General features: G+C 45.7%; 1 protein-coding gene and 1 pseudogene across 1 annotated transcript; one reads left to right on the top strand and one right to left on the bottom strand.

Moving 5' to 3' along the window:
• Positions 1 to 5,250: 5,250 nt before the first annotated feature.
• On the top strand, positions 5,251 to 5,662 carry LOC122901873 (annotated as a pseudogene).
• Positions 5,663 to 26,906: 21,244 nt separating this feature from the next.
• Positions 26,907 to 64,712, bottom strand: MARCO (macrophage receptor with collagenous structure). The gene is made up of 16 exons (XM_044240952.1): positions 64,488 to 64,712; positions 50,822 to 50,923; positions 49,782 to 49,991; positions 48,593 to 48,628; positions 43,683 to 43,727; positions 43,338 to 43,382; positions 42,930 to 43,028; positions 39,247 to 39,345; positions 39,115 to 39,150; positions 38,613 to 38,711; positions 38,458 to 38,520; positions 31,269 to 31,313; positions 30,161 to 30,259; positions 29,592 to 29,636; positions 28,858 to 29,034; positions 26,907 to 27,170 (listed from the first exon to the last, which is right to left on the bottom strand). Exons 1-16 carry the CDS (start codon positions 64,594 to 64,596, stop codon positions 27,040 to 27,042), a joined length of 1,440 nt encoding a protein of 479 aa, XP_044096887.1. The 5' UTR covers positions 64,597 to 64,712; the 3' UTR covers positions 26,907 to 27,039.
• Between the last annotated feature and the right edge of the window lie 7,377 nt (positions 64,713 to 72,089).

Below are 72,089 nucleotides of genomic sequence, written 5' to 3'. Positions count from 1 at the left end.
CAGGACTACTCACCAACCACCAATTTAGAGCTTGTGATATTCCAATAAAAGATAGAAACTCAGGATGGTGGGGCACAAAGAAAAATAATGGCCCATCCACAGTGGATGCTGTAGTATGTCACCTAGCCTCCCCTGTAAGAATGGAGATCTTCTGCCCTCCCTCCCTCTCCTTTCTTGAGCTTCTGGGGAGACCTGTAGGCAGACAGTACTAAACTACTAGTCAGCCTTCTTTGGAAATTGCTTTGGCATATCCAAGGTCATACCCACTTCCCAGGACAGATAACACTTCTACCTGACGGGGTGCAACAGTATAAAATCTCACCCCCTCATCTTAGCTCTGGACAAGCCTGAAGGACCAGCTCTCCATTAAATCAAGCTTTGTGGAGACTGCCCTTCACAGTTCAACTTCTCTTCGTCCGAATCCTGCTTCCTTCCCCTTCTCTGGGGACAAGCCCAAGAGAACTCCCCTAATAGATCTGCAGGCTGCTGTCCATCTCAGTCTCCTTGCTGGAGACTCCCACCTGTGCCCCCACTAAGGGGACCCAGAGAGGATAGTCTGTCAGAAAAAAATGCATGCCTCACCAAGGAGAGCTCCTCTTGATCCCTAAATGTTAAATAAAAACCCAGCTGTAGTCTCACTGGATCCTAGTTATTTACTAAATGGTACATCTCTAGTCATTTTCTTTTTCTTTTTTTCTTTTCTTTCTTCTTTTCTTTTTGTTGTTGTTGTTGAGAAGACTGATATCTTAAAGGAAGATGTTGCCTGAAAGAAAATTTTTTAAGTTTTTATTTAAATTCCAGTTAGTTAACATACACTGTAATATTAATTTGAAGTGTACAATCTAATCACTTTATTTTCTTTTCTATGATAATTGCTCTTTTCAACTGCTCCATTTCTTCTGCAGTCAATTTTAAAAATTTATTTGCTATGCAATGATCTGTCTCTTCCAGACTTTACAATCATTGTTCAAAAGTCACACATATCATTCTTTTGTATTGTAATTTATCTTGGCCATGTCAGCTTTCAAATTCCTCATCGCTGAGACTAAACAGAAAAACAGAGCACTTCTTGGCAATCAAGAGCAGCAAACGTACACAAAAAGACTTTCTGAAGCTGAAATGTGGTTTTTCCAACTTTCCAGTGTGGCAAGAGAAGCAAAGGAAAAGAACACTTTTGAGATGTGAATTAGTGGACTTGAGAGTCAAGTGAAAATATTATACACTAATGCACAGAGAAAAATATAAAGAGATGAAAACAGTGAAAGAAAACTCTAGAGAGCTGGAAGATGGAACCAGGAGACCTGACGAGCAAATGTAGGGGATCTAGAAGAAAACAAAGAAGGGATCCCATAGCAAAAAGATAATCGCTAAATGTAAGAAAAACAAAAAACAACAAAACAACAACAACAACAAAATCCAGGAGAAAATTCCTGGTTAGAGAATTATGGGTTCTCTGGAAAAGTGAAATATATATACCTTAAATTCAGAATCTGAAAACTGAGAAGGGACATTTCAAGGGACATTCTAAGAGCATCCAGACCTAAAAACACTAAACTCTCTGAGCAACACTAGGTCGGCAGGGGCAGTGGGTGGGGACAGAAGTGAGAGACATTCTAAATGTCTCTTCCAAGATTGGGAGAGGGGAATCTGAAGGGGAAGGAGAAATGGGGGGAGGGGTAAGTGAAGATATCCTAAAGGTATCATGTCACGGGGTAACAAAGAGGGGAAGGCAATGTGAAAATAGAATGTCTTGCTTGGTAAAATAATACCTTGCTAATAATAATAATAATAATAATATGAAGATAAATGATTATAAGTACAAGGAAAGTGACAGGAAATATTAATAGAATGTAATAAGTTTATTAGAAGGTAAAAATTAACAAGGGGAAAAATAAGATGAATAACAATTTGATCAAACCAGTGAACATAGAGAAAAAGAAAAAAGAGTGTAAGATAAATCACAATTATAAAGCAACACAAAAGTGAAGAAAAAGCAGGATTGTAAGTTTTCAAATAATTTGGGGAAAAACTGAATTATATCTTTTAAAGACAGAGCTTATCAGAGAGGGTTAAAAGCCAAAAACATTTATAAACTGCTTAAATAAATATACTTAAAAGAAATTGACAATGAAAGATTCAAATGAAAAGAATGGGAAGAAGAATGCCAGGCAAATGCAAACGAATAAAAGGCAAGAGTGGGAACAATATTCAATATTAGACAAAGTAGAATTTAAAGTTAAACACTAAACAGGACAAGAAAGGGACACTGTATATCATGAGTGGTGAATTTGAAGATATTTCACAAATTGTATGAGCAAAACAATGTGTCAACTAAACATATAAAGCTAAGCTATTAGAAATGTAAAAAGAATTTGATTTTTAAAATTATACACAGGGGTGCCTGGGTGGCTCAGTGAGTTAAGCAGTGGACTCTTGGTTTGGGCTCAGGGTGTGATCTCAGGGAGGTGACATCATGAGATCAAGCCCCATGTGGGGTTCTGTGCAGGCCTAGAGTCTGCTTGTCCCTCCCCATGTGCCTCCCCCACCCCTCCACATACACCTGCTCACCCTTTCTCTCTCAAAGATTTCAGTATAATTCCATTCAAACATTTCACACTTTTAAATTAAATATAAATATATATAATATTTAAAAACTCAATAATCTTGGCTATATGTAAAATTTATAATTGCTTTGAATAAAGAATATACTTATTCTGTGTTCACAAACTACATAAAATATTGATCATGTTCTTTCCCCAAAAGAAATGTTTTGAATTATTCTAAAAAGTAGAGATTATATAACTATAAAATAGAAGCCACATTCTCTAATCATTATCTTAATCAAATTAGAGGCATATAATTTTAAAAAGTGGCCCAAATCTTAACTGCTTAGAAATTAAAATATCTAATCTTAGAAAAATCCTTAGATGGAGAGAGAAATCAAAAGGGATATTGCAACTTCTGAAGAAGTCAATTAAAAGAACAATTTACACATAACCCATGGTCAGAAAAAATCATACTGGTAAAAATTAATAGTGTTAAATGTCTTATTTATTTAAAATTAACATCAAGACAGTTGAGGGTTCAAGAAATTAAAACCAATAAACAAAAGACATTTTTAAAAATCTAGAATAGGAAACTCACCAAGACAGAAGTTGAAACTAAAGAAATAGGAAAACATTTCAAATAAGAGAGAGTGACAAGTCTAAAGCCAAGTACTTCGAAAGCACAACATCATGAAATATGTCTTCACAAATTTGATTAAGGAAGAATTTAGAAATGTGAAAGTAAGCAAAAACACAAATGCAAGAAAAATTAAAATATAAGAAATTAATATATGCAACTTTTGGGCAATGATTTTAAAAATATAGAAGAAATGGATGATTTCCTAGAAAATGCAAATTACCAAAATTGACACCAGAGGAAGCAGAGCACTTGAATAGCAATTATGGTAGAAGAATTATGAAAGTGACAACTATGACTTAGTAAATAATCAGGGCCTAATAAAGTCACAAGTGATTTTTATCTGAAACTGACACAGCAGGTCAGTGTCAGATAACCTACTCTTGACCCTATGAGAAGATGGAGAGCTCTCTTGATTTATTTTATGATGATAGCATAACTTTAATATCAAAAACTGAAAAGACGACTATTTTATAAAAGCCATAGGCCAATCTCACTTAAGGCTCTAGAAGGGAACAGTCAATCTAAACTATTAGTGAGTAACCTCTAATGATGCGTCAAAAGAAAAATGGGCCAAACTGAAGTAGGATTTATTCAGGGAATGCAGACTAGCTCCATATCTGGAAGTTTATTAACATTATCCAGTGTATTAATACATGAATGGAAAAATTATGTGATCCCATCAGTAAATGCTTAAAGAACACTTGATATCAAGTCTGTAAAACCTAAGTAAAATAGTAAACTAAATTACTGAAATATGAATACAATAATGACTTAATTATAATAAATGCACCAAAGAATTAAATACTAGGTTACACAAATACAACAAAAAATAAAGACATTGTTAATCTGAATGCCAAATGCCTAAAAATATTTAGTTTGGAAGTTAGTAACAAGACAGAGATGCTTGCTCTCATTATAATTACACAAGTATTTCATTCTGGTAAATGAAATGAGCCAAAAAATACTATAAACATTAGAAAAGATAAGATAAAATGTCCTCTTTTTGTGCTGAGGGGATTATTGAATTTCTAAAAAATTCAATAGGCTCTAATTAGAAACTTACCAAAGTGTATAAGAGAATTTGTTAAGGTAGCAGGATACAAGGTAAATAAACAAAAAGCAATGGTTTCTATTCCAGCAATGTATATGACAAATGAAAATGAAAAAAAGTGTTCCATACACAAACTAGGAAATGCTAAGGAATGAGGTTAATAAGAAAGGCAAAGACCAATGTGAAGAAAATTATAAGATTTTATTAAAAAACACAACTATAAAGTAAGATCAGAACAAACAGAGACAGATAAAACATTTTCAGATGGAGAGACTTGGTATCATGCCAATTTGATCTTCCCAGAATCAGTATCTGTAAATATAATATAATTCCCATTCAAATCCCAATAGGATTATTTGAACTGGATAAAATGATCTTGTGCTTTATATTTTACTTTTTTTTAATGCTTTATATTTTAAAAAATGTCTGAGACCATATATATATATATTTGGTACATTAAAAAAAAGAGTGAGCATTTGCCTTACCAAATATCACACACAATACGCTATAAAGTTCCTATAAACAAATTAGTGTGTTACTTCCATAAATGTAAATAAATAGGTCTGTGAAACTGAATAGAAAATTCAGAAATATAATATGAGGAATTTGAGAGGCAGGGTGGAGGGTTGTGGTGTAGGGAAGGAAAAAGTGAAACAAGACAGGATGGGGAGGGAGACAAACCATAAGAGACTCTTAATCTTACAAAACAAACTGAGGGTTGCAGGGGATTGTGCGGGGTGTGGACACTAGGGAGGGTATGGGCTATGGTGAATGCTGTGAAATGTGTAAGCCTGATGATTCACAGACCTGTACCCCTGGGGCAAATGATACATTATGTGTTAATAAAAATAAATAAAAAGTATTTAGATGAGAAAAAAATCCAGAAATAGATTATAAAATAAACAAGAAATAAAACAATAAATTCGGTATTTCAATTTGTGAGAAATAAAAACAAAAATAAATCTCAGCTCTTTCCGTCTCTGACTGTCCTAACGAGAGGAACCACCACTGCCATGCCGGCCCAGCTGCAGCGGATGGTCGTGCGGAATTGCTACAGCTTCCTGATCAAGAGGAACAAGCCGGCCTACAGCACTGAGCCCAACAACCTGAAAGCCCGCAACTTGTTCCTCTACAACCGGCTGATTCACCGTAAGACCATGGGCATGGAGCCAGCGACCGAGGCAAGGGCGTGGTGGTGGTCATGAAGCGCAGATCTGGCCAGGGAAACCTGCCACCTCCTACGTGCGGACCACCATCAACAAGAACGCCAGGTCCACCCTCAGCAGTGTTCCACACATGATCCGCAAGAACAAGAGCCGCCCAGCTCTGCGCATGGCTATCATTCGTGGAGCCAGTGCCATCCTGCGTAGCCAGAAGCCTGTGATGATGAAGAGGAAGCTGGCCCGCCCCACCAAACGCTCCTGAGACCCTGCCCTCACCTGCAAAGCAATAAAGCAGTCAGCCTCCTCTAAATTAATTAATTAATTAATTTCAGATGGCTTAATGATTTAAAATGTGAAAAAAATAAAAATTACATCCAAAAGTGTATGTATGTCTTTAATCTAGAGACAATGCGACCATCCAAACTGATGCTCGCAAGCCAGAAGTTTGTTTGTTTATTTATTTATTTATTTGAGAGAGAGAGCTAGAGCATGAGCAGGAGGGGCAGAAGAAGAGGGAAAGAGAATCTCAACAGACTCTGTGCCCAGCAAAGAGCCAGACGTGGGGCACAATCTCACAATCCTGAGATCACTACCTGAGCCGAAACCAAGAGTCGAAGATTTGGCCGACTGAGCCACCCAGGTGCCCCTAGAAAACCAGAAGTTTTAAAAGCAGAGCAGAGCAATCAAAAACTTACATACAGTAAGAGGTACTAAAAATTAAGTCAACACATACAGATAGATTTGGGAAAATATTTGCAGTTAATAGATAGGGTTAAATCTATCATATGTAAAGAGTTTATACAAATTGACAAGAATTGGACAAACAACTGACAAGAAAATAAGGAAAGAAACTAAGAAGACAATAATCTGCAAGAGAGCAGATTTAAATGATCAACAACAGTAAATATATATAATTCTGAAGCAGTCAGGGAAATGTAAATTAAAGTAGCAGTGGTGATATAGGACATGGTGAGTATAGTTAATACGATTATACTGCATAATTAAAAATTGCTGAAAGAATAGACCTTATAAGTTCTCATCACACACAAAATTTTGTAACTGTACACAGTGACTGATGTTAACTAGGTTTATAGGGGTGAGCATTTTGCAATACATACAAATATTGAATAATTACATTGTACACCTGAGACTAATACAATGTTATATGTCAATTATACTTCAGTAAAAGAAGTAACAATGAGCTTTATAACTATCACTTTATAACTATCAGGCATGCAAAAATTAAAACACTGGAAATTCCTTCCACTGGTTTCTATGTGCAGCTATAATTGATGACAGCTATTTTGGAAAGTGATCTGGCAGCATCTATTAAAATTAAGATATTAAAATTAGGAGCATTTCATTTCTCAGAGTTTATCTCACAAAAATGAAAGCACCTGTATGTAAGGACATATATACAAGAATATTTATTGCTTGTACAGAAAAAAAAGGAAATTCCTGTCAATGAGGAATACATAAATAAATTATGGCACATTTTTCGTAGGACAGCCTGTTATGCAAATATTTAACAGGGTGCATTAGACCTATGACAGGTGTCCCATGAAATGGAGCTCCAAGCTGGAGTGATTTTCATGAGTTACTTTTTTTTTTTTTTTTTTTTTTGGTGAAAAAATTTATATTTAGAGTTAGCCAGATGGACTCAGTTTAGATGATCCCAATTTTGTTGGCAACATCCAAAGCATCATAGTCAGGATCCAGTTGAACATACGCCTTCTTCTTGCCATCAGGTCTGATCAAGGTGTTGACCTTGGCTATATCAATGTCATAGAGCTTCTTGAACAACCTGCTTGATCTTGTGTTTGTTGGCCTTGACCTCCACAATGAACACAAGTGTGTTGTTGTCTTCTATATTCTTCATGACTGACTCAGGAGTCAGGGGGAATTTGATGATGATGACATAGGGATCAAGCTTGTTTCTCTCCTGGGAGTGATCTTTTAAGGATATTTGGGCTGACCTTGGAAAAGTAGTGTCTTGGGTCTTTGGGCCGTAGACAATTGTAGATCTTTTCTTTGTGACTGTGGGATGTCTTTCAACAGAACTTTCTTGACCTTTGAAACCTTTGCTTTGGCTTCAACTTTGAGGGGGCAGGGACTTCCTTCTTCCCCTTCGGTGCCATCTTTGTGAAAGGGATTCTTGAGTTACTATTGAAAAAAAAAAAAAAAAAGATAAAGTATGTAAGGTTAATGAAGAAAATTGACCAAAAAACCCAATAATGTGCATGTATGGTGATATATGTGTCTATGAAACCATTATATTTATGCATGAATGTAAAATTATGAGTGTGCATACAAAAATAAATTTATTACCAAGTATTATAAAATAATAAGGTGTAGGAGTGTGCACAGGAAGGAAATATGACTTTTGAACTGGCTGAACAACCACAGGGTTGATGCACACATCAGAATTAATTTGGGGGGATGATTGAGAGCTCTGCTTTCGCTCTGGTTCCAATTCTTGTCACCATCTTGGTCATGACATTGGAAAGAAACAGAAACTATGTTGGTTACACTTGCAGATAAAGGAAAGAAAGATGAGATAGCTCTTATGTTTGACAACAGAAATAAGATTCAAAACAAGCCAGAAGACTTAGCCCAGAGCTATAAAATGAACATTAACCATGATAACTATGAAGTTTTGCATCTAAGTTTGAATGTATCCATTTCCTTAAACCATCTGTGTGGTAATTAGCAGTTTCTGGTCTGTGAGTTCCATGAAGTCATTGACTCTGTCTTATTTATCTTTAAGTCCCCAATACCAACTATTCAGCATTGTGCCTGGCCCATAATTGCACAGGACAGAGCCTGGATAGGATCAGGGGGCCCAGGAGAGATGACATAGGAGGCCAACCTGCAGGGGGGAAAGCAGAACACACATGGGGAGCACCTGCTGTTGTTAGACTCCATGCAGGGGTGCATTTTAACCTCCTAAGATTCCTGCAGTGTGATACTGATACACTTCACAGATTAAGAAAGGGTCAACTGGGTAGTTACTTATTCCAAATCACAAAGGATTAAAAAGGAAGAAAAGGGAAGAAGAGGGGCACCTGGGCGGCTCAGTGGGTTAAAGCCTCTGCCTTCGGCTCAGGTCATGATCCCAGGGTCCTGGAATCGAGCCCTGTGTCGGGCTCTTTGCTCGGCAGGGAGCCTGCTTCCTCCTCTCTCTCTCTCTGCCTGCCTCTCTGCCTACTTGTAATTTCTTTCTCTCTCTCTCAAATAAATTTTTAAAAAAAGAAAGGGAAGAAGAGGGATTTGAACCCAGGGTTTCCCTGACTCCAAAATATCCCCGCCAAAACTGGTAGGAGAGCAAATGTTATTTTAAAATCGCGGGCACTTAGAGCTGGGAGATCACAGGGGTGAGAAGGCTGGACACAGCCGGGGTGCAATGCCTGAGCTTGGCACCACTCAGCCGCCGCCGCGGCCGCCATCTTTAACCAGAGCAGCGTTATTCTTTTTTGCTTTATATCTCGTGAGAATTGTTTTATTCTCTGTAAGACTCCGTTTGAATAAACAATTCCCTCAATGGGGAAAAAAAAGAGCTTAAAACCAATGATCCCATGCATCCCCCGGTTGATCTTGATTACATACGTGAGCAAAATGGAATTCCAAGAAGAGAGCAAATTGTTTGATTTCTTGAGGTCCAGTCGGGGCTGGCCCCAGACTGTACAGCAGCCTGGGTTTCTCCTGTGGCCGGTGGCCTCCTGGGGTGGAAGACAGGGGTGCAGGCTGTTTTCAGTTGGAAATGCCAGAGGGCAGCTATCTCTCCACTCCTCCTCCCAGACTCCTATTACCCACATGGCTGCTTTTCCTGTCCTTCCTCTGGGGGAGGGCCAGGGGCTTGCCATAAGGGGTCTGTCAATCTTTCCCTGAATGCATCCACTTTTCCAGAAGGCCATGCTCCCCCCAGATGCTTAAAAGCCCATTCGGGGCCCCCTGTGGGGTGTCTGAGACTGCCCCACACCAGGAAGCGGTTCAGTTGTTTTGTTAGTTGCTTTCCTGCCTGTGCCTGCTTGACTAAACAGTGCTGGGTCAGCGCTGTTCACCCACTTTCCCTCCCACCAGGAAGCTGGCCTGGTGACCCAGGCAGGCCCTCTCCCCTCAAGCCACCAAGAAACATCACCAGCTCTGTCTCAACCATTGCATTGTCTCCCTGCTCTTCTGGAAGCAAACAGCCTCAGAGACTGAGAAGGACCCCCATGTTTGAGGCAGCGAGCCTGATTGTGGGAGTCTGCTCCCTGATATTTCCATCTAGGGGGAGTTGTTGGAGTAAAACTCCTTTCACACAGGAAATTTAGGATTAGCAATACATTACATCCCATGACTTGCTTATTTTATAACTGGAAATGTGTACCCATTGACTTCCTTCGGTCATTTTCAATTATACATTTTAGAGAGAGGTTTACCAATTCTGTTTCTGTGATGGTGAAAATACCCTGCGTCTATGCTATTCAATATGATCTCTGCTAGCTACGTGTCGCTTTGAGGGGTTGACATGTGATCAGTCCAACTGGGGAACTGAACTTTTAATTTTATTTCACTTTAATTACCTTCAATTTAAATATCCACATGTGGTTAGAACTAACAACACAGAACTAACTGGACTGGTTTCAAACAGGTAAAAGGGTGTTCTTCCTTTCCATAAATGTTCATAACGGTATTGTTTATAAAAACCACAAGGTAGAAACAACCCAAGCTTCATTAACAGCTGAATGGATAGATAAAATTTACCTCAACCACACAATGGAATGCTGGAATAGTATTCAGCCATAAAAAAGGAATGAACTACGGACATGAAAACTACTGAATGAAACTGGAAAACATTAGGCTAAGCGAGAGAGGCCAGACACAAAAGGCCATATTTGATTCCATTCATAGGAAATGTCCAGACTATACAAATACATAGAGACAGAAAGCAGAGTAGTGGTAGTCCAGGCCTGAGGCTCATGGGAAGGAATGGAGAGTGACCACTGATGTGTTTCCTTTTGAGGTGATGAAAATATCTTGCCCCCAGAGGTCATGGCTGCCCAACATTGTGAATGTACTAAATGTCACTCATGGTAAATTTTGTGTTATACATATTTTACCACAATAAAGCCAAACAAAATGAAAACAAACCGAAGACAGTATTCTCTCTTTTTATTCCTTTGGGAAAGGGGCTGAAGTCCTCTGACCTCAGTGGAAATTTAGCCCCCATGGCATATTCAGCCCCTTGCCACTTCCTACCCCCACCCTGAGGGCAGAAGACACCACCCAAGGGGGACATCTGAGCTTCTATCTCTGAAAGGACCAGAAAGAACCACACAGTGATGGGTGGGGGTGGGGGGGAAACAAGCCACCAGTTAAGGTTATCCTAGTCCTCCCAGGGGCATTGGGTAGGATCCTGGATATGAAGCTGTGGCATGGCCTCCCTGAGCATCTAAGACATGGAAGCCCTACACCTGGGAGCCTGTCCTCCCATGCAGGACACCCAGGGGAGATGATTAATAGTCCCTTCTGAGGGCCCAGCTCCCATCAAGGGAAAGCATGTGCCTCTTAATCTTTGCTCAGACACGTGTTTGGATCTGGCCCCCAACATTCATCGAGGATGCTGTGTGGAGCTCCTAACCTTTCCCTGCTGTCTGCTGGGAGCCGCCTCCCTTCACACACAAGGAGCTGACCAAAAGGACAAGGCACTGAAATTTAACTGAGTATGCCACTCAGGAAGTGGTGTGCTTTCAGAAAGGACTCAGAGAGGAGACCACGGTCCTAATCCCCCAAATCAATATTCACTGTCCAGGAGGCCCTTGAGACTGCCATGGGGGAGACCATCCCCCTGCCTGCCAAATGAAATAAATTGTGAAGTCACCTGGTCACAAGAGAAAAATGATCCCCAACCCAGGAAAATGCAGTCTTTCAAGGAAACACAGAGAGCTCAGCACTGATAGGACCCTGGGCTGCTGCCCAGCACTATGTCCCCACGCTGCCATGTGACATTTCAACTTTCAAGTCTGTCGAATGGAGCCAGGGAGACTGTCCTGCTTACACGAGGATGGGCTTCTGAAATGAGACAGACCTGAGCTCAAATTTCTCCCTGCCACCTACGATCCGTGCCACCTGGGATTTAAAAGTTCGGTCTTCCTAAGTCTGTTTGCTCATCTGTAACATGGGTAGAAGGAAGTCTACTTGACAGGGTTGTCATGGGAATCAAGTGACATAATAGCTTAGGAAACCATTAACACTATGCCTGACCCTTTGTAAGATGTGCTCAACAAATAACACCTATTATTACAATTATCATACTGTCAAACACAGCTCTAGATGGGGAAGTGGTTTCAAAATATGTGTCCTGTTTGGCTAGGATGATACAGTCTTGGAAGCACCACAGAGATAGACAGAGAAGTTGGGAATGAGCCTTGGGCCACTACCATCAGCAAGTGGGGTGAAGTTCTACTATGTTCTATCCTGTGTCTTACCTTGGGTTCTCAAAATGGGTCCCAGTTGTTCAAGAAACGGACCCTTAGCCACCCAGAAAAGTTTCGCTGTGGGTTCTTTTTATAGATTGAATATGTGTGCCCTATGATATTCAGAAAACCACCCCCCATCCAAGGGGATGGTATTCCAAGCGGGGACCTGTAGAAGGGAATTAGGTCAGGAAGGTACAGCCTCATAAATGGGATACTGTCCTTATAAAAGGGACCCTGAGAGCTCCCTCACCTCCTTCCACCATGTGGAGATACAGAGAAAAGTTTGCCTTCCGAGAGCCAGGAAATGCATCTTCACCAGACATCCAGTCTGCTGGTGTCTTCCTCTTGGACTTCCCAGCCTCCAGAACTGTGAGAAACAAAGGTCTGCTGGTTAAGCCACCCAGCGTGTGGTATTTTTGTTATAGCAGCCTGCATAGACCAGGACAGCCCTAGAGATGGCTCTGCTATTTGTCCAGAATGTGGGTCCCTTCTTCTGTGGCTCACTTCTTCCTCCCCGGCTTGGACTCCCTGGCTTCCCAACTCTGCTCCCCCCATCCTGCTCAGATGACCCACCTTGGATGCACTTCTCTGCTTATACCCCTGCTTAGTCCTTTGGAATTCCATGGGACCCACCCTCTAGCTTCTTCAGCAAGACCAAAACAACCTCCTTTGCCATATTCCATCCTATGGGACTTGAGCCAGCCTTGGAGGCTGCCCACCCTAGACCTCAGTTTCCCCCCTTCATTAAATAAGCATGTAAAAGTTTCCCTCCAGCTTTGACATTCTGTGATTCTAAATATTATTATTGGTCCATATGGAATTTCTGTTGTCCTTCTTTTGTAGATTGCAACCTGTGAAATCAACCAGGACACAGGTGGTTCTGCAGGGATGAGTCACTCTGGGGCAACTGAAACCCCAGATTAATTAATTCTTCTCCAAGTGTCTCCCATTTATCTCACCTCCATTAACCTTTGGGTCTGTTTATTGTGAGAAGCCTGAGCGGGATTGAAGCAGGATGATTCCTGCCTGGGGTTGTCACTGGGGAGTAAGAAAAGCTGAGTGGAGAGGTCAGCAGAAGCCAGAGCTCAGAGATTGTCAGGGCAGGGACCCTTCTGCAGCTGCCTCATAGGGATGGAAAGTGAGACATCAAGTCCTTCTCTAAAACACCATCCTGCCACCCCACTCCAGGTGTCAGGGTCCCTTAGGGATCTCCATTGCATCAAAAACTCTAGAAGCACTCTCCATTTGGAAGCCACTAGCCACAAATTTAAATGATTAAAGTTAAATATATATTCAGTTCTCCATTAAAACTAACCACATTTCAGGAGCTCAGTAGCCACAGGTGGCTACTGGCTACCATATTGGACAGCACAGATAGAGAACATTTCCATCATCACAATGGAATACAGTACTCCTAAGAGCATAGAAAAGGTAGCAAATGTTTCCCTGGCATCAGAAATACCAAAGTTGGCAATAATAGGGCATCCTGAGGTCACACACCAGTCTACTCTGAAGATGCCCAGCATCTTACAACATCCCGTACCTCCTCTTGGGTTCTGGTGAGCAGTTGGGCAACGCTGTTGTAGGGGGTGCTGTTCCTAATGTCAAGATCAGAAACTCAAAGTGATACCTGAAACCTCAGGCAGGCTTCTGTCTCATAGAGCTCTCTGGAAGAATAGAAATGGGAAATGGCTCAGGGAAGGGAATTTACATATACTGAGCATTTTCTGCATGTCAGAGTTGTGCTAGATGTTTTACACATGTTGTTCATCTAATCCCTACAACTGAGCTGTGAGGTCAGGTATGCCATCACCCTTCTTAATGATTCCTTGAAGTCAAGGATGGCTGAGTTAATGCTTTTTGAGTTCTTAGAACAATATCTGGGATTTTGTAAGCACCATATAAGTGTTTGCTAAAGAAGAACGAATCCACCTTGGATTTCGTATTCTAAGCAATTTTGGGGTAGAGCAGGGGATAGAATCTGGCCTGCTGCCTCTACTCCAGGCTCTTTCTGCCACATCCCCTGGCTACAAAGCCTGAGAATAGGACACTGATTGTTTTGGCTCATCCCATTCCACTGTCCCAACCTCCTTTTTCCTTATTGTGAATAGTCTTTGCTAGCTGTAAACCATGATGACTTCCCTGCCCTAACTGAGAGGTTGGTCTCTCTCTGCCAAGACTTTGATTTCCAAGCACAAGGACACAGTGATGGAAAAGCACCCCACCCCCTGGAGCTCCCTCACCCCAGCATCAGTGCCTAGAAAAGAGAATTGATCAGGTTCTATTGCCTGGCTCCCCAGAGCCGTCCTATGATCTATTCTATTCTCAGCCTTATTCTCCAACTACTTGCCAGTTTTTGTGAGGTGCATGATAACCCTCCATTCAATTTCCTTTTTGATACAACCAGCCAGAGTTGTTTTCTGTAGCTCACCATCAGAGAAACTTGATGAATATTTTCAAAAGAATATGAAGTCAAACAGCTGTGAAAAACATTAAGTAGGAGAAAGAAAGAGATGGAATAAATTAGAATGGAAAAAGGAGTTGGGTCTCAGCAGCCATTTTTCTATGCCTTGATGATCCTAAATGATTCCTCACGGAAAGCCAGAAGGCATTGAAGAGTGACATGACCCACTGAGTAACTGGTGTGTCTAATTCTTCATTGTCCTTATATCCATACCTTTTGTCATGTGGTTTTGCTCCCCATTGCGGTGAGGTAGATTTCTCTACTCCTGGGATTTGGGTTTGGCCATGTGACTTGCTTCTCCAGAATCATTAATTAGTGAGCATGACACTTGCAGAGGCTTAAAATATGCTTGCACATTTGGGCTTGTCCTCTTGTGCTTCTGCAGCTGCAGTGAGAATTCAGAGACCCAGGCCCTATGGAGCAGAGCTGGACCCAAATCTTATAGTCACCCCATTGAGCCAAACTTGGAGCAGCAGAACTCCAGATAATCCACAGAAGCAAGAATGAGAGGAAATAATTGTTATCTTAAGGCACTGAGTTTAGGGACATTTTGTTACACAGCACTAGCTAACTGATATAAGTAGATTATAAACCAAGGTGCTAAAAAGGTCTCATAAACAGTAACATTTTTATGAATAATAACAACATTCACCCTTTTATTTATTTATGATATGTCAAGTCCTGGGTATTCACTTTGCATGTGCTAGTTCATGGAATCATCACCAACAGCCTTATAAGGTTAGTACTATGTTATTATTCTCATTTTATAGGCAAGGGCACTGAGGTTCAGACTTGATGAATACTGCCAACATCATACAATTAGCCAGTGGCTGTTCCTCAATGCAGACCCAGGCATATCTGCCTCTACATGTTGTACTTTTCATACCTCCTTTCTCCATCCCACCCCTTTCCTAACTTTGCCACTGGATTTAGATGACTCTACCCAAGATATCCCAAGCCTGATATACAGAATTTTAGGCCCAAGGATTTTATTCCAGGAACCAGTACCAGGCAACACAGATAAGGAAATGTGCTCCATTTCTCACTAAGAACGCACAACTATTTGCTTAATGTCATCTCCTGCATTCCTTTTTTCCCCCCAAGATTTTATTTATTTATTTGAGAGAGAGGGAGCAAGCATGAGAGGGGAGAGGTCAGAGGGAGAAGCAGACTCCCTGATGAGCAGGGATCCCAATGTGGGACTCAATCCTGGGACTCCAGGATCATGACCTGAGCCGAAGGCAGTTGTTTAACCAACTGAACCACCCAGGCACTCCTCTCCTGCATTCTTTTTATATTCACAATTTAAAATGATAGCTCTGCTATTTTCTGTCTTCATCTCCTATACCAGGTTATTGAAAAGTACTGCGGAATTTCATATCTTATAAATATTGTGCCAATCTGTCCATTTCCCTCCACTCTTCCACTATCCTTCCCCTGAGTTTCATGATCCCCTCCTCCTGGCTTTCCATTTCCAGGGTCCTCCTCGATCTATTCTCCACTCTGCAGCCAGACTGATCTTCCAAAATGCAAATTGGACCAGCTTCTCCCTCTGTTTAAAACACTCTAATGACCTCTCATTACTTTTAAAATAATGGAAAATTACCAGCTTGTGGCCCGTGACTCCTGCATGACCTGGCCCCATCAACCTTTCCGGCACTTTCTCCCACCATGCTCTCTCTTACCTGCTATGCTCCAGACCCTATGTACCTTCTACTCCTCCCCAGATGTCCTGTGCTCCACACTTCCTTTAATCACAGGGACTTTGTACACACTGTTCTTACTGGAATACTCTTCCCACATCAACCCTTTCACCAGGTTAACTCTTACTCATCCTTCATATCACCCCTTGATCTCCCCCTCCCCAATCAGCATCCTCCTCCTGATTAAGTTACATTTCCTGCAACGTATCCTCCAAAATCTGCATTCTTCTCCTGTGTTGACCTCTCAGCAGCTGATTTTTATGCATTTGCTGTATGATTATTGGATTAAGGTTCCTCATCCCAACTGGGCTAGTAGGGTGATGAGTGGAAGGCCCATGTCAATCATCACTCACCTTCTCCCATCAGCCATAGCATACTGCCAAGCCCAATAAGTAGTGGGTGAATGGATGAATAAATAATTGGCTGTTACCCCTACTCACGCACAGCCACCACAGTCTTCCTCCTCTCAGCCAGTAGAAGTCCATTGTTCCAGTTCCCTGGCCAGAGCTCTTAGACTCATTCTTGATTCCTTCCTTTCTCTCATACCCTGTGTTGGGTCCATCAGCAAATCCCATGTGTTCTGTCTTTACCACAATCCAGAATATAAGTACCTGTCACCTTTGCCAATGCCCACCTTGGCCCCAGTCATCATCGTCTTCCCCCTGGATCATGTAGGTAGCCCCCTAACTGCCCTTCCCCTTCGTCTCTTTGTCATGAGCCATATTTTTAACTGTTGTCCTTGTTGGTTGGCCGTCTCCCTCTCTAGAATATAAGCTCTGTGAGGGCAGGGATTTCGTGTGCTCGTCCACTACTGCATTCCCTTGGGCTAGACCCTGTATGGCACATAGTTGGATCGCTATGGATATTTGTTAAATGGATTCACAAATATCATAGCTCAGTCAGCCTTGCAAATCAGACAGCTAACACTAGGGAGTCCTGTCTCTAACATTCCTGCTGAGTCTCAGGAGGGCCAAGCATGTGCTTAGCTGTTAAGTGCTTTTAATTTCACTCCTGCTTTGACTGCCTGAGGCCCACCCAACCAGAAGGTGACCGGCCCTGGCACAGCCAGCCCCCTCCCATGCCTTAGGACTTACAGTTCTATTCTGCAGCAAGAGAGCGGATTTAAAGTCAATTCCTGGGACAGGTGACACTGGCTTGCATCAGAATAAAGATGAAGATACCTGGATTTCTCCAGAGAGCTGTTCTGGTAGGGAGATGAGAAGGAGGGTTTGAGTTAAGTGGGATAGGATGGCAGAGCAGCATTGGGAAAGAGCTCTGGGCAGGAAAGGAAAATCCGATGGAGAGAAGAAGCACACACCCCCACCCCCTGAGGTCATACCTTTGCTGAGGCCTGGACTAGTCTGAGGTATTCAGGGCTCATCCTACCGAGTCTGGAAAAAACAGATGTGAATTCATGTCCTGAGGAACAGTGACCAAGACCACAAAGCTGAGATGAAAGTAGGAGGCCAGGTACCAGGGAGCTGATGTTGCACATTGAGAATTGCCCTAAAGTTCAAAAGCAGGAGGAAGTGGTTGGTAGGCTGAGGGTGAAAGGCTGATGTTATGGGGTGGCTGCAGCTGGCCCACTCCGGAGAAGAGGGGAGGGGGGCTGTTCAGTGCTCACCCTGAACATCCTGAGTGACTGGGCTGTCGTCAGCCAAGCCAGGAGGCAAAAAGGGCTCAAGGGCACAAAACTTGTTTCTATGTCCTTAGATCAGTTCGGGGACCCTTTGCACCCTCTAATTCATGGACACCAAACCACACGACTTGAGTCCCTTCCTTTCCTCCCACTCTCTGATGTTAAGGACTTGGGCTCCAGGCTGAAATAACAGAAAACCAAGTACATTTCTCAGAGGCATTTGCACTTGTCCTTTTGGTAGGAGTGGAGGAAAGGCAAGGGCGGGTATGGAAAGGCAGGCGTGGTGATGAAACGTGCTGAATTCTCGGCCCAGGAAGCTGTTTCCGCTCCGGCCTGAACTGGGACTTTAAAAGAATATTCTTGTGGTGTCTGGAGTCATAGGAAGCCCCATGGGAGCTTTCTCCTAAAAAGTCCGTTAGAACCGTAATGTGCATACTGTTAGCTGACTCTTTAGTACAGATGACCCCTGAACAACACAGGGGTTAGGGGCACTGACCCCCTATGCAGTCAAAAATCCCCATATAACTTTGACTCCCCAAATCTTTACTACAAATAGCTTGCTATTGACCAGAAGCCTTCCCATAAATAGTTAATTAACACATATTTTGTGTGTGTTATGTATATTATGTGCTGTATTCTTAAAATAAACTAGGTTAGAGGGAAAAAAATGTTACTAAAAAAGTCATAAGAGGGGAGTCTGGGTGGCTAGGTGGGTTAAGCTGCTGCCTTCAGCTCGGGTCATGATCTCAGGGTCCAGGGATCGAGTCCCACATTGGGCTCTCTGCTCAGCAGGGAGCCTGCTTCCCCCCCCACCTCAGCCTGCCTTTCTGCCTACTTGTGATCTCTCTCTCTCTCTGTCAAATAAATAAATAAATAAAATCTTTAAAAAAAAATCATAAGAGAGGTCACCTGGGTGGTTCAGTTGGTTAAGCAACTGCCTTTGGCTCAGGTCATGATCCCAAAGTCGCAGGATCAAGTCCCACATCAGGTTCCCTGCTCAACGGGCATCTGCTTCTCCCTCTGATCCTCCCCACTCTCACACTCTCTCTCTCTCTCTCTCACTCTCTCTCTCTCAAATAAATAAATGAAATCTTTTTTCAAAATCAGAAGAAAAAATATATCAACAGTACCATACTGTATTTATTTTTAAAAATCAAGGGTCAACTATATTTGGCTTTTCTAAGATGGCAACCAGTGGCAGTGAACCATTGGGCATCGGCCAAAAGGTAATTTCCAAAGACCATCAGCCAAGCTAAATGCCTTCAACAAGTCAAATCTTCGTTCAGGACTCCCTGTGCCTTTGGCATTGGGCCAGGCCTTCAGGGACAGTGTCGTGGGGCGTGGTGGAGAAACCTGAGCTTTGTGCCAAGAGGAGCTGAACTGTGAGACCGATGAGCACAGAAAGTGTGCAGGCGAAAGTACTGGTGGGGCAGGGGAGGGGACAGACCTTGGAAGCCTCCCGTGGGCCAGGCAGAGCAGGAAGGTTGAAGGGTGACCCAGCCTGGCACACCAGCAGGCTTGCAAATGTACCTGGAGGGTGTGTTTGTCCAGGAGGGAGTCTGAGCTTCAACTACAGTTTACATATCCTATAATGAGAGTTTGCCCGTTTGCATTTTGTACTTGTGGCTACATGGTTACCCTTGCAGAAGTGGGAAAGAATGCCCACCCCTCTCCCACCACCTACCCCCACCCCCCCGAACCAGTGTAATGTAGGACTCAGCCGTTCAGAATGCAGAGCGAGAACAATGATTGTTCAGGGTGCTCTCATCTAAATAATCTTTGTGCATTTGGATTTCACATTTTCTTTCAAATTGGAGATGCAAGTTAGTCTCCCTGCTAACAAAACACTTTCTTCATCCTACACCGAATCCCTCAGCAAATCCTCAAATATCTTTGCAAATCTCAAAGATATTAAGGCATTTAACTTTTTTTTTCATTTAGACCTTTGAAGTGTGCTGTGACTAGAATAATTTCAGAGTTAAAACCTGTCGACTGCATAGAAAATTAAGGAACCCACCTGTCACCCGGGTAGCTAGGCTGATAACTAATTACTTATAGATTATAAGTCAAATTTCAAAAAGATAAATATTTAAATAAAATGTATAATCATTTGTAAATGCCACTAAGTGTTTTGTAATTATTGTTTTGCAAGAAATCATTGCTTAGAGGATGCATTCCATCGTCGGATGGCCCTGGCAGTCGCTAGAAGAGGGGGGAGGATACAGGGGGAAATTGGATTATGCTTGAATGTGTGTGTTATACATGTTATAATAAAGATGTTAAAGGGCAGGGTGATGCTTGGAGATACTGAGGTCTGCACAGAAGGGCCAAAATTTATCACAGGAGCTTTGTTTTCATCAATCAATTGTTTAGTTCTGCTCTGGCCAGGGATAGGTCATAGCATACCCCAGAGCCAGAAGTGAGGGCTTTGCCAGGATGGGGGTAGAGGAATGTTCTGGAGAAGGAGGGAGAGAGCATGTAGGACCTTTCCTTCCCAATAGACTGTTTGCCAGTTCATAAATGCTCTGCCCTCCTTTTCTCCATGCCTGCCTTTCTTCAGTTTCCAGATCTTTTCCTCTCCAAATGTCCCTATGCCTTACCTTTTTTATGGGCCTTGTTGATTTTTAATGTTTTAGAAAACTTCACCTAGATTCGTTCTCTGTCTCTGAACCATTGGAAATTAAGTTGCAGACACCACTACATGCAGCCCTAGTCCTCAGGTATGAATCTCCAGGAGGAAAAATATTCTTTTCCAGAACCATCACATAGCACTCACATGTCAGAAAATGCACATTAATTGAATAGTATCGTTTCCATTTTTTTTTCTAGCATTCCCAAAACCTCTTTGTAGTTTTTCTCCTCCCTCCATCCACCCCGCCCCAATCCTTTTGCGGCTATGCCCCTTTAACATCATTTACTCTAGAACGACTCTCCCACTCGTCTTTGTCTTTTTCGGCACTGATATTTGTGATGATTTCAACCCAGTTGTTCTAGAACATTTCCCACATCTGGATCTGTCTGATTGCTTCTCATGATTAGATTCTGGCTAGGCATCTTTGCCAAGAATATTGCCTAAGTATTACTGGTATTTCTAATTGTTTCATATCAGAAGATACATATTTTTGGGATCCTCCCAGATGATGTTTGATTGCTCGGTTAGAGGAGGGCTGCCAGACCCTGCTGTTGGAAACATTCATACTCCCCTTGGTATTATAAACAGTCTGCAGGGTAATCATTTAGGCTTAGGTGAATATCCTGTTGTCTGATGATTTTTAATCAAATTCTTTTATCATCCTGGATTATATTCTCCCAAATCGGTTACTATGTTGCTGGTTGCAAAATGATGATTTTCTTATTCTACAATTCCTCCCATATTTATTAGCTTGTATTCTGGCAAGAGGGGATGCCAGCAACACTCTCTCTCTCTCTCTCTCTCTCTCTCTCACACACACACACACACACACACACACACACCTCTATAAATGCATTCATTTTTTTCAGTGAGTTAATATTCATTGCTGACATTATCTTTTTTCATGTTCAAATTGTCACTCTGGTGTTTTGAAGTCCCTTCCAGATGAGTCCTGTGCCCTTCAACATGACCTAATTAATCTTTAAGTTCTCCTTTGTTTTTCTGACAAAGCAAGATATTCCATGCTGCCTTTATGCTTTCCAGCTATGTCTCTATAGAACTTTTAGAGAGGAAGGGTATTTAGACACCAAGATATGGGCGCTAGGGTGTTCATAGTTACTAGGGAGTCATTGCTGATGGCTTCTAGGCCCAGTCAGTGGAGAGAGCTGGAAATACACACACACACACATTTAATGGTGCCAAATTTCCCCCTTAATAACATCATGTTTATTAAAAAGATAAAAGATCAGTCCTCGCATTTTTCTGTTTTGGTGGAATGGGGATCTTTATAGCTGCTACTTGGCCTATTTATCCAGATGTTCATTCGAAGGATAATTATTGAACATCTCCACCATGACAGCACCTGCACATCCGGGGGGTGGAATAAAGTTGCCAGTTAAAATAGAGAATCCCAGTGAAATTTGAATATCATATACACGACAAATAACTTCATAGTGTAACTATGTCCCAAAGAAGTATGTCCCCTAGGACATAAAAATAAAATAAATGAAAGTCTAAATAAGATTTAATAAATAAAATAAAAACTAAAATAAAATAAAGAAATTAAATAAAAAATAAAATAAATAAAAGTCTAAATAAAAATTTAGACTAAAAAATATATTAGTTGGGCACCTTGTATTTTTATTTGTGAATCCTGGAAACCCTGAGATCCAAAGATCAATAAATTACCACCCCATCCCAAGGTGTTTGTAGCCAAAAAAGACAGAGAAGCTGGAAATAAAGAGGAGCAATAAAACATTTCAGGTGCTGTGCCAAAAATGTGTCCAGGACCTGTTGGTAGCATGTGGGGTTGGGGAGATGGTTCAGAAAAGGCTGAGTTTTGAAAGGCAATGAACAATTTCTCATTAATCTCCACCATTGAACAACAGGGGATGGGAAGACAGTTCTGTGACATGAAGATGTGGGGATGAGGGGAGAGAGGAAAACAGGAAGCCATATGGGGCAGTCATAAGCCTGTTGTGGAGTTTGGGATTTGGGTAAATAGGATAATATTTTCTTGTTGCCCTCTCCATCCTAAAATATTTTATAGCCATTCCCCAATATACATGTTTATAATCTGAATACATGTACAGTCTTACTAATGTACAATGCACATTATAAGCACCAATTGAGTAATCCAGAGATCAAGAAGAGAAGAAGTAGCTATAAATAAAAGTTTCAACGCTTTCATCGCTTACACATTTTTTTTAAAGATTTTATTTACCTATTTGACAGAGAGAAATCACAAGTAGATGGAGAGGCAGGCAGAGAGAGAGGGAAGCAGGCTCCCCGCTGAGCGGAACTCGATCCCAGGACCCCGAGATCATGACCTGAGCCGAAGGCAGCGGCCTAACCCACTGAGCCACCTAAGTGCCCTTGCTTACACATTCTTGAGACAAATGCATCCTCCTTTGGGAACCCCTGTTATAAGTTTTGGGAAATCTGGTTCCCTCTGGGGAAGGATGAAAGAAAACTGAAAAAGAAAAATTTGATATTTCCTTTAGTGTTTGTTAATATCATGTCGCTGAACTGACCGTCATTTCACCAGTGGGGTCCTCAGCCAGAGGTCATGAAGGGCCTAAAACAGGCCCATAAACAGTGTTTCTGGGGACACTTGTGGTGCTACGTGCATGATACCTCACCATGGTGGCTGCTTTTCTGACAAGCTCAGCACACACTCCCCTCTGGTCCAGGCTTCCATGGTCCTAGTCTCTTGTCTTGATTCTGCAGGATCCTCCTCGTGGTTTCCCTGCCTCCTTGTCTGGCCTGGACAAATCAGTTCTCCACTCACAGCCAGAGTGATCTTTCCAAGGAAATTCAGACTGAGCCACGCCCCTATTCAAAAACTTACAAAAGTTTTTCAGAATAGAAATGAAACTTCCCATCATAGGTCCCTGCCTGTTTCTTTAATTTCACCTACAACTCTCTTTCCCTCACCCATCCAACCTGACCTTCTGTTCCTCCTCAAACACAAGTGCTTTCTCAGAGCCTTTGCACATGCTGGACCCCTCCCGGGCACACTGTTCCCCTGAGGCATGGACAGCCTGCTCACTTCAGGTCCCTTTGAAGAGGTCATTCCACATCCCACCCCCTCTGTACTACTCCCATTCCTGCATCCACGGCTTTTAGTTGCTGTATTCCCTAGCCCCTGCCCACCCGCCCTCGGAACCTGACATCTTGTGACATACCATATACTCTTTGCATGCTTATTTGTTTGGCTTCTCATTGTTGATCTCTCCTACAGACTAAGTCTTAGTGTCCCTATAGTCTAAGGGGTTTGAGCTCTGGGCACCCAGCCTTCTCCCCTGGACAGTGGATTCTCCTCTGTTCTCTGTCTGCCCATAAAGTGCCTCTGTGCTATGACCCCTTTCTGACCCCTGTCCTCCCCCAGTCCTCCGCAGCACTTCAGACCTCCAAATGAAAAAGCAGTAGGCATGAGAGGGGATGTGCTTGCAGCTTGGACATAACCAACCCTCGTCCAGTCCTGGGACTGACTGCAGATGGGTCCTTTGACTTTTTTTGACTTTTCATAGTTCCGCCATTTTGGCTGGGGTCACAAATGGAGCAGTTTGTAACTCAGGTGTGTCTGGACATGTAGACCCCTCTGAATCCTGGTTTCCCCACCTGGAAAATGAAGCTGGAGATGCCCGCCTTGAGGAGTGTTTTTAAGGAGTAAAATAGCACCCATGCGAAGTAGTGAGCACAGTGCTGGGCCCAGGGACCACAGGAGAGAATCCACAATCATCCACAGTCATACAATGACTTTTATTATTGTTGTTGCTATTATTTCAGAGGTACTAGGGACTTTATTAACATTTAATGTATTACTTGCCCCAGGGGTACAGGTCTGTGAATGAGCCACCCAGGCGACCCTTTACTTATGATTTCAGTTAAACCTCACAAGAACTCTGAGAGAGAGCAATTGTTACTATATTTTATAGACAAGGAACCCAGAGAGTTTGAACGCCTCGACTGTCCAGGTAGAAGCCTGCTATGGGGCAGTGTGGTTCCAGAAACCGTGCTTGTAGCTGTGTCTCTCCCCTTGGATGCCAGGAAGCCCTCCGGGCTTGCCCTACTGGGCAGGAAGTGACAGGGGGTGTCTTGGAGCACCTGCCATCTCTGTCTTGCTCAGCACAGCTTGCCCCGTGCTGGTGTCGTCCTGTGGGCCTCAGCCAGGGGAACTGGAAGCAGAGGAAGGAGAATGACTTCCCTGAACAGCATGTCTGGCAGAGGTTAGGAGGTCAGGCCAAACATCCCAGGGCACCCACCCCACCCCAGTCTGCTCTCTGGCCCTTGCAGATGCTGTCATGCTAATTTTACCCAGTTCCTCATTGGCGCCCACAATCAGCTATCCGTCAGCCACAGAACCAGTGTGTTCCTAGAACTATGTGCTGTGCCCCACACCCCACTTCCACCCATGGTTCTGGAAGGGGTGTTTTCTCAGCTTAGCTTGGCTTGAGAGCTTATGAGAGGAGCTGCCTGGCAAAGGTGCAGGGGACAGCAACTCTCCATCGTCTCTTAATCTCACCAGTGTCGGACAGACCTGGCTTCGAACCCCTCTCTGCCCTTTCTGGGCTGTGTGTCCTTAGTCAAATTAATTTCATTAGGCAGTTATTGCTATATTACAAACCACACCCCAGACTTAGTGGCTTTAAGCTACAACCAATTGTGGTTGTTCACGAGATCATGGGTTGGTTGGACAGTTGGTTCCTTGGATGTGGGCCAGGCTTGACCAGCCTTGGCTGAACTCCCTACTGGGACTGCGGCCAGCTAGAGGCTGGATGGATGGCGGATGACCTCAGCTGGGGTAACTGGACCCTGCTTCACATGCCCACTTGTCCCCCAGTGGGCTAGCATGGACCAGTGTTCCTAATGTGCTGGGGATGCCCAGAGAGTGAACCAGGGACAGACTTGGCTTCCGATGATGAGCGGCGAAGTCACGTTGCGAATGCCCCAGAGAGAAGGGTGGTGGATTGGAGCCATAAACCCCATCACTTAACCTCGCTGCAACTCTGTTGACTCATTTCTAGGATGGGAATAATATCACATATCATGTGATGCTCTAGCGTTCCCAGTCTTTTTAGGGGGCGGTCACGAAGGGACAGCCACAAGAGGGCACTCAAGAGAGGTGCAGGAAAACAAAGCTTATTAAACTCAGGGGTCTTAGAGAGACCGAGTCACTGCAGGCTGGGAGGGGGGACCATGTGGGAAAAGCCCCAAGGGACCAGGTCCAGCCATGCATGTGGGGAACTGAGAGACAATGAGGAACCTGTGGGTCAGGGCGGTTACTGTGGGGCAGGGTGGGTACACAGGCAAACGGCCTGAGGGGCTGTCCTTGGGGCTCTTTGGTGTTTGACCAGCACTGGATCACAGTAAGAAGGGGAGCTGGTGGTAGGGACCCATCTTATCATCCTGGTACACTTGGTTCTCCAGATTGGGTGCTCACAACGTGTTTGTGGGATGTTGAGGCAGCAGGAAGAGATGAACTTTTGAAATTTATAATACACCTAGTACGCCAGGGGCTCCATGAGTTTATTTTGAAAGCTAACTTTATAAATTACAAAAGACCAAGTAGTAGATTCACCATTCCTTTGCACCTTGGAAACTGTTTGGTGGTGGTGGTGGTGGGGTGTCCTTAGCCACAATAATTAGAGTATGAGGCACCAGGATCTGCCCTCTAGCTGCAGGAGACTATGAAGCCATCCTAGTGCAGCAAAGTGGAGTGCTCTGTATAGCATTCCTTCCTCCCTTCCTTTGTTTATTCAGGGAATCAATCAGAAAACAGACAGCAAGAGCCTGTCATGTAATGTGTGGGAGATACTGGTTGTAACATAGGAAACGAAGTATCAAGAGGGATGTGTGGGGTTGATTGTCAGGGGCTCTCCCTTGCAAGACAGGCGAAGAGTGTGGCGCCCTGCCTTGGGGACTGGGGAGCCACTGAAGGCTTTAGGCAGGGATCTCTATGGTGGTTTCTTTGTCACTTCAAAAGATGTCTCAGGTGTCTGCCTGGAGAACAAAGAGGTGGTTGGTGAAGTGCAGTGCAGGGAAGACTAATTAGAAGATGTTGGGAGAGAGAGAGAGAGAGCATGCACATGAGATTGCACTCAGAAAGTATAGAACCCTGGGGGAAGCCTGGAAAGGGATGGGGGAGCTGAGTTCCTCAGAACATGAGCTGCTCTACCTTCTTGGTTTAATTCGGTCATTGATTAAATACAAGTTTACTAAGCCCCTAGATGGGGGTGAATAAAATAGACAACATTCCTTTCATTAATGGAGCTCACATCCCAAGAAAACTCATTTTCATGCTTAAAGGCACGCAGCATGCTGTCAACTACATGCCCACCTCCCCATTTGCTGGTGAAGGGCTCCAGGCCTGGAGCTCAAGCGGAAGCGACAGGGATGGTCATGCCTCATTCTGACCACTGGCACTCTTCACTTTCCACATCAAATTTAGGACCCCTTTAGTCCCATCTCTCCCTGGCTATAAGTTGAGATTCCACTGTCCCCTTTTGAGAACTCAGTGAAATGTGTCCTTTGAATGGGCCCATCAATAAGGGACAGAAGGTATGATCTCATGAGTTCAGCCACAGCCAAAGACATTACCAGGTCATGTTTTGAGTTTTATTAGTGACCCCACCTCAGAACAACACCTCAGAGAATGCTGGCCCTCCTGCAGGGGAGCTGAGTGTCCCTGTCTGCAGACACTTCCGGCCACTGCATGGTGGAGGGACTGTGGGGGGTCATCTGCATTCCACACCAGCATCCTCATTGTGGTTGCAGTTGTGGGCCCCCCAGTTGTTCTTTCTGCAATTCCAGAGGGTGATCTCTGTCCCCCGACAGGCAACGTTATCCAGCCATATCTCCCCACTGCCTGGATATGGAGAAAGAGGGGAGCAGGGTTAGCGCCAAACTTACATTTGGGGTAGACTGCCAATTTCCCTCACAGCCACTTGGGCCCCAGGTGCTGATGGCCCGTCTCCTCTCCTGCTATGAGTCTGCCTCCCTTCTGCTTTCTGCCCTTTAACAAAAGTCTCATCCAAAGATTAGATGAGATTGATTGAGATAGACTGAGATATATATCATCTATTTGTAATTACTGATACTTAGTCTATGCACTGTTTGAAATTTCCTCCTGGGGACTTCCCAGTGTGTGTTTCTTTCCTGCTTAGTCCTGCTGCTGTACCCACCTTCCTCAAATGCCCTTTGAACCAGGCCGTTCTCTGGCTCGAAAGCATTCACATGTTCCTCCAAATCCCTTCCTCCTGATATAATCGATTTCAGATCAACAGCACAGAGGAAAACAGCAGGATGGTGGATGGTTCCGGCTTATCGTGGTTTGATTTATGACCTTCCAACTTTATGATGGTGCGATCATACTTGGAATTTTGAATTGTGATCTTTTCCCAGGCTAGGGGGATGTGGGGTGAGGCGCTCTTCAGATGCTGGGCGGCAGAAGCTCCCAGTCAGCCAGGTGCTCGTGAGAGCAAACGGCGGACACATGATACCGGGGCAACCTTCCGTATGCAGACTGCCATGCTGTTTGTAACCTTCAGTAGAGTGTCCAATCAATGGCATGGTCTAGTGATACTTCATCATAAGTAGGCTTTGTGTTACATGATTTTGCCTAACTATGTTCTAGTGTAGGTGTTCTGAGCACCCTTACGGCAGATGAGGCTAAGCTGTGACTTGGTAGGTGACCTGTTTTGTATTAGATGCATCTTTGACACAATGTTTTCAAATTACTTTGTGTTTATTGAAATGTAACCCCATTGTAAACCCAGGGTGATCTGTATTTGGTTACAGTAATTTACTTTTACACACAGTTTACAGTGTAGTGATCTATGTAAGTGTAATCTATATGAGGAAAATATATACTTTAAAGGATTTTTACAAGCCAACTGGTACCTAGATTAAAAACCAGGTAGGCACTGTAGGGTGGAGTAAAGGCAGAGAGCTTTTGGGGAGGGAGAAGGCAGCCTAATCTTCCTGTCAGGTCAGCTCTTATGGCCAAAGAAATGGTCTTAGTCTGGGTATTTGGCTACTTTATTGAAAGTTTGAGGTTTTTGCTGAAAGAGATAGCCTGAGTCTCTAGCACCCCAGGACGTCTTTCCAAAAGTGATTTAAGGAAGTCCCTGCCCTGATTTGTTTATTTTTCCCTTTGCACCTTTTCCTTGAAGATGATCAAGGTGTGTCCTGGCTTCCAGTTTCCAGAAGTTGAGATGAGCACCTGTGTTTGCCCACCCTGAAACTTTTCTGTTCTTCTAGGACTGGCGCCTGGCTGTCCTTCAGAGACCCATGACTCACAGACACCCTTGGCCATGGAGCACTCTGGCTTTCTATGCTGCACAGACAGTGACCCAGCCGGGTGAGCCAGAGCCCCACCCAAGCCTTTGCTGTCCAGGTCCTCTTTGTCCTGGGGCAGCCAGCCTAGAAGGCACTGACCAGCAGGACTTTCAGTTGCTTAAACCAATCTTTTCCTTTAACCTAAATTCATGGAGTCCTTTGCAACCAAAGGGAAAGCCTCCAGGAGAGAGGCTCCTGGCCAAGGACCCACTCACCAGGTGACATGTTGGTAAGGGCCGTCCCGCTGGAGTAGCCCAGCATGCGGCAGAAGACGGTGGCATCGGAATTGTCCCAGTCATCATCACAGATTGTCCCCCAGACGCCGTTATAGAAAATTTCAGCCCGGCCTCTGTTCCTACTGCCGATAATCCTGACGGTCTGTAATGGTTCACCTGGGTGAAAGACACACGTGGGCAAGGGAAGAGAGCAGCCTAGGGCTTTGTGCGGCTGCAGGCTCAGCCTTTTTCTGGTTGGCAGTTCTGTTATTCCGGGGCAGGGGAAATCCCCCTGCCGGACTGTCACCAGAGCCGGGGACTTCCTGCATGTGGCTCAGCATTCTCTGTCCACTTGCAGCCAGTCCTGCATCCCCAGCTGGCTGCATCGCACCTTGTCTTGCGGGGAGAAGAAAAGGGGAAGTTGAGGGGAAACTAGAAGGAGGGAAAGAAGGGAGAAGGGGAGAAAGGGAAGGAGGGGGACTTGGAGAAGGAGGGAAGAAGAAAGAGAAGGAAGGGGGGAGGCAGGAAGGGGAGAGGGGATGGAAGCTAAAAAAGCAGTTGCGCTGTGGCTCTAAATCATCATGGACGGGCTTCGCCAAAGGCTGAGTCTGTTATCTTTTCCCAAAATGAGGCATTTCTCTGAGACCCAGGGTCTGTTCCCTACCGTACCTACAGTTTTGAAGCACTGAGTTCCCGCAAAGGCACACATTAAAGAGAATAGAAATAATAATTACCTTTTTGACCTTTTTCTCCCTGAGTTCCCTGCGCTCCAGAAGATCCTGTTGTGAGGGAAAAAAGAAAAGAAAAAGAAAGAACCCACACAATTTAAAGGAAACCAAGCCAGGATCCCTTCACCCTTCTTCACCGGTGGTGGGGAGGAGAGCGGGGGCAGGGAGGTTAGATTCTCTCCTCCAGCTTTGCCAGTGACCTGGCATCATGGGGACTGAGCACCACTGGTTGAAGAAGATGAAACAGGCCTGACCTATGGCGGGAGGATTTAAACTAGATTCCTGAGGAGTACTGAACAGGTAGGAGACAGGGAGGGGCGGCATCTCCTTTGTGGAAAGCTCTGGTGGCTAGGGCTCCGCGGGGCATCGTGCAAACACCCGTTCACTTGTCTGGCCCCCAGGATGCCCTGGCTGTGCCTCATTCACGTCTGTGTCCTCAGGGCTGAGGGCAATCCCAGCACAAAGAAACTGTCCAGGGAGCCAATAAACCTCTACACCTTTGGTTCTGAAAACTCCCAGGCTCCTTACAGCAGGGCCTCTCCTTAGAGCCCATAAATCACAGACCGAGGCCTTACCTTTCTCTCCCGGCTCTCCCTTTTGGCCTTTCAGTCCAGGTGCACCTGTGAGGCCTCCCTGGCCCGGGTTTCCCTTTTGTCCCTTCATGCCCTCAGGGCCTGGAGAGGAGAGAGACAGACCGCTTCCATCAGATGTTCTGCCCTGCTTTGCAAGGGGGACCGAGGGCCTTGGTCTTTAAAGACTGGGTTGTCCTTGACAAGCGCACTCCCCACCCCTGTGAATGGACTGTTTGGATGTTAAGCCTGCACCTTCGGTCCACCGGGGAGAGGTGGTGAGGGCGGGCAGGGTCTGGGTACTGCAGTGATCTCCCCCCACTGACTCTCACATGAATGCTGGTAGACAACACACGGGTCAGAAGAGCTGACAGGATTCCGGAGGTTTTTGGTCTTCCTCAGACCACACAATTGTGTGGAAGTTCTGGCCATTCTGGGAGAACTTGCTAGAATGTTTCTAGGTCTCGAGATCTGCTTTAGTAAGTTTAAATGCGAACCAAATATTATTTGGAGGAAGAAAGCCAGTTCAAGAAATGTGTCTGAGAAGTTTCACATTGGCCCTCATCAGGGCAGAGCTGTGGAGAAGACTAGAAGTGCTTTGTGTGAAGACGTGTGCTCAGTGACGGACCATGGGCAGGGGCTTGGAAAACCATGGTGACCATAACAGGCCAGTGGCAAGCAGTCGGAGGAGGACAAGATGAGCTTCAGGGGACAAACTGAAGATGGAGAGGGACCAGCACAGGCATGGGGAAGCAGAGGCCTTGCAGCCTAGGACCTGGAGAATAAGGCAGCCCAGCTCCACAGAGGCCGCATGCCCTGAAGCCACCAGCTGACCCCAAGCTTTCCAGCCCCTTCCTACCCCTTCTCCACCCTCAGCTCGGTCCCCCTCTCTATTGCCTCAGGTCCCTGAGTTCTGTCCCTCTCCAGGTTTTCCAGGGGAAGAATCTGAGGCTTGAGAGACAGAGCCCTGGAGTCTTAGCCTCAAACAGGCTTGGGCCCTGGCCGCTCTAGGGGAAGGTTAAAGCAGAATGTTCAAAGTCAACAAGACCTGCCCTCTGAGCACGAGTCTTTCCAGACATCTTTCTGAGAAATTAAAATGAAGCCGGCCCTTTACCTGGAACTCCTGATTCTCCTTTTGTTCCTTTCTGTCCTTGAAGTCCTAAGATCGAAATACAAAAAAAGGGGGGGGAAGATAATAAAACTTAGATATTAGACACTTTTAATCTTAGACAACCTCTACCTTTTGTCTGATTAATGCAGATGGAAAGACACATTGGTTCTCCACGATTGTTTAAAGCCTCCTTAGCCGAGCATAAAAGGAGACAGACCGCAGATAAATGGGGACACGTGTTGGGGTGAAGTAGAAAGGTAGTGGATGAAAGTCAGAGTTAGACAGACAGACAGACTCTGGATTTACTGGCTGGCCTTCTTGGTCCGATGATAGCCTGACTCGGAGTATAAATCCAACCCCATTCCTTCCTGCCTGCATTTTATTGGAAAAGAAGTGAGACATATTTTGAAAATAAAGGCACCTTTATTTCCAGAAGACTGTGGAGGAGACTCCTTGGGCTCAAGGAGTGGGTGGGGGAGCCCTCATCCACAGCAGATGCTCCATAGAATTTATTGGTTCTTTTCATCATGGCCCTAAGGTAGCTAAGGATTCGTGTGGCCAGGTCAGAAGCCACAGGAGTTCAGAGCCGCTGCTGTAGAAAAGCAGGACATGCTGGAAGGATCTGAGAGGGCAACTAGTTCAGCCCCTCATAGGAAGGATGGGACAGAACTGAGTTTTAGCGAGCTTCCTGTAAGACCTGGAGGAACCTCAGAGGCCAGACCTTGGCAGACAGGCCTGAGCCCACCGTGAGCCATTTGCACCTGCTCTGGTCCCTCTTTTTAGAATGCCTCACCCGTTCTGTTCGCTGGAGAACTCAGATCAAGCCTGTAAGACCTGCTAAGATGTCAGATGTCACTTGACTACGAAAACTTCTCTGGCCTCGCCTATGGATGGCGTGATCCTCCCGAGGCAGCAGAAGGGCCGGAGCCAGACGGCCTGGGCTGGCATCTGTCTCTGTGACCTTGAGCAAGGTACTTGCCCTCTAGGAGCCTCATTTTCCTGCTCTGAGTCTCCTGGCTGCCTCGGGGGTGGTCCTGAGACTGAAATGTCATCTGTGTCATGGCCTGCACTCAGTAGGTGCTGCCCCAGAGACCCCACGGACCCTGTTTGCACGTATCTGTCTCCCCTCCGGAGGAAGCACCTCAGACCTTGGCCCACAGGAGCTCCTGGCTCCTGGCCCAACAAGCCCCCTTAACTGTTCACTGGTGACCTGAGCCAAAAGAGGCAGCACAAATTTCCTCTGCTCATCGGCATCTGAATTGTGTGTGTCAAGATTAGAGAGGAGAAGCCACACTCAGACATCTGTCTTTGGCTGTTAGTAAATAGAAAAAGAGTCCAAAATGGTCCATACCTTGACCCTTGGCCCTCTGTCTGCAGCCTAGACGGTGCAATATTGCAGAAACCTCTACCTGAAGAGTCCGTCCCTGGAACCAAGGTTCAGGGACGCCAGGCCCCATGACCTCCCTTTATGGTCGCCTCCCAAAGAAATGCCCATCCCCAGCTGTCCCCAAAGCACCACATGACAAGCACACCCTGTACAGACAAGAATCACAGGGACTCCCTTATTTGCTGACCTGTGCATGCTGCTAAGGGCTTTATACATATCCTCATTCCACCTTTCAGTTACCCTGCAAGGTCGTGCCCTTTTCCTTTATACAGAAGAGGAGGAAAGACACAGTTAACAGATGCTAGGTGATTTATCAAGGCCACACAGTGACGAAGTGGTGAAACTGGGTTGTAACCCAGGTGGGTGCCCCACTGAGTGCTGTAACTCCCTATGCCTCATTAGCATAGCAGCTCACATCTTCCTGGAGTTTCCATTTGGCCTGTCCACCTGGTTCCTAAGGTTCCATCCTGTCCCCTAAATGAGTAGCTGAGCTAGGGATGCTTCAGAGTCACCTGCATGGGGCTGGCGAACCAAACCGGCTTGTCAGGCTCGACCCTGGAGTTGCTGATTCAGTGGATCTGAGAAGCTGCCTTTCTAGCAGGTTCCCAGCTGATGGTGATGCTGCTGGTCCGGGGACCACATTTTGAGTAACACTGCCCTAAACAAATCTCACTGGCTCTTTAAAGACCAGCTCCCAGCTCACCACCTTCAAGCAGCCTTCCTGTCTCTGGGGAAAACAAATGTTGGTTTCTCCTCTAAACCACATCTAACTACTACATCTAACTGGGTTTTTCTGGGTATCACACATGTATCAAGCTGAGAGGACCCAAAATATTTATTCGCAAGGTATTTACTTAGAGAAATAATTTTCTCCCAAGAAAATCATTTTGTTAGAAAGCACATGTCTCTGGATTGTTCCGTGTTCAGCTGGTGTTTTGCCTGAAATCTTAGAATGTTTCTGCTCTGAGGGGGAAATTGCCAGTTTCAAACACAGAGTGCTGTCAAGCTAGCAGGGACCTGGCTATTATTCTAGAATATTCTTCACATTCCACACAGAAGGAAATGGGCCCGGGGCAGGTCTTCCAGCTCTGATTTAATGTAGAAATTTCCAGTACATTAGGAAACTCCTTAAGTAGCCTCTTGACATACAGACTAAGTGCAGCCTGACAAAGTGAGGATGACTTTGACAACTGACAGACGTGCTATGTGGCAGAAGTAAGATGGCGGGTTGGGGACCGATACTGGGATGGGTGTAGAGTTTTGCAGATATCTCTGAGAGACTTAGAAGAAAATGAGGACAGGTTTTATGAGTGGCAACTTAGAAATGTGAGTTGGTAGAATTTAATAAATTCTGGGACCAACTCAGTACTTTGATAGGGGGACTGGAATGAACTGAGAAATTATATTCATATAGGGCTTAATTGCTATCACGAATTACTTTTTGTTGCTTACCTTCAAAATAAAATGTCTTCAAATACAGATAAGAAAATGGATTTCAGCCTATTTGCATTTTGGCTTTGCCTCAAGAGGAAAATAAAAGGACATAGAAAATTCAGATTCTTGTTATATTTTAGACACAAAGGCTGCTGAGATGCAGACCTTCTGATCAGATGGGTGTTTCAGAGCTTAAATGTCTTGGCTGCTTCTAATGCTATTTTATGGGCCCCTGGTGGCTCAGTGGGTTAAGCCGCTGCCTTCGGCTCAGGTCATGATCTCAGGGTCCTGGGATCGAGTCCCGCATCGGGCTCTCTGCTCGGCAGGGAGCCTGCTTCCTCCTCCTCTCTCTCTCTCTCTACCTGCCTCTCTGCCTACTTGTAATCTCTGTAAAAAAAAAAAAAAAAAAAAAAAAAAAAAAAAAAAAAAAAACTAATGCCATTTCATGAGGTGGGATGCTAGAAAGCAAAATGCCCACATCATTTCCCAACAAACTTGAAAATGGTCAAGGGATTTTGAGCTAAAATCAATTTTTGTGGGATTTTTTGTTTTTTATTTTGCGATCGTTTTCCCCCAAGTGAAATAACTCCGTAATCCTTTGAAAGATCAAAGGTTAGAAATAACTCCATTTTGGGAGGTTGGTAAAATGTCGTTTTGTGAATGGTGAAGGAAAGGGCCTTGGGAGAAAGTTCTGCCGAGTGATCATGCCGTCTGTAACATGTGTGGTTTGTCCTCCCGACAGAACGAAAAACGTTTCCTTGTCACCATCTTTAATCTAAGATGGCTGCTTTCTCTCAAGAGGTGTCAACACAGGGGCACATTCCACCTGAGTGGGTTGGAGTACCGTAAGCGACCGTTCACGACAGCAGGATGATTTGGTGACTGAGTCAGGATTCACCCATCTGCGGGGGAGTGGCAAGGGCAGAAGAGTCCGACTTTCTTAGAATTGTTTACTCTGTGCTATTCTGTGTAACATGGTCTGGAAAAGCACAACTTTGGGATCTGGCTCTGGGATTAAGATTCAGAGTATATTACCTGCGAGACCCCAAGGAGAGGATTCACCCTCGGGGAATGTTTGCTCCCTCCGCTGTAAGGTAGTGATAATGGAACTCAGGGACACAGGCGGATGAGCTAAGATCATAGGAGTAAATCCCAAGCACAGTGCCTGGCCCAGAAGTATCATTAATTATAAACAGATTTCATTTTTTTTAATTAATGCACGATCATGGGAGCTGGCTGTTAGCCTAGGTCAAGCCAAGGCACTATAATTTCTCTGTTTTCATCCAGGGAGGCTTGATGTTCTCTTGAGAGATTAATGATTTTATTTACAAAATAGGAAATACATTGGGTTGAAAAACTGGCTTGATATAACCCACACGGGACAGACACCATACTACCTCCAGTTTGGGGAATACCAGTGTCCTGACATTGAAAAGTAAGCATTATCTTCCACGATCACTACCCATCCTTCCTTTTCCCACTTGAGAAATCTAATCTCTCCAAGAGTTCCTTAACCTCTGACTTTGGGATGATAGGTAGACCGATAATGGACCTGTTGGATAGGCCAGATAATGGATCTGTGGAAATTCCCTCTTGAGATGGAACCATTGGCTACTAGATCGAGACAAGCATTTGGATTTGCATAGGAAACTGACACAATTTTATGAAAGTTGTAATCAACACATACTCCAAATTGAAGATGTAATCAGCATGTTTACTTGGGTAGCTGGAATTAAGGAATAGCCTTTAGAATTTGCCTGGTTGGTATTCACCACTGGGCCTGATTGATGGAGATCCCCCCAAAAGTGCTCAACAAACATGGGAACTTGATAATAGGGTTAAAACCATCCCTAGGCTGTGAGCCAAAGGTCTCTGGGCTCTCAGGGAGGTGGGTTTTGGGGTAAATAATGAAGAGTCATAACAGGGCCTGAGAACATCATGTTTCCTTCTTGGAATCGAAGAAGAACCTGCTGTAGCCTCAGCTTTAATCCTTCCTGACCTGGGATGGAGAGGGCAGGTGTCGCTTATTAGAATGCCTGATGGGGGGTAAGGGTATTCTCAGGCTGCCTAGGAAGGAAAAGAGCATGACAGAGTGTAATGGATAAGGCCCCAGGCTTTGAGCCAGCCAGGGTACGATTCCAACCTTCACTGTGCCTCCTCCTGGCTCCTCAAGTGTGGATAAGTTGCACTAACAAGAGTGCTTATCCCACTGGGTTATCATGAAAATGCTTGTTATCGGAGAGCCTCTTCCGAGGTAAACCGTCCCAGGGTATAGAGTGCAGGGCAAAATCTCCTACCTCCAGAGAGTGGGAGACACAGGCTGGGGACCTGGGAAGGGGCCGCAGTATCCCTTGTGGGTAAAATTGTGTTTTACCCCGATACCCTTACTTAGTTAAGAACCGTTAGTCTGGCAATCGGGAGAGGGTGGGGAAGGGTTGGGAGAGAGACTTGTTTATAACTGAGGGTTGAAAGCTGTCATCACTATGAAGCCAAGCAGAAAACTCAGGGATAGGGCAGCCTCGTGCCCAGAAGTCAGACCTCCTGGGATCTGGGAGCAAGGAAAGTGGAAATATTTAAGATCGGGAGGAGGCAGTCAACAAGGCAGGGAGAGCTGACCACCACACCAGAAGGTGAGACCTTTCGGGGGGGGGGGCTCAGGTAGCATCGATATGACCTCAGGCAGCAGATCCCTGACCCTAGCTGACACAGTCATGAAAAAGAAATCAGCTCAGAGGCTGGATGGGCTGGAAGGACAGTGGGTACTTTTTTCTCTTCCCGAAGATTTTATTTATTTAATTGATAGAAAGACACATAGTGAGAGAGGGAACACAGGCAGGGGGAATGGGAGAGGGAGAAGTAGGCTTCCTGCCGAGGAGGAAGCCCAATGCGGGGCCTGATCCCAGGACCCTGGGATCATGACCTAAGCCAAAGGCAGATGCTTAATGACTGAGTCACCCAGGCACCCCAGGATAGCACGTACTACAAAAGCCTGTGCCATAACTCTCAATGATCTTCAGGAAAACCCCAATGGTTGAAGGCTCAGAGTCCAGGGCCAGCCAGGACGTGGCCCCCACCCACCCCTCTGGCCAGAGCTCCTGACCCTCTCTCACATCTCAACCCTAGATGCCAGGTACAGAAGTCTACAGAGCCCTCCCTCGTTCTTTCATGATTTCGCTTGCTCTCTTCGTTCTCTCTAGATTTCCTTTCCCTTCCTCCCCATGGCCAGCCTCCACTCATTCCACAAGACTCAGCTCAAGCTCTTACATCACTCATGTGCTGCTCTGCCTTTCACCACCCCTACCAGAGAAGGGACATGATGAAACTGAAGCATTTAGCTGAGTTAAGTCACATTTGTTTAAGGAATCAATCCATCTACTAGTCAACTACTTGATCAATGAGCCCTAAGAACACCTGCCCCTCATGTGGGTCTGCACATGGCTCTGCGTGAGGGCGTCAGGCTAACACAGCATGACCTGCGGCATGAGACACAGACCTGCGACACAGCATGAGAATGGCCTGCAACACACTGTCCACGGCCACCCGAAGCCACTGCCCAGCCTGCTCTCTTGACCTTGCACTGTTAAAATACCTCCAGGCTGCACTTGGCTTTCTAAGGGGCATTCAGCACTTCTCCATGCAAACGTTCATGACAGAATGCACCTGGCACCGTCTGGCAACAGTCTGTCTGCCTGTCTCAGGCACCAACCTGTGTGCGTGAGGTCAGGAAGCAGGTGTTACACATCATGGTGCACCAGTGCCCCCCAAAAGTGGCCCAGAGTTTTTAGACCATTGCCCAGACTGACTTAGTGACTAGACAACATTGGTGTAGAGGTTTATAAAGTAGGCCACATTGGTTGACTGGTTTATAACCTATACTAAGTTGGCACAATGGTTTATCTAAGTTGACATGAAGGTTTATATAGTGGTCACTGTGCGCTAGGTTACTGTGGGTCACTCCTCCCAGCCTGAGGCCCTTTGGGAGAATGTGCAAGAAGGGGTTTCTTGATCTTGACCCCCCCTCACCGAAATCCAGAGCCCTGACCCTGGGGGCCCCGTTATAGGTTAGCTGGAGAGAATGGAAACTCTGTCCAGGGCTAGAAGGCAGTCCAGGAGACAATGTGGGTCAGCTGCCCTTCTCTTTAATGGAGGAGGTTCGGTCATGGCTTTGGGGCCTTTCAGGGGCCCTGGGCAGAGAGGGGACAGCCCTAGGGCTTTGAGCTCAAAGGGCCCTGAGAGAGGAAAGTGTCCTCTGGGGCCTGAGTACAGAAGACCATCTGCCTCCTTCTGGTGGGCTCAGTGGAAGGGAGTCCTCCTCCCTGTCCACCCCTGACACCCAGCACCCTGCCCACCCCCAACCACACCCTCTGTTACCTGGGTCTCCCTTGCTTCCTTTCATGCCGTCGGCTCCAGGACGCCCGGGTGTCCCTGGTGGCCCTGTGCAACAGATACCCAGGTGGCATGAGGGCTGAGCTCCGTGGGTCTTCAGACATCACTCCCTATACCCACCGCAGTGCCGAGGACCTCACCTGCTAGTCCAGGGGAGCCAGCAGTGCCAGGCTCCCCCTTGGCCCCTGGGGATCCTGCCACGCCTGGAGAGCCGGGAAGACCCTTCACTCCAGGTTGTCCTGCAAGCGACAAGGGCAAGGTTGGGTGTGGTCGCCAGAGAGCCTCGTTGCTACCCCTCAACACACCTCTCTTCTCAGCAGTGACACGTGTACGTCCTACCACCTTGTAAGTTCCCTGGGCGGCTTTAATCAGCTCCCTTTAGAGGCTGGGAACAGGCCTAATCAGCAGGAGAAAAGTTAGAGCCTGAGCAATTGGTTCCTCTCGGCCATCACTCTGCAGGGTCTGGGGTTAGGGACCCGCCAATCAAGCCCGTTCCTTTCAGGCAGAGCTGAGTTTTAAGAGACCCCGGGTGCTCTGGGTTAACACAACAATGAGATAAAGATAGGGGAGTCATGTCCTGGACTCGGCTTTGCCCAGGGACAGTGGCAGCTCAAATGATACCTGGATTCCCAGAGTTCTTACCTTGATCTCCTTTTATTCCAGGAAATCCAGCTGCACCTGAAAAGACAAGGGACTTTTAGAGATTTTGCGCCCTTATAGCTCAGTCCACCAGGGGGAAAAGGAATAGCTATGGTCTGATGGACAGCCTCTTACCTGGGGCGCCTGGCTTCCCTGAGTCACCTTTAGTCCCCTGGGCTCCGGGGGGACCCATAACCCCTGTGTCTCCTTTCATGCCCGTGTCCCCTTTGCTTCCTGAAAAATCAAGGAGTCGTGGTCAGGCACAGGAGGCAGGCAAACCCAGCCGCCAGATCTCACAGACACTTGTCCCACCCAAATTACAAACGCAGACTCTTGGAGCTCCTGCTACCTGGTGCCCAGAAGTGGAAGATACAGTAGCTGCCCCCTAGGAGCACACCACCTTGCCCCAGAGACAAGACATGAACTTGTGAAAAACGACCCCAAGAGAGGGGTGGGCCAGGGAAGCCAGGCTCTCAGGACCCTGGTCAGCACGCTGGTCCCCTCGGGAGGGGCCACAGTCCAGGCTTAGCCAGTGCTCATTTTCGTGTCTGCATTTTGGATAATTACTTCTCAAGCCTCCCAAACCGAAATGTGAATATTCCAGAAAGTCGATCCCGAATGCTGAGAATAGAGATTCAAAGGTACGGGTTGGGAGAAGAACATTGCGGCAGCTGGAATTCCTGCCAGGGCTTCAGTCACAGCCTCTCTTGGTGCCCGAGGTTTCAAATTTTCCACTTGTCATCTGCATTCAAGGCTCGTCCCAGCCTGTCCTCTCCTTGGTCGTCCACTGCTTCCTCCTCCTTTATGCCACTGCTCGGTGCATATCAATCGAGGGAGGCTTCTGGCAGAGCAGGGCCTGGCAACACCTTCCCAGTCCACTAGTTTGGTTTTGGAGCCGGCTGTACGCCCCTCCTAACCATGCCAGACCGGGGCTGCTCAGCAGTAACCCAGCAGTGACCTGCTGTTCCGGGAGCCAGTCAAAGCCCTACCCAGAGCAGCTCGCTCTGCCCTGGGACGGGCTCAACACTGTGCAATTTGGTTAAAAGGCTCCATTCCCTTACTTTCTTGATAGGGAAGGGGAGGACTCAAAGGGATACCAGCCTTCTCTCCAGTGAATCAGGAAAGGAGACAGAAAGTCCTGAAGCAGAGGGAAAGAACCATGGGTCATGCAAAGCTTTCTGGATCAAAGCTGGGGGTGATCTTAGGGGTAAGGCTTAGGAAGTAGATTCTTTCTGGTTTAGATACTTGAAAAATGATTATTCCTTCATGGGAAACAAAAGAACCAGAGAGAACTTGGTTACAGCTGAGATCTCTTATAGCCTCAGGGGCAAGCCCCAAGGAAGGCAGTTCTCGGGCATTGAGGGTGTCCTCTTTAGCAGAAGGCACAAATGGGATTTGTTAGAAGGGACTAGGAATTACTTCCCTGGAGGAATTGGTTGGTGCCTGACTGCTCTGGCCAGCCAGAACCGTCACATGATAGAAATGGCTTGGCTGTACAAGGATTTTGGAGCGTGGTCTGGGCCGGGGTCTGTGTGTGGCTGTGTGTGGCTGGGCCCGCCATGTCTCCATCAAAGGGGACAGCCCTGGGACTCCCGGGGTTCCTGGTGAAACGACCAGAGCCTGGCACCCACCCATGGAGGAACCCCAGCTGTGCCTGATGTGTGAACCTTCCCATCACACATCTAAAGGTGAAGTGAGGCAAACAGAGTGTCCCCTGGATCTCCACTAGGGGCATTACCCATCCACTGTGACAAAGAGCACCAAGCCTCAGTACCACCAAAGCAGTGCCCTCTTGGTTCGCGCGTCCCCTCTGCGGAATGGAGATAGGGGACCAGTGGGTGAAAGAGATCTTGTGATCTTGGGAGACGAAATTTGGGAAGAGGAGGGTTAAAAACTACTGCAATTCCCCTCCCAGGCCTGGTCACAGCGTTTCCAGTCCCGAGTCCGCCTCCGAGTGCGGGCTTCGTGCCCTGCTGCGGAGTCGCCGTAGACCTGTGGCTGTGGGTGATGTGGGATGGGAAACACGAGGGCGTAGACTCTACAGGCAAAGCGCCGGCTTGTCACACCCCATCCTGGGGTGGGAGGGGAGGGCCAGCTTGAGAAAGCCGGGGGCCTCCTTCCCTGCTGCAGAGAGCACTGCAGAGGGCCGCCTTTGGAAGCATCCTCAGTGGTCAACGGTCTAACCAACTGCTTGGTGCAAAGGTTTGGCTCAGTCCTGCGCAGGAGAATTCTGCTGCACCGCACCTGTCCCTGCCCCTGCCCTGCCTCCGTGGCTGCCCCAGCTGAGAACCGCTCATGCGTGCCCGGTTCATCCCTGGGGTACCCTACGTTCTAACGCCTTCCTACTTTCTTACTTTAGCAAAATTGGCTCTCCTGAAACCCTTGATCATCGCTCCTCATTCTATTGATGGGCACCCAGAGGGAGTCTGTTTTCTCTTCCACAAGTGCCTTTCTAATGTTTGAGCATGGCTGACACATCCCGGTAAGGGCCCCCTTCCTGAAGACAAGCACCCCAGTCTCTTACAATGTAAATATCCTATTTGCAGGTATAGTGCCACACATCTAATGCCTTATACTCCTGTTGTAACTAATCCTTATTAGAAGTTGCTCTTATTATCCCCCTTTTACGGGTGAGTAAATTGAGGGTCAGAGAGGTCGAGTCATTTACCCCAGGTGACGCAGCTAGTGAGCTGTATTAGGACCCCGATGTGTCTGATCTTAGAACTGAAGTCCTTCCCTTTTCTACCTTAAAGGATCACAAAGACTAACGGGTATCATTCATTTAGTGTTGAAGCATGTGGCAGATGGTTTGAAAACATGATCTCTAGCCCTCCTAACTGTCCTACAAGATATGCATAATTTAATTATGATGATTTTAATGGCCATTCTTTTCTGAAATGAAGAAACTAAATCTCAGCTGGTTAAAAACGTGCCTAGCAAGGCATGTGAACAGGTGCAGAGCATGGTTGCGGTCCCAGCCCACTAACTGGGATGCCCGTGTGCCGCAGCTGGTGGAGCGTCCAACTTTTGGTTTCTGCTCAGGTCAGAATCTCAAGGTCGCGGGATCAAGCTCCGCCTCCCGCTCTGTGCTCAGTATGGAGTTTGTTTGGGATTCTCTCTCTCCCTTTCCCTCTGCCCCTACCCCCACCGTGCTTGCTCGCTCTCTAAAATAAATAAATCTTCAAAAAAATAATGATAACAAGCTCACTAGCTGCACAGCTCTCATTCTCCCTATGATGCGATACCCCAGAACCGCCCCCCCCCAAGGAGGCCTCAAGAGGCCAAGGAGCAAGGGACATGGAGGTGCTCGGGGCCGTGCTTCTCAAAGAGCGCCTGCTACACTGTCAGGGTCAAAATCATCCAGGCCTTCGAAACACAGACTCTTGGACTTGGAACAAGTGCCCTAAAAAGTTCTGAGGTAGCACCTCCTTCTGGAATCAATCCCTTTCCCCTCCTTGCCAGCCAGTCTCCCCTCCTCCCTTGTGCCCTCCTCAAGTCCCACTGCTGTCCCTCGTCTTCCTCTCCTCCGAGCTCCTAGCATGGCCTGTGTCCCCACTCATCATTGGTTATGCCTGGCATGAGACTGTGTCTCCTTAATCCCCACCCCCTGCTCTCAGCTTTCACATTCCTGGCCTCTGCTCACCTGGACAGAAGGGACCTCATGTGTGCTCCCATGAGACTGGTAGGCAGAGCCCAGCTTTGTCTGCTTTGTTCTCAGTGGGACAGAACAGACACACTTCCACAGGATCGGGGCCCAGCCCTTAGCCACCCCCCACCCCCAACACACACAAGCACCAACACTCCCACTGGACCCTTACCTGGAAGACCCAGGTCTCCTTTGTCTCCCTTAGCTCCAGGTTCCCCTTTCGGGCCAACGAGACCCCCATCGCCTTTGCTGCCCTTCTCTCCCTGCTGTCCTGGGGTGGGCAGAGAACGGTCAATGAGGTGGGCTCCCACCATCCTCCTGGGAGGGTCTCCTAGGCAACGGGGCAGGGGGCGTTCCAGGAGAAGAGGAAGTCTGGGGGAGGTGAGGTCATCTCTTGGGTGTGTCAATGAGGCACAATAAGACTCCAGAGCAGAGGACTGGGGGAGGGCAACGCCCCTCTGAGGCAGTGGGGGTGGGGGAGGGCCGGTTGGGGGATAGCTGTGGGGAGAAGGTTGGGGGGTGCTGGCTCAGCCTCTCGGCCAAAGCATCGCCGCGCCCAAGCAGAGGAAGCACACATTACCAGGGGCTCCTTGTTTCCCTGGAGCACCGTTGGGTCCTTGGAGGCCTGCGAAGAAGGAAAGAACTAGTCACAGGGCTCTCGGCTCCTCAATCAGCCGATGTTCTAGAACGCCTCAGAAGAACAAGATACATGCCCAGCTTGAGGTGAAGGGCCTCTCTCTGTCTCATCCGCTCCCCCCAACCCTGCCACATGCATACCAGTGACACCATTTCACTCTTCAGAACAAGAAGAAAAAGAGAGAGAGAGAGGAAATAAAAGGCCGCGTTTCTTAGGCGTAGAGGTATGAATGAGCCGACGCTCCTGCTTCCCAACCCTCGGCTCCTGCACACACCCACCCCTACCCACCTGCCTCTCCCTTGATTCCAGGCGGGCCTTGGAGTCCTGGAGGACCTGGAAAGGAAAAGGGATTCAGAACAAAGCTTGGACAAAGAGGAGGAAAAGGATTATAGGGCCAGTAGCCAGAGGCCAGCATCCATGGCTTGCCTTGGCCCGTTGGCCCCCTTCTCAGCCAGCGGTCTTGGCAGAAGTGGGATGTGATGCCAAGCCTTCCCTGGGGCCCTTTTTGACCTGGGAGACTTGAAGCACAGGAGCAGAGACCCAGGAGCCAGCTCACAAGGTGGGGTGACAAAGCCACTTATCACACCACTATTTATCCAACGCACTGCCACTGAGCTCCAAGAACAAGCCAAACTGTGCGGAAGAAGGAAAGGAAGAGAAGGCAGAACTCCTTCCTCCAAGAAGCTCAGGGCCTAACAGGTGAACCGCAGTGGTGCGGGTTCAAGAAGCAGCACTACCCCTTCAGCTGGGTGACGTGGTTCAAGTTACTTCTTCCTTTTGAGCCTCAGTTTCCTCATCAGTAAAATGGGCTTAATATACTAGCTCTGCAGGGCGGTCCTGGCAGCAGGCTCTTTTTTTTACTGTCAGGCCACCTATTTTTACTGTCACTCACATACAGTTCTCTCCCTTTCCAAGGGCTGCTTTGCAGGTTCAAGACTCACAATAACCCAGGAGGGTGGGACAGAGTTCCTCATCCTGTCTTAATCCGTTCTGGCAGCTATAAGCCTCAGGGCAGGAGGCCTATAAACAACAAAAATGCATTGCTCACAGTTATAGAGGCTGAAAGTCCAAGATTCTGTTGCTAGTGTGGTCAGCTTCTTCTGACTTCTTGCTGTGTCCTCATTTGGTGGAGGGGGTTGGTGAGGGAGCATTGCGGTGTCTTTTATAAGGGTACTAATCCCATTCAAGAGGGCCCTGCTCTTAGCACCGAATCACCTCCCAAAGGCCCCACTTCCTAATACAGTCAGCTCAGGGGTCAGGTTTTCAACACAGGCATTTGGAGGAGATACACTCAGACCATAGCGGGTCTCCACATCCCCATGGAGGAGAACAATTTTCTGATAGGCATGGCTTTGCCAGAGAGAGAGACAGATTTGGAGAGAGGCTGGCAGGTTCCAGGTCTCTCAGGGGCAAAGCCTTTTACCCATGTCAGGACACCACGATGACAAAGCCCTTGACACGCTTTCTATTTCGGAGTAGGACCTCAGTCCAATTTGTGGAATCCATAAGGCTATATCCATCCTGTGTGCATGAGGGATGGAAGCAGGTTGGGGGACTAGAGTTCCTCTTAGACAAGCCTTAGGAAAGGGTAGTTGAAAATCAGTTCAGGGTTTGAGAGCAGGCCCCACTGACAGGGAGGAGACTTCTGCTCCCTCCAGGGTCTGATTCTGCTCCTCAGCCTCACCTGAGTTAGCTTGAGCAAGTCAACATCCCTGGGGCCTGTTTCCTCATCTGTGAAATGCGGGTAATAGCAGCAGCCACATGGGGTTAGTGTGAGGGGTCCACAAAACATAGGTGAATGTGCTTTGCATGTAGCTAGGACCACTGCCTTCACCCCACCTCCTGACCCTACCTCCTGACCCAGGCCTGCCTAGTCCCTGCAGCTCCCAGCCTGCCTCCCACCTCCGCTCCTCTCATTCTTGCACTCCAGCACTAGGTCTTATTTCTTTGCTTTTCTTTGCTCACCAAATCCCCCTTTCTACCTCATACCCCAGGGCCTTTGCATGTGTGGGTCTCTGCCTACCATCTGTATTTCCCGGCACCTTCCACTCACACTCAAGTCAAGGCTGAAAGTTCTCTCTGGGAACCTTCTGTGGCCCCTGAGAGGGATAAGTCCCCTCACACTCTCCTTACCTAGGGGGCTGCCCCAGTCTTTCAGAGCAAAAGCCAGGGCTGGAACCGAATAATGCTTCCCTGAGGGCAGGGATTCTGTCTTTTTCTGTCTGCATTCCCAGTGCCTGGGGAGGTGTCAGCCTTGAGAGGCTGTTTGTAAATGTCTGTTGAGAAGTATGGAACTCAGCGGGGAAGGGCAGAGAGGTGTGGGTGGGTTCCACATCACCGTTTCCCAAACTTGACTTAGGTGCAGGATCCCCTGCCCCTACCAGCACTGTTTTGGAAGCCTGGGCCAGAGGGCAGTTTCAAGGCAGGCTGCTTTGGGGCCAAACCCATCACCTCTTGGCCCTGCACCCAGCCATCCTCTGGGACCGACCTATTGGTCTCCAGAGGCTGGTGCAGGAAAACATGACTTTGCGGGGGCCTGACCAGGCAAGGCAGGCCTTGGGGGAAGGCAGAGAGATGGTGGGCCTCCCCTGGGTGGCCCAGAGTGGTAGGGGAAGCTGGGAAGGGGTCGGGGTTGTGCCTGAACCCCAGCTGCTAGAATCAGTTTCCTGCCTCTGTTTTCTGGGCTTCAGAAGAGAGAGACAGAGACAGAGACAAAGAGGTAGTCAGAGACTACCGTGTCTGGAGAGAGTCAGAGAGACGAAGCTGGAGATTACAAATACACACACACACACACACACACACACACGCACACATACAGGTCTTCTTCAACTTACAGGGGGGCTACATCTCAATAAACAGAATAGAAATTGAAAATATTTTAAGTCAAAAATGCATTTAGTACACCTAACCAACCACACAACACAGCTCAGCTTCGCCTCCCTTAAAGATGCTCAGAACACCGACATCAGCCCACAGCTGTGCAAAATCATCTAATGCAAAGCCTGTTTTATAATACGGAGCTGCCTCTGTCCTGTAACTTCTTGACTCCTGTACTGACAGTGAGAGCAGTGTGGCTGTCTGGGGACAGAGTGGTTGTCAGCGGATCAGTTGTTTGCTCTTGGGAGTGCCTGGCTGAAGGGGAGCTGTCCCGCTCAGGATCATAAGACAGCATGCCCCACACCCCACCATGTTCCTAGCCTGGGAGGAGATCAAAATTCAAAATTTGAGGATGCCTGGGTGGCTCAGTGGGTTAAGCGTCTGCCTTTGGCTCAGGTCATGATCCCAGGGTCCTGGGATCGAGTTCCACACTGGCCTCCCTGCTCAGTGGAGCCTGCTTCTCCCTCTCCCTCTCCCTGATGCTCTCCCTGCTTGTGCTCTCTCTCTCTGACCAATAAATAAATAAAATCCTTAAAAAAAAAAAAACTAAGAACAAATTCAAAATTTGAAGTACACTATCTGCTGAATGCGATCACTTTCTCACCATTGTGAAGTCAAAAAGTCATAACTGGAGCCGCTCTGCATCAGGGGCCATGTGTACATTCACACAGAGAAAGAGACAGAGACAGAGGGACCAAAGGGAGGCTGCTCCCTGCCTGGAGGTGAGCTGGGCTCTGTGTCTGGTCCTGGAACACTGGGCCTGGGGCAGGGGCTAGAGCAGACTTTCAACGTCAGCTAGGTGGGTGAGGCGCCTAAGACAGAATCCCTGCCTAAGGGGTGCCTAAGGAGGGCACTTGCTGTGAGGAGCCCTGGGTGTTGTAGGTAAGTGAAGAATCACTGACTTCCACTCCTGAAACCAATATTGCTCTGTATGGTAACTGAAATTAGCAAGCACAAACAACATCAGACGAAACACTGGGCTGAGAAGAGGTGTCAGCCTCTCCTTGGAGGGAAGGAGCCAACATCCATCCGGCTGGAGCTCCCCAAGCATTAGCTCCTTTAACCTTCCCCACAAAATAACAAATCAAATAACAACACGGAACAACAAGGACATGATTGAATACTCACTCTGAGCTGGGCACTGGACTACACATTTTTACATTCATCATTTTATCCTCACTTCAATCGCAGGAGGTCCTATTATTATCTCCATCTTACAGTGGCAGGGGGGGGCACCGAGCTCAAAAGTGTTAAGTGACTTGCTCAAGGCACCTGGTTCCAGAGAGAGCCAAGGTCTGTCCCCAGGAGAGCCAGTGATGCAAAGGGACCCTCATGTCATCGTGCAAGGCTGCCTCGAAACTCTCCCTCGCCAGTGGCATGTCTGGGCCATCCATGAATAATTATGAAGCCAAAGAGTTCTATCTTATAATAATTAATAATTAAATAATTAAAAATAATAATATCTTAATAATTATGAAGCCAAGAGTTCTAACCCAAGAACGCCATGCGGAGTTCTTTTCAAGGTGACATTCCAACCACTCCGCTGATAGAACGCGGTAGGGGTGAGTGTGTGTACATGTATGTGCATGCGCGTAGCCAAAGCTGTGTGCATTCAGGTAGAAAGAAAAAGCAGTGAAGGCACAGGTGTTTTCCTCAGAGAGCACCTGTTCTCATCGGACATTTTTTTGCACATCTCTTCATGTGCATCTTATAGCTACCCTGGGAAGTGAGCAAAATTATCTCCATTAGTTTTTACACAGCTGAGTCACTGAGGTTCCAGAAAAGTGACATCACTGGTCCAAAGTCACACAACCAGGAAGCAGTGGGGCTAGGATTAGAACTCAGTTCCCAGAGGCTGCCCCTCCTATTATGTGCTCTAGGAGGCATGAGCCGTGCACCCCTGGAAAGGATCACAGACAGATGGGGGGACAAGCTCGGTGTTGGGTAAGAGGTATCTGGAAACAGTGCTTACTGGAGACCGAGGGGGAGCCCTGCGCCTGCAGCTGGAGTGCTGGGGGAGAGGGCACCTGAGGGGGATGCCCTTGGGCTGGCCTCGGAAGGCAGCTTAGATTTGGTGGGGTGGGGAGGATGGGGAAGCCATTTCCCACTTCAGGCGAGGAAAGGGTAAAGGCCCAGAAGCCAGGAGTCCCAGCATGGTCAGGGAACAGAGAGCCGACCCAATGGAGGACCAGTGAGTTTATGGGGAACTTTGGGGGCCTGTGGAAGGTAAGCTGGGGTAGGGGTCCAGAAAGGCATAAGCCCAGGAGCCCCTGGGGGAAGGCCTTGGTGAGCGGGTGGAGTCAGAGGGGAAATGAACATACCTGGAGCGCCTCGTTCCCCTTTGACCCGGAACAGCTCTGCAAGGGGAGGAGAGAGGGCTGTAGGCTGGGTTGGGAGGGCATGGACCCAGGGCACCCAGCTCTAAGTTGGGGGACTCTGCCCTCCAGCTGAGCAGCAAGGGTTTCAAGTGGTTGGGGGATTTGGCCAACAGGAGCCAAACACCTGGGTATTTTCCAGAACTGAGCTTTGGAAAAAGCCAGATGTTTCGTTGCAGCTAGTGGTCTGCTCCAGGGAGCCGTAGATCCCCGGGAGCTGCGGAAGTGGGGAAAGAAGGTTGAGACCTCCAGAGTTTATCCTATATCGTCAGAAGACTTGGGAGCCCAACCCCTTCAAGAAGAGCCTCAGGTTAAAAGTGGGGCCCCTCGGGCTGATCACAACCAGCTCCGCCACATCTCGAGGGAGGGGGGTGAAGGTCCCTGCATCTGAGTATCTGAACGTCTGGGCCTGGGCCCTGCCCATTGGTCACAGCTGTCCCCTGTCCCTGCATCCTGGCTTGGCTTTCATCTGTGCTCACTGGGAAAACCACAGCCTCTGGGGAATTCTCCCACCGGGACCCTGTGCCCATTGAGTACATGTTCCCTTGGGCACAGAACAGCAGTCATGGGATCACCCTTTAAACACTAGCTCACTCCAGACATCGGGGCCGGAGTGCCTCGCAATAGTGAGGTCACACGTAGGAGCTACTTTGGCCCAAATCAGTCCTCCCTGTTCTGGCACAGCCAGTCTTGGGTCCCGAGAAAACCGAGGGGAGGGGGATCCCCAGTATCTCCACCTTGGGTTCCATTTTCTCCTGCCCAGGGCCCTATCTTCCAAGCTGCCACACTTCCCCAGAAAGCCCGCCACCCTGTCCTTCTGAGGTCCCTATGTGGCCTGGACTTCTTGTTGCCTGCTGTTAATCTCTCTCTAGACATGGGGCCAGTATTCGTCGGTTGCATAGGAGTGATCCTGGGACTTCCCCCAGGCTCTGTGTTTTACCATCCTCCCAAACATTCTAGATCCACCTCATGGCTACTCCATATGACTTTCACTCCTTTCCTTGCGCCCCAGGATTCTGGAATGCTCTCCTTGCCAGGGAAGGGGATTTGGACCCAAGGATCCACTTGCCATGAACCCGCAACCCTTCCTTTCCATCCCCTGAGGAGTCCTGGTGCAGAGGGGAAGGGGCCGAACCTGGGCTCCGAGTGAAGTTGTCCACCTTCCGTAGCAGGTGTTCTTGCCTGGTGCGGACCTGGGTGATCTGGGCCTGTAGGGCCTGCAACCCCAGCGTGCCCCCAGGGAGGTACAGGAGGGGCACTGACTGGAACATTGACTGGTCCTCGGCGGCCAGCGTCCCATTGAAGTGAGTCTCCAGCACCCGGAGCCGCTCCTGCAGATTCAAAACTGGACACCCCAGAGCCTTCTTTGAGGGAGACCTCATTAAAGCTCTAGGCATCTGAGCACATCCCTGACGTTCTTGTGTTATATATGCATGACTTCTGAGGGTCCTGGATACCGAATGTGCATTTCATGTTCTGTGAGGACATAGTGTGAGCACAGAGAATTTCTATATCCTGCATGTGGGCACTACACACTGAGGCATGACGTTACCTGTTCATAGAATATTCTTGAATGGCCTAGGGATGTACCCACAGGATCATGTTCAATCATCAACCTTCCTGCAGGCTCTGGGCATGAACGTATGACAACCAACATGCTGGTCTGATGTGATCACACGTGGCCTGAATATATGTGTGACGGATGTTTACAGCAGCTGGGCACACAGTGTTCTTGGGTGACCTCAGTGTCTGCAGATGGGAATGTTTCGTGACCTTAACATTTGGACCAGGAGCACTTTGCAAGTAAAATCATGTTAATATGAACATTTTGATCAATAACATCCCTTCCTGCTCAGACACGGGGAAGTCTTGATGAAAGACACACGCAGCGGACCCATGTGAAATTAAAGTACTGTTCACTTCTCTGACATACACAAGCTCGCATGGGCTCTCTCTCTCTCTCTCTCTTTCAATCTGTCTCCACGTCTCTCTCTCTGTCATACACATACTCTGCTGCCCACTTCCCCCCACCAACCCCCAACCATGCGACTACCTGGCTACCCATGGAATAAGAGCCACCTCTCAGCAGGTGGGCAGCAGTGACCCCAGGGCTCTCCACTCAACCTGAGCCCTGTATCATCCCAGGAGGCACCAGGCAGGACCAGACCTCTTTACCTTTCACCACCAACAGCCCAGTACCCGCGGTGAGCAGAATCAGGTAGATGGCCACCATGACCATGAAGCAGTTCACCCCCCTTCTCTTCTTGGGGTTTGAATCTGAAACACAACACCGGCAGAAGGGGGCTGCTATAGGAGGCAGAGACCGGGAGGTCCCAGCTTGTGTGGGAATCCCCTCTCTGTGTGAGCAGATGGCTCCCCGGGAGGTCGAGGATAAAGACACAAAGTCCCACTACCCTGAAATCTTCCCCCTGGTCCTCTCCTCCTCCCACAAACTGAGAAGAGCCACGGTTGGTCCCTCGCCGGTGGGGCTGGGCAAACACCCGCATCCCCCACCATTACGTGGCAAGTACAGTCCTGGAACCAGGTGCACTCTCGATGCCCCAGCACAGCACCTGAGGACGGAGGGCTCTCAAGAGATGTTTATCAAGTGAATGAATGAATGAATGGACTTAAGTTTCACGACTTTGGGAGGAGAACGATTGTCGCCAGTTTATCAACTCCAAGCGAGGTTTGGAGAAGTTGAAATACCTATTAGGTGATGAGACCCTGATCTAAAACTCAGATTCGGGCTTTTGTTTTCTTTTTTCCTTAGATCATTCATTATACATTAATAATAATAATAATAAATTAATTGTTTCCTTTTTTCCTTATATCATTAATTATACAAATGAAACATACTTAGTATAATTTATCAGACAACACAGCATTACAAGGGTTAATAATCTGTTAATCGGGGGCTTTGGGGGACCTCAATTCCCTGGCATCCTAACCTGCTGACATAAGTTTTGCTGGCTTTCTGGGGTGTGGCCTTGCTCTCAGCCTGCTTGCTCATGGAAACTGACAAACCCATACGTACACTGCTGGACAGACTTTTTTTTTTCTTTTGCTTTTACACAAATGGTATCATATGACATATAATACGGCACATTTTTTTCTGCAATGCATGATTTCCCATGGACATTCCTGTTGTTTGTTTGTTGTTTTGTTTTGTAGAAAAAGATTTAACTCTTCTTCTTTTTTAAAGATTTTATTTATTTATTTATTTGACAGAGATCAGAAGTAGACAGAGAGGCAGGCAGAGAGAGAGAGAGGAGGAAGCAGGCTCCCCCCCTGAGCTGAGAGCCCGATGCGGGGCTTGATCCCAGCACCCTGAGATCATGACCTGAGCCTAAGGCAGAGGCTTTAACCCACTGAGCCACCCAGGCGCCCTAACTCTTCTTTTAATAGCTGCCTAATAGTCCTTCAAGACAAAAGCCACAATTCATGCAGGCATTTCCCCATGGGCAAGCTGTTTCCGGTGTGGGGCATTGCAAAAGAGACCACTACATAGGGGCGCCTGGATGGCTCAGTGGGTTAAAGCCTCTGCCTTCGGCTCAGGTCATGATCTCAGGGTTCTAGGGTCGAATCCCTCATCGGGCTCTCTGCTCAGCAGGGAGCCTGCTTCTCCCTCTCTGTCTGCCTGCTTCTCTGCCTACTTGTGATCTCTCTCTCTCTCTCTCTCTCTGTGTCAAATAAATAAATAAAATCTTAAAAAATAAAATAAAATAAAGAGGCCACCATGTTTCCAACACCAACCCTCTCCAACACCAGCTGTCTTCCCATTTCAGGGCGTCCAAAGGCAGGGAGCCAGACAGTAGAAGGTCCTGTGTTTCCCAGCACTCTTACTGACAGAGCACCTCCTCTGTGCCAGGTGTTGTCTGATACGGTCTATAACGCTTCTGACAATCCTGGCAGGTAGGTGTGAACATCCTCTTCTACAGACTTGGGGTCCAGAAAAGTTAGGGCAACACAACAGGCATGTGCCCCTGGGCCTATCTAACCCCAAGGACTGAGTTCGCCTTACTCGGTTAGACGAACCATTGCCTTCGGAAAAATGCAGTTGAAACGAGCTCCAAGGGCAGGTGTGAAGGTCAAAGAGATCATCTGTGGACATCCCAGGGGAGGGAGTCGGGGCTCATGAACACATTTTTTGCTTTGTGGTAGGTGATGTTGGGTTTTCAGTTGACTCTTATCATAGATCCATATGAACCTCCAGTCTGTGGAGCCTTCATCGTTCTGCTGATACTGCTTCCAGCCACGTGCAGAACAGAAACCCCTGCTTTAGCATCGCCCAATGCATGGTGGTCTCGAGATGGCTTTGGCCGCAGCGAGGGAAATGACTTCTTGGTTGGGTGGTTTTTTAGTTCGTGGCACTTGGGGTATGCTCAGTGTCACACCATGCCTCCCAATTTGGGGCCCACACAGCAGCCCAAGTAAACTCTCTAATACACAACCTGGCCAAGCCACTTCCTTGCCTTCAGTGGTTCCCATGTCTGTTCGCTGTCCTTGGGACAGACAGGAAGACTTGCTGCCTGCCAGTCTGTGGTGTGGACCTCCACACCACACCTCACGTGGACCCTGACCCTCAGGCAGGCCAGACCACTCATCGTTACACCCATTTCACTCGAGGCCGTGTGTCTTCTCTGACTACATAACCCTCCTGCCTCCCCACTGCATGACTGAGCAGCGCGGAGCTTCTCCAGGATACAGCCTCTGACTCCGCTGGGTCAGGTGGGATGCTGCTCTGCTGCCCCGCATCGCTTTGTGTTTCCACTTGAGACGGCGTCAATCATCCCACCCTGTGTCTCTTTGCGTCTCAGTTTCCCTCCTCCACCCCCAGTATTCCGGAGGCTTCTAGAGTGGACTTGCAGCGCCCACACGGTATCTACCACACAAGGTGGGCCGGGAAGATGACAAATGAAAGGATGAATGAGTGGCTGCAGGGGTTTGGGTCCTGAACACATGCAGAGGGCAACAGTGCCAGCTTGGAAGGGCTGGAGAAGCATCGGGAAGGTGATGTCAGATCTTAGGCAAGCATACAATTGTGGCAAGGATGGGTAATGAACAAGGGAAGCTTGTATTTCACAGAAGATGGACAGAGGAAGAGGAATACGATCTCATAGGCAGCACTAAACGTGAAGTGATGGGAATAGATAGTGTTATCTTTCCAGAGGCACAAGTGTTACAGCAGTTGGAGGTGGCAGTGAGGGCCAGCAAGGAAAATATAGATATTTTCAAACCAGATGGTAGCAAAAATGGAAGGCATCTGAGTGAAGACAGTGAGAGGACAAACAAACATGGTAGTACAGATGGGAATCGTTCAGAGGTGTGCACTAAAGCCCAGAATACTTTATTAAGTCAGAACTCTCATATAACGAAGAGGCAAGGTATCTTAGAAACTGGGACTTTTGGATCTGTGGGCAAATGATAAATGCTTTTGTCATCTACAATGGTTTCTAAAAGTGTAGAAAAACTGCAAAGGAACGTCTACTCTCCGAAGTGGATTTCACCAATGAGGAAGGGTCATCCAAGATGAGAGAATGAATAAAGCTTCCAGTAAACAAGAATGAGCATCCCTGGAGTAAACTAGGGTTTGTCCAGGTGAAGATTTTAGGAAAGCAGTTTTCAAAAATATGACAGCTCTATTGTCTGAGACACAGTGAAAATGTGGCTCCAGAGGGAAATACAATTTCAATTCCATAAATGATCTCAATGAAGAAAACAGTCTATATACAAACTCTAGGGTCTCCAGGCCTGCCATCTCCCAACTCCTTGACCACTGGCAGAAGGTGGTTTTGTGCAGGCAGAAGTCCCCTCTCTTTGCCCCTGGCACTGGGCAAAGTGGTTGCTGCCCTGTTGGCTCGATGTCTCCCACCCCTGACCCAGGATCACTGGGCAGTCTGGAAAACTACCTTCTGTCCTGGCAGGCAGGGAGCAAGGAAGAACACCAGTAGTGTCGGTTAACAAAGCAGACCAGGATAGAATAGTCAGCCCTCTGAAAACTAAGTTGTTATTGGAACCACAGCCCACAAAAGTGGGCCAGAATTTATGTGATAAACCTAAACAGTATGATTTAAAATAGAAAATCTGAACAGGATCTAGAGTGTCCTAACAGACCATACACAATGTCCACAATACAATGGAAAAGTACTCATCCTACCAAGGACAGAGAAAATTACAACTTGAGTGATGAAATACAATGAACAGGGGCACCTGGTTGGCTCAGTCAATTAAGCGGCTGGCTCTGAATTTTGGTTTAGGTCTGATATCAGTGTCCTGGGATTCAACCCTGCATCAGGCTCTGTGCTCAGCAGGGAGTCTGCTTGAGGATTCTCTCTCCCTCTCCCTCTGCCACTCCTTGCATTGCATTCCCTGTCTCTCTCAAATAAATACATAAACCTTAAAAAAAAAAAAGAGAGTGAAAAGAAAAGATAATCAACAAGTGTCAGTATGGAGATGACACATACATCAGAATTATTCAATAAGGATTTTAAAGCAGGCATAACAAAAATGCTTGAATGAACAATTACAAATACTCTTGAAACAAAAAAAATTTTTAATCTACCAAGAAATAGAGAATATAAAGAAGAACCAAAGGGAAATCATAGGACTTAAAAGCTCCAATTTTTAAAAAAAAAACTCACTAATGGTCTCAGTAATGCAATAAAAGTGATAAGGGAGAGAATCAATGAAATAAAGGATAGCACAATAGAAATGACCCTGTCTGAAAAACAGAGAAAATCGACTAAAAAAAAAAAAAGAAAAGAAAAGAGACTCAGAGATCTATGTATCAATAACAAAACACATAATATTCATATCCTTAAAGTCCCAGAAAGATGTGAAGCTGAAAAAAAATATTTAAAGAAAGAATGGTGGCTGAAAACTTCTCAAATTTGGTGAAAGTCACCAACCTGCAAATTTAAGAACTTGAGCAAACCCCAAACATGATAAATTCAAGCAATCAATAACAAGACACATATGAGTTAAAAATCTGAAGAAAAAACCCTACATACCAAGAAAATTAAAAATCAAAAGAAAAAGAAAAGATCTTGAAAGCAGCCAAGAGAAAAATAACCCATTACCTATAGAGATACTACTTTGAATTGCAGCAGATTTCTCATCTGAAACTGGAAGTGACATGACATTTTTCATGTGCTCAAAGAAATGAATTATCAACTGTATCTAGTGAAAATATCCCTTAAGAATGAATGGGAAGTAAAGATATTCTCAGATGAAGGAAAACTAAGCGAAAGTTTTTGCTATTAGGTCTACCTTGAAAGAATGGCTGAAGAGGGGCACCCGGCTGGCTCAGGCAAAGATATGAAACTCTTGATCTCAGGGTCATGAGTTCAAGGCTCAGTCCGTTAAGCATCTGCTTTCAGCTCAGGTCTTGTTTCCAGGGTCCTGGGATTGAGTGCTGCATCAGGCTCCCTGCTTCTCCCTCGCCCTCTGCCTGCACCTACTCTTGTTTGTGCTTCCCCCCGCCATCAAATAAATAAAAAGAACCTTTAAAAAAATAAAATATCAAAAAAAAAAAGGATAGCTAAAGGAAGTTCTTCAAACAGAAGGGTAAAGATAATAGCAGAAGGCATGGCACTTCCAAAGGGAAAGAAGAACAAGAATGAAGAATGGGTAAATATGGAGATATGTTTAGACCATCCCTCTCATAATTTTTTAAAATCACATTTTAAAAAATATTTTATTTATTTATTTGAGTGTGTGTGTGTGTGTGTGTGAGAGAGAGAGAGAGAGAGAGAGAGACAGTGGGGGGGGGCAGAAGGAGAAGCAGTCTCCCCACGAACAGGGAGCTCTACAGGGAGCTCCACCCCAGGATGCTGACATCATGACCTGAGCCAAAGGCAGACACGTTTAACTGACTGAGCCACCCTGGTGACCCTAAAATCACATCTGATGGTTGAAACAAAAATAATTAAGTGATGCCTAGTGCATGTAGAAGAAATGTTTAGGACAATTACATTTCAAAAATGGAAAGGCTCAAAATACATAAGTGGAAATTAGTTTTCAAGACTTGACTCAAAGTGGTGGAATGTTGATGTTGATAGACTGTAATAAATTATACATGTGTATTGTAATGCCCAGGAAAAAAGTAAGAAAACTATTTCAAATGAAGAACTAAACAAACAAACAAACAAACAAAAAACTATAAATAAATCAAAATCGAATTCTAAAACAAGCTCAAGTAACCCATAGGAAAGGAAGAAAAGAAAAGCTGGTAATGGGAAACAGAGGAACAAAGAGAAAATGCATAATAATGTGGCAGGTTTAAGCCCTAACACATCAATAATTACTTTAATGGTTTAAATACACCAATTAGAAGGCAGAGAGTGTGGCAAAAGTAGATTAAAAAGCATGACTCCACTCTCCGCTATATCCAAGAAATCAACAACAGAGTTTCTATTTTTTATGCAGCAAAAACTGATGTAACTGGAAGGAGAAATCAATATATCCACAATTGTATTGGGACCTTTAACACCCCACTCTCAGAAATCAGCAAAGCTATAGCAGAAGTGAACAACACCATAAACCAAAAGGATCTAATGGATAATTATAGACTACTCTATGCAACAACAGTGGAATAAACATTCTTTTCATGCACTTAGGATAGTCACCAAGACAGACCATATCATGGGTCATGAAACAAACCCCAACAAAATGGAAATGAATTGAAGTTGCATAGAGTATGTTTCCAGACAATGGGATCAAAATAGAAAATAATAACAGACAGACAGCAGGAAAACCTCTAAACACTTGGAATTTTTTTTCAAAAATTAAATAATACATGGGCTATAAAGTCTCAAAGAAAAATTTTTAAAAATAGGACTGATTGTAAGTGAGTAGAACATACCAATTATTGGATTCAGCTAAAGTAGTATTGAGAGGAAAATTTATAGCAGCCCTAGAGGCTCACATTACAAATCAGAAATGATCTCAAACTGATAAACTAGGTTCCTAGCTCAAGGAACTGGAAGAGAAGAGCAAAATAAACCCTTAGTAACAAGAAAAAATAAATAAAAATTAAAAAAAATAGAGGTTAAAGCAGAAATCAATGAGATTTAAAATAGGAAAACAAAAGAGAAGCTCAGTAGAGGAAAATCCTGATTCTTTGAATAAAATTGATAAAGTTCTGGCAAAACTGATGAAGAGAAAAAGAAAAAAAGACACAAATCACCAGTATCAGGAACGAAACGGGTGCTATTTCCACAGATCCTGCAGCCCTTCCAAGAAAATAAGATTCTATCACTGACTTCATGCTCACAACTTAGATGAAATGAACCGACTTCTCCAAAATTACAAACAAACTACCAAGACTCAACCAATATTAAACAATATGAATGCCTACATCTATTAAATAAACTGAATGTATACTTAAAACCTCCTATAAAAGAAATATCCAGGCCCAGATAATTTTAATGGAGTCTTTTATCAAGCCTTTAGGAGAAGTAAAGCTGTTTTATCCACTTTCTTATGGATTATGGATGAGTAGAGAACACTTTCTAACTCATTTTAGGAGGTCAGGATTACCTTGAAATGAAAACCAAAGACAGTGCAAAAGAAAAAAACTGAAGATCAGTGTCTTTCATGGAATTTGACACAAAAATCCTTAACAAAATATTGGTAATCCTTATCAAGCAATGTATAAAAAGAATCTATATACCATTACTAAGTGAAATTTCTAGGTATACAAGCTGGTTCAATACCCAGAAATTGATCAATATGATCAACCATATCAATGAGCTAAGGAAGAAAAAAATCACATAATCATATAACTGATGCAGAAAAAACACTTGACAAAATCGAATTCATAATAAAGCTCATAATTAAAATTCATAATTCTAACTCTCATAAAAATAATAAATTCATAATAAAAACTCTCAGCACACTAAAAATAAAAGAGAATTTCCTTAACTTAGGGAAAAAGGAGCATCGGGGATGCCTGGGTGGCTCAGTCAGTTGAGTGCCCAACTCTTAATTTTGGCTAGGGTCCTGGGATCAAGCCCCGTGTTGGGCACCATACTCAGTGTGGAGTCTTCTTGTCCCTCTTCCTTCACTCCTCTTCCTACTTGCTCACTCTCTTACTCTTGGATAAATAAATGAATAAAAATTTCTTTAAAAGGAGCATCTAAGAAATATCTAAAGCTAACATTATCCATAATGGTGACACAGAAGCATTTTGTCTGAAGATTAGGAAGGAGTCAAGGATGTCTCTTTTCACTCTCTCATTCGGCCCCATGTTATATACTACTGGCAAATAAGTGGAAATCACCATTAAAACATAATGGCATTCACAGTCACTCCAAAGGAAATGAAATATTTCAGGCTAAAGGTAACAAAATGTATATAGGATCTGTATGCTGAAAGTTATAAAATACTGATTAAAATACTGATTAAAAACTGTCAGTTCTCCAAAACTGATCTGGAGGTATAACACAGCTCTGCCAAAATCCCAACAAGGTTTTCTGTAGATATTGATAAGCTCATGCTAAAATTTAGCTGGAAAAGGACAAGCCACAGAATGGCTAAAATCATCCTGAAAAAGATGAATAGAATGTGATGAATAATGACTTGTTGAAGCTCACAATAGAGCCACAGTGATCAAGACAGTGTGGGATGGGAGGAGGGATAGACATACAGAATTATGCAACAGAATAAAGGACACAGAAATAGTCCTTACACAGCTATAAGCAACTGGGGTTTTTTTTTGACAGTTACAGAAGTAATTTAATGGAGGAAACATAGCGTTTTCAGCAAATGGTGTTGGAACAACTAGACACCCATAGGCAAAAAAAAAAAATAAATGAACAAACAAATCTTGACCTGAGTGAAATTCAGGTCAAGATTTGTTTGTTTATTTATATATGTAAATATAAATATATATATATATACATATATACATATTATAAATACATATACATATCATATACCTATTATATACACATATACAATAAAAATATATACATTACATGTATTACATTCATATAATACATGCTACAAACATATATAATACATTGTATATACAAGTATATACATATATATTACATGTATACATTACCTATGTATTACATATGTATATTACATATATACATTACATATATTTTATATATATATAAGTATATGTATATAATACATATATTATAGGAACCATGGACTTAATTATAAAGTGAGAAATTATAAAAAATTTTAGAATTAAACATAAGAGAAAAATTGGGAGACCTAGGGCCAGGTGAAGAGTTCTTAGATGTGACACCAAAAACACAATCCATAAAAGGGAAAATTGCTAGGTAGGGCCTCCACAGGGTTAAATGCTTTTGTTTTGAAAAAGACTCTGTTAAGAGGATGAAAAGACCCATTACAGACTGGGAGAGAATATTTGCAAGCCACCCATCCAGCAGAGGACTTGTATTTGGAATAAAGTGCTCTGAAAACAAAATAGGAAAACAAACAATCCCATTAAACATTGGCAAAAGACACGAAGAGGCATTTCATATACAAATGGGGGAAAAAATGTGAGAAGATAGCCAACATTGTTAGTTAGGAAAATGCAAATCAAAATTACAATAAGATCTCACAATCGTACACATATCAGAATGGCTAAAATAAAAATAGTAATGATACCAACTGCTCCCAGGAAGTCAGAGAAACTGAATCTATGGTATATCGCTGGTAGGAACGTAACTGACACAGCCATACTGGAAAAAATAGATCGGGGCTTCTTCTAAAACCAAACATATACTTAGAATCCAGCAATTGCCATTTTGGGGGCATTTATCCTAGAGAAATGAAAACTTAGGCTCATACAAAAAAACTTCTACATCAACAATCACAGCGGCTTTATTTGTAATGGCCCCAAACAGGCAACAACCCAAATGTCTTTCTGAGGGTGTCTGGTTAAACAAGCTGTGAAACATTCATATCGTGGGATAATACTCACGAAAAATACTCATTAATAAAAATCAGTAGTGATACATACAACAACTTGGGAGGATCTCAAGGGAATCATGCTATGTGAAAACAAGCCAAGCTTTACAAAGTTACATACTTTCTCCATTTAGATAACATTCTTTACACAACAAAATTATAGAAGTGGGGAACTGGTTGGCGATTGTCAGGGGACAGTGATTGCTGGTGGGGGAGTGAGGGGACATGTGTGGCTAGAAAGGCAGTCTGAGGGACTGGCGTGGTGAAGGAACAGTTTGGTATTCTGATATTGGGGATGGTGACACAGATATATGCATATGGTAAAATTGTAAACAACTGTATTCCCACACACAAACGAGTGCCTATAAAACGAATGAAATGGAAATAAGCTCCATAAAGTGTAGCAATATCCATTTCCTGGTTGTGATAGTGAACTGTAGCTACGCAAGATGTTCTCACTGGGAGAAACTGGGTGGGGGTCACAGAGACTTCCCTAATTCTTTTTTTTTTTTTTTTTGCAAGTTTCTGGAAATCTATAATTATTTCGTAACAAAAGGATAGGGGAAAAAATAATACTAGGGTAAAGCAGGACATCTAAAAGGTGCTGAGAAATAGTGACATGACAAAAAACAAAGTCAGAACAAGGACCTGAAGTGACACTGAGCACGTCAACAAGGGTGACTGTGAATTGATTCCAGGGTCAAGGTCTATTGGGAGAATGTTTAAAATTATCTTTTGAGCAGGAAGAAGAGACAGTTAGACCCAGAGCTGGGAACCAGGGCTTAATGTTAACTTCAAACAAGCAACAACTTTTCTATCTGTCTTTTGGGGGTTCTCTCTGTCAAGAGGCAGGTTCTTCAGATCAAAATTGGTGGGAAGACATATCAAGAAGCGAGATGTGAAGCCTGAAATAGTTGAGGGCTCAGGGGGAGAGGTCCAGACAGATGAAGGGTATTGTCACTGGGGACAAATGGAGATCCTCTCACTCAAGCCCAAATGCCCCACTGGAGGGGTAAGATGTTGCAGATACTGGTCCATGAGGAAAGAGTTGGAGTTTAGTTGGACCTTCAGGGCAGTGAAAGGAGCAGTATGTCGAACCTCTTCAGAAAATGAAAGCAATCTTGGGACGCCTGGGTGGCGCAGTTGGTTGGACGACTGCCTTCGGCTCAGGGCGTGATCCTGGAGTCCCGGGATCGAGTCCCACATCAGGCTCCCAGCTCCATGGGGAGTCTGCTTCGCTCTCTGACCTTCTCCTCGCTCATTCTCTCTCTCACACTCTCTCTCTCAAATAAATAAATAAAATCTTTAAAAAAAAAAAAAAAAAAAAGAAAATGAAAGCAATCTTCAGCAGAAATAAGAGAAAGGAGGGAGGGTGGGAGAAAGAAAGGAAGATGCTTGAAGCCATTTAGTGCTGAAGCAAGTAGTTTTACTTATTTCAGTTAAGTCCTGAGGGGGTCACTATGTTACAGAGCCTCACAGTGAGTACTGTCCATAATGGAATTCATCTAGAAAGTTCCATATGTTCCAAGATCTTTGTGTAAGAAGACTGGAAGTTGTGAATGTATTTAGCAAAATTTCCTTCCAGGGTACCTGGATGGTTCAGTCAGTTAAGTGTCTGCCTTTGGCTCATGTCGTGATCTCAGGGCCTTGGGATTAAGCCCCATTTCAGGCTCCCTGCTCAACCTGGGGTCTGCTTCTCCCTCAACCTTTGCCCTTCCCCCCCGCCCCAGCTCATGCTCTCTCTTTCTCTCTCTCAAATAAGTAAATGAAATCTTTAAAAAAAGAAAGAAAGAAAGAATATTCTTTCTAACCAAGCTGTTTTGTTTTTTAGTTAGTGTTTTAGTTAATGATATCCATAACCCAAGTCAGAAATCTGGAATTCCCCCTTAAGCCTGGCCTCCCCCTCACTTGCCTTATCCCACCATTATAGTCCTATTGGCTTGACTTCTAATATCTTTCCAGAACATTCTCTCTTTTCCATCCTTATAACCACTGCCTCTTGCTGCCACATATCTCTCTGTCTAGCTCATTCCACATCTACGACAGTGAGTAATCTCAAATGCAAAGCAATGCCTCTTAGCCCAACATCCAACTTCCAAAGCTCCCCATTGTCTTCAAGACAAAGTCTAAATTAATCGGTCCTAGTGACAGTCCCCACTGAGCTTACCCCACTCAATGCTGGTGAGCCCCACTGCATGGAACTATTTGTACTTCTCTAAAGATTCCCTAGGAATATATAATAAACCCGTGGTCTTCTATTCCTGCCTCAGCCAGCGTCTTATTTCACTAATTCTCTTTATCCTTTAAACTTTAGAAGAGGTCTCACTTCTGACCTCCAGGTCAGACCAGGTTGCATCTGCCCATAGATCTATCTGTCCTGTGCTTACATAGAGATAGTTTACAGGTGTCCTGATCCTGCCAATCTCCTGCCATCGCCGGCATGACTGAGGACTCCCCGTGTATTCTTGTGTTTCCTCGAAGCCAAGAGCAATGCCCAGCAGGAGCTGAATATGTTTGATCAACTGACTTTGCTTGCACATTTTCAGTAACTTAAAAAGTCACCTATCCAGAAGGCTGCATTCCCCAAAGTTCTGAACAGCTAACAATTATCATATATTTTTTAAAGATTTTGTTTATTTATTTATCAGAGAGAGAGAGAGAGAGAGCACAAGCAGGGGGAGCGGCAGGCAGAGGGAGAAGCAGGCTCCTTTGAGCAGGAAACCCAACATGGGACTCGATCCCAAGACCCTGGTATCAAGACCCGAGCTGAAGGCAGACACTCAACTAACTGAGCCACCCTGGTGCCCCTAAATAGCCAACAATTATTTAAGTCACACATTCTCTGTTACTACACCGTAAATCCCTAAGGGCAGAATACTCAACCTTCTATCTTTGTACCCCCTTAAATTCCAGCCAGTGACCCACTCAAATACTGGGTGAGAGGGACTGTTCAGGCTGACGGACAGAACTGCAATTGATCTGAACATATGATTTCCAGAAAAGACTGGAAGTGGGAATGGCTCGTTAACTTGGAAGGCAATTCCTACAGGATATTCTGGCATGGGAAATCAGAGATCCCCCGTGGAAAATACTCCTTGGTGACTTTAAGTTCTAGAAGATTTAAAAAATGCATCACCTGTAGAAGGATGAGGGAGAAAAATAAAGATGACAGAGTTGCCTGAATTTTTAAAACCTGAATTGAATCTAAGACAAACTGATTATGAAGCTTTGAACATATCCTAGCCAGCACAAAATGAAGAAAGCACTCCCTGATCAACACAGCAGATACAACGGAAATCACCTTAAAGAATTTTAAAGGAATTATATTAAATAAGTTTGTGGCACTTGGCTTTCGTTTTGTGGAACTTTTTCATCCCTCTTGGCCTGCTTTGCCATTTTGTCGTACAACCTGTCAAAATAAGACACTAATAGAAGGGAAGGGTGTGTGATAAGTATTAGCGTTAATCAAAGGGCACATATTTTTTTTAAAAAGATTTATTTATTTATTTGACAGACAGAGATCACAAGTAGACAGAGAGGCAGGCAGGGGGGGAGGAGCAGGCTCCCTGCTGAGCCGAGAGCCCGATGCAGGGCTCGATCCCAAGACCCTGAGATCATGAGCCGAGCCGAAGGCAGAGGCTTAAGCCAGCGAGCCACCCAGGTGGCCCAAAGGGCACATAATGTAATACAATTTATTGTGAAGCTAAAAAACCCCCAACTATACGCTAAAGATATAGTGTCTCTTCCTAACATTACATGAACTCCATATTGAAGCATTCCAGAAATGTATTAGTGAGAGTCTATGGTACAAACCAAGGCTTCCTATCACCTTGTCTATTCTTATGTTGCCAATAAAAAAAAGTACATCACGAGGCAATGTCATTACTGGGAAGCAGTACTTTACCATTGATTTCAAAGACCTCCATTGCAGGGATCATGGTTCGGTTGATGGCTGTTCTTTCTCTAGTGCTCGCCAGGAACTCTTCCTCCTTGAGAATTTCCTTATTTTCCATCGTGAAGCTTTATAGATGGCCCAAAGTTCTGGAGCCAACAGAAATGCTGTCCACAAGAGGAACCACTTGGGAAAAGATTGTTCTCATTTAACTACTGCAGCTCACTGAAGACCACACAGCACTTCCCTTTGGCTCGGACTTCTGATTTTGCAAAATGTTTCCTGACACAATCAGAATTGGGCATGTTGCAAAAACAGGCTATTTGCATGTGGAACTCTTGTTCATCGCAGCTGCTTATTAAGGGCAGTGACTTATGCTTTGGGGCACAAGTCAATAGTCCTTGGAAACACCCCTCACTCCCAGACCCCTGAGAAGAGGGAGTTGGGTGACCCCAGGGGATATGTTTCTCTCCCTCCCCTCTGCCCATCCAAGGGCCTCCATCATGCTAGACCCAGGGCAGTGTCCCAGGACCTCTGCAGTTCACACTGAAATCTCCCTCCTCTGACCTACTTTGGTCTTAGAGTTCATCTTTTCTTCTCAAAGTGTGGACCTTAGACAGCAGCATTCGCATCACCTGGGATCCTGTTAGAAATGCAGAGTCTCGGGTCCCATCTCAGTGAATCCAGATCTATAGCTGAATAGCTTTCCAGGTGATGAATGTCGGGGATGGAGAAACACTGCTCTAGACCACACATTGTAGCATCTGCTTACACTTCCGTGTGTATCTTCCCATGTTACATCTATTGGGGGTGGCACATGTGTGCTCTCTCTGGCCCCAGTGAGACCTGAGGTCCTTGAGGGGAAAAAACCCCCACCCTAGCTCCTTTTTGTCAGGCATTCCCTGCCAGAAGGGACACATAACGTGGTAGTGGACACACAAACCCTACAAGCTCAGAGGCTTGGGTTCAAATTCTACCTGCTCCCCACAGCCACTGTACCACTGTAGAAACATCACGTGAGCTCTGGGGGCCTCGATTTCCTCGTTTGTCAAATAAGGGAGACCAGGGTTATTATCTATTGCATGGGCCGAATGAATTAAATCACATCCAGTGGTGGTTAAGATGGCGCCTGGCGGGCTGAGGGCACTGAGGTCCCGTGGTTGCTAGAAATGCCATGAGCCTCCTGGTTTGCGGGGAGATGAAGGCAACAGCTTTTGCCTTTAAAGAGCTCACAGTGTGGTATGTAGGCTGGTTGTGGATACAGCTGAATTCTAGAAACATGCTGTCATGTGAGAGGCTGGAAGTGACCTGGAGGCAGTGGGGCCAGGGGTGGGAATATTCCGAGAAAGCTGCTGGTCAGCTCTAAGTTCAAGGGAGGACAGAGGGTGAGGGGGTGGGTTTGCCTGGAGAGAAACATGGGGCTGTGGGACCTTCGAGGCAGGAAAGGCAAGGGCAGCCTCCCAGGTGGGGTTTTGGGGTACAGGAGCCTCAAGACTTTGGGGCTGTTGGAACCTGAGAGGTGAGGAGGAGAGGTGGTCGGGGAAGAGGCTGGGTCCCACTCACTCACTTTGTTTGGCCTGGGGTGTGGCAGAAAACAGAAAGGGCAAGAGACTCAGGAAGAAGAGTGATTGGCGGTGCCCCCAAGGCAGAGGACCCCGTGGCACCCGCGGTTTCAACATGCAGGAAGTCCCCGCTGTGGGCTGAGGTCCTAGGAGCAGAACCCAGCACAGAAAAGGTTAAAGGAACTGGAGGTGAGGAAATGGAAACAGCTGGCCGTTCTTGTCCGAAGTGTGGGCCACTGGCGGTAATAGAAACTTCAGGGGGCTTCCCCTGTGGGAGGGGAATCTCCCCGCAGTGCCTCCTCTCCCTGCCTGGCAACAAGCAGTCTTCATCCAGGACAGTGGGGACGGGGCTCATTGGAAGTGCACTGGGCTAGTGACAGAGGGCCGCTGGCCTTGGACAGAACTTTTAGTGGACATCAAATATGGGGGCTTTGGCTCTAGTTATCAGCCCAGACAGACCTGGGGCACAAATCCAACTCTTTCAGGAACTTGCTGGGTGACTGTGGGGTGTTACTTCACTTCTCTGGGCCTCAGCACAAAGTAATAGCTCCTAGAACCATTAGTGGTATGGAGGATTTAGTAGGTCATCAAGCACTGTGATGGGCACTTATACACATTACTCACCACTCACAACAACCTATAATGGCCTCATATCTTGTGGTTAGAAAGTGATGCCGCCAGAATTTGAATCCAGGACACTCTGCCTCAACAGCCTGGTTTAAGCCTAGTTTGAGCTTAAGGCTATAAAGCAGAGGTTCACAATAGAGGAGTTTTTTGAAAACACACGTACCATTTCTCCATCCCTGGCCTGAGATTCTGGTTTTCATAAAAACCCTAAGGCTAGTTAAAATGTGCAACCTGGCTGAGGACCTCTGCACAGAAAATTGAAGCAGTCACATGTAGCGCAGAGACCCATGGGAGCCTTCAGGACTCCCTTCTGGAATCATCCATGAAGTTGAAATATACACAATTACTGATATTTATCCCTTCTTGACATGCAGTAAACAGTACTTCATAGGATGCAGGCTAATCCATCCAGCCTGCAGGGCTGTGTCTAGATTAAGGCAATTAAGGCACTAGATTGGGGTGCAAAAGATTCAGTATCAAGGTAGGTAGCATTTTAATGGAGCATTTTAAAAATCAAAGTTAATGCCAAAAGCTCATGATGAACAAAATTTTAAAAAGATGGGATCTCACAGTGCACTTGGAATGACCCGTCACTTGCTCTCCCTCATCTCAGCTCTGCTCTTTACTCTGTGTTTCAGCATCTCCATTTGCAAAATGGAATACCAGTAGTTGACTTGGCCCATAGGGTGGGTATGAGGGTCAAACAAAATAAAACCATAAGCATGTTTATAAATGAAAGGGCTATCAGTAGAATGGCATCTTCCATCAAGTCAGCATGTAACGTGAAACCCCTGCATTGTCAATGTCACCCTTAAAAATCCCTTAAATCTCCCATAAAGTATAAGACACACAATTTGGGGGAATATCGTAGTCTCTTCCTAAGTGTCTTCCACTCAGACACTGTTATCTCCGGGGAATAAGGATCTAGCAGTTTCTTCTCTTGAGGACCAGATGAAATGGTTGACTTGCCTTTGGGACCATGCTGTTCAAGAAATGCAGGGTTTTGCTTTATTTTTCTAGCAAAGTGCGTATCATTGGGTTGGAGAGTTTAAATGTGTGTTTAGAGTGGCTCTGATGTAGTTACATCATGTTCCATTGTTCTCCAGAGTGACAACCAAGTGGCTCACAGTGTTCTTTTAGACAGGGGATTGGGGCTGGAGTCCCAAGCAGAGGCGACCTGAGCCTCATGGTCTCGGCAGAGCTGGGCTTTCTATGAATCAGTTGACCCCAAACTAGTTTAGTCAATGGGCCACCGGGAAGATCAGGAATTCTTGAGCAACCCCATTCTAGCTGAATGCTAGGGCAACTGTGGTAACACATGATTTATAAATCACCAGCACAAACCCAAGTGTTCAAAACAATCAGAACCCATAGCAAGCAGGCAAGCCAATGGAGCTTAATAACAACAAATCTTCAATGAAGCAGGAAAAAAGTCTCTTCAATAAATGGTGCTGGAAAAATTGGACAGCTATGTATAGAAGAATGAAACTTGACCCATTCTCTTACACCATACACAAAGCTGAAGTCTAAATGGATGAAAGACCTCAACGTGAGGCAGGATTCTATAAAAATCCTAGAGGAGAACATAGGCAGTAACCTCTTCGACATTGGCCACAGCAACTTCTTTCAAAGGGAGGGGAAACAAAACCAAAAATAAACTGTTGGGACTTCAGGATAAAAAGCTTCTGCACAGCAAAGGAAACAGTCAACAAAACTAAGAGGCAACCCATAGAATGGGAGAAGATATTTGCAAATGACACTACAGATAAAGGGGTGGTATCTAAGAACTATAAAGAACTTCTCAAACTCAATACCCAAAAACAAATAATCAAGTCAAAAAATGGGCAGAAGACATGAACAGACACTTCTCCAAAGAAGACATACAGATGGCTAAGAGACACATGAAAAAATATTCAACACCATTCGCCTTCAGGGAGATACAAATCAAAACCACATGGAGATACCACATTACATCAATTAGAATGGCAAAAATTGGCAAGGCAAGAAACAACAAACGTGGGAAAGGATGTGGGGAAAGGGGAACCCTCTTACAGTCTTGGTGGGAATGTAAGTTGATGCAGCCACTTTGGAAAGCAGTGTGGAGATTCCTTAAGAGATTAAAAGTAGAGCTATCCTGTGACCCTGCAATTGCACTACTGGGTATTTACCCCCAAAGATACAGAGGTAGTGAAAGAAGGGCCACATGCCCTCCAACGTTCATAGCAGCAATGTTCACAATAGCCAAACCATGGAAGGAGCTGAAATGCCCTTCAACAGACGAATGGATAAAGAAGATATGACCCATATTTAACATGTAATATTACTCAGCCAACAGATAGGATGAAGATCCATCATTTGCACTGATGTGGTCGGGACTGGAGGTGATTATGCTGAGTGAAATAAGTCAAGCAGAGAAAGTCAATTATCATATGGTTTCACTTACTTGTGGAACATAAGGAATAGCATGGAGGACATTAGGAGAAGGAAGGGAAAAGTGAAGAGGGAAATCAGAGAGGGAGATGAACCACAAGAGACATAAGGACTCTGAGAAACAAACTGAGGGTTTCAGAGGGGAGAGAAGTAGGGGATGGGTGAGCCCGGGGTAAGGGGTATTAAGGAGGGCACGTATTTCAATGAGCAAATGAGCAATGACTCATGGAACACTACATTTAAAAAATTAACAAAATAAAAAATAAAATAATATTAAAAATATTTTTTTAAAGTACTTGTTGATCAATGTTAAAAATAAGAAAGCCCTGGGGCGCCTGGATGGCTCAATGAGTTGAGCCTCTGCCTTCGGCACAGGTCATGATCTCTGGGTCCTGGGATTGAGACCCGCATCAGTGTTCTGCTCAGTAGGGAGCCTGCTTCCCCGTCTCTCTGCCTACTTGGGATCTCTCTCTCTCTGTCAAATAAATACGTAAAATCTTAAAAAAGAAGAAGAAGAAGAAGAAGAAAGCCTTACCAACACCAATGACCGTCAATGTGTAAATAGATAAATAAATGGCAGGACAACCATTCAGTGGGGTACTAATCAGCCATAGGACAAACACAAGCAAATTTCCTAGGGCACCTCAATGTCCTTTATCAAAACTACCTCTTTCCTATTGTCATTCAGTCCACTGCAGTCATAAGCGGGAACCTGTAGTAAATCTAGGGTGGGGGGCAAGCAAACAGAGCTAAGCTAATGATGTGGTCCCTTACTGGTATTTTGTGAGCTCCCAATAGCTTTCCAGTGATTTCCTTCCCAGCTTAAATCCATTAGATTTTCACCTTGGTTGCTTGCCATTTCAGACCAGTACAGGGAATAAAAGTCGGCATCGCCAAAGCAGACCTTCAGGAGGCGCAAGTGCGAAGATTTTTGGAGAGTAATCAAGTCCAAGGACCTTATTGCTGGGCAAATAAGAACCTCTGTGATTGTGCCAGAGTCTCCCCTCGAAGCTCTTACTACCCTCTCCACCACCCACCCATCTTTCTCAGGTCATCTTGAATTACTAGTTTTACCAAGACTGCGCCTTCAGTTTAAAAGGACGTTCCCACTCCCAAATCCCTTCTGCTGAATGATGACCAGTCATCTTAAGGCACCTTTTCTAGGAATCCTACTGCCCAGTAGAACTGACCCCTCACACTCCCAATCCCCTTTTTTTTTTTTAGTTTTTTTTTAAATTTATTTTCAGCGTAACAGTATTCATTGTTTTTAAACCACACCCAGTGCTCCATGCAATCCATGCCCTCCCCAATACCCACCACCTGGTTCCCCCAACCTCCCACCGCCCACCCCTTCAAAACCCTCAGATTGTTTTTCAGAGTCCATAGTCTCTCATGGTTCACCTCCCCTTCCAATTTCCCTCAACTCCCTTCTCCTCTCCATCTCCCCTTGTCCTCCATGCTATTTGTTATGCTCCACAAATAAGTGAAACCATATGATAATTGACTCTCTCTGCTTGACTTATTTCACTCAGCATAATCTCTTCCGGTCCCATCCATGTTGCTACAAAAGTTGGGTATTCATCCTTTCTGATGGAGGCATAATACTCCATAGTGTATATGGACCACATCTTCCTTATCCATTTGTCTGTTGAAGGGCATCTTGGTTCCACTTTTTCAATGTATATTCTGCACAGAGATTCCTCAAGAGACCCATAGCTCTGCTGCTGGTTGTTTCCAATGGTCTCCTTCTTCCCTCGAGTTCCCCAAGAGCAGGAACCACACATCCCACTGCTTGAACCTCAGTTCAACCTCAGCTTGAACCTCAAGCAGGAATAAAGAAGTGAAAGGATTGTCAAGAAGTATCCAGATGCTGAAGGGCAACCCCCACTCAGCCTTTGTGGGAGAAGGGCAGAAAAGAGCAGGCCAGAGCCTCTTTTCTTTTCTCATGGACTCTGTTATATCAGATTTCAAAGAACGGTGATCAAGAAAGGCAGGGAACTGAGGTTATCTTGGCTTATCTGGCAAAGACTGTAAGAAATTTTATGGCCAATCCCACCTGAGATTTACGCTTCAGGGTCCTTAATCTCAGCCCCTAGATGTTAACTACTGACCCAGGGTATTTACCTTCTCCAGCATGGGACGCCTTAACGAGGATCCTACACTATCAATGGGCTAAATTTCTGCAGAAAGGAGGGTTGGGGGGAGTGGAGGGCTTTGGTTGAGGCCATCCCTCCCCTCTGCCTTGTCCTTGCAGGGAAACGAAGTGGACACATAAGGGCATTTTAAGCCAAATTTTGCCCCTCCCTTCTTTTAACCATTTTTCAGTGGGAAGATTTGCAGTAAGCAACATAATGCTAACTCTTTCATCATTTGGTCTGACTCTGCCCTTTCGCCTAGAAGAAGCTGCCATCTGGCTACTTGCAAACCTAAGTGCTCTACTAGGTGGGGTGAAGCCATCTAAAACGCAAATGCAAGGAGTTCCACTGTTGGTCTACAAAATTCCCAGGCCATTATTATTTCTCTCGTGTCATTTCTGATTTTACCGAAAGGAGTTAACTCGTGATGATTGTACAAACTGGATATAAATAGAAAGGGAAGCAAAGTCCTGAGGCAGAGGTTTCAAGGTCTGGGGGGAGAGGAGCTGAACTGATTGCATTTCCGTAGACTTACTTCCAGAATGGTCGATTTCTTAGAATCACTTCCCCAGGATGTACCCATCATGCTTACACTCGAGTTCCCACTCCAGGTTGGGCACAGCTAGGCGTTTACATAGGCTCATTCTTCACAATAATCCTTTTTAAGTGGAAATTTCATTTTTCTTTTTCTGCCGATGAAGAAACTGAGGCCCAGGGCCAAGAAAAAGTGTGTACTGGAGGTCACAGAACCAGGTCTGTCTGACTCCCAAAATGAAAGTGGCCACTACACATCCCCTGAATCCTGGACTCCCTGGGCACTGAAGGGGGACAGAGTTATTTAAATGAGGCATACTATAGAG

Source organism: Neovison vison, chromosome 3, assembly GCF_020171115.1.
Source record: "Neovison vison isolate M4711 chromosome 3, ASM_NN_V1, whole genome shotgun sequence".
NCBI lineage: Eukaryota > Metazoa > Chordata > Mammalia > Carnivora > Mustelidae > Neogale > Neogale vison.
This window is presented reverse-complemented; position numbering and strand designations above follow the sequence as displayed.

Coding starts and splice junctions, on each gene's coding strand:
- MARCO (XM_044240952.1), bottom strand. CDS start 64,596: ATGGAAAATAAGGAAATTCTCAAGGAGGAAGAGTTCCTGGCGAGCACT. Junction 50,924..64,487: donor GGAGGTCTTTGAAATCAATG/GTAAAGTACTGC, acceptor GTTGTGTTTCAG/ATTCAAACCCCAAGAAGAGA. Junction 38,712..39,114: donor TGGAATAAAAGGAGATCAAG/GTAAGAACTCTG, acceptor TGTCGCTTGCAG/GACAACCTGGAGTGAAGGGT.